Genomic DNA, 72089 nt, shown 5'->3' on the forward strand with positions numbered 1-72089 from the left:
GTGCTAAGCACTGTTATAAGTGTTGCAGATACAAAATGAGGCAAAACACAGTCCCTGCCTACTAAAACCTCACAGGCTAATAGGAGGTTTTTATATCAGTCTGGTTAAAAGAGAAAATGTACATTTTAAAAAATATTATAGAAGATACTTGTCACAGTTTGTGAACTGCAAAGTGCTATATAAATGGAAACCATTGGTAATTTGACTATTATTATCAAGTAAGACTTTGCAGTCTTTGCCCAATGTGGGAACTCCATATATAAGCTTCATCATTTGTGTATGTACAGATATGAAACAGCTGTTCCAACTAACCTCCTCTCCCCCACTGTTCTTTAGCCAACAGATAAAAACAAGCTTTTTAACCTGCTCTCTGTTCACAGACTGTAACTTTTTGTAATAGAACTTCAACAGCAGCTGGTATGTGAGAACCAACAGAATTTGTTACAAGAAATGTTGCAGCCCAATTTAAATAAGCACACACACACACACACACACACAGCTTTCAAAACTTTTTAGGTAGCTTCTAAAGTGATAGAGTTATGATGAGTTATTAGGGGAAAGTGAGCAATTTGGGGGAATCATTATTACCTTTGAACTGAATTTCAAGGAGGATACCCACACTCTTTCCATTTTGCTCATGCACCATACTACCCTTTAGTGAAATTATATAGTTAAAGAGAAAGTAATTAATAAATGCAATACTTAGGAAAGGGGGTGGAATGTTAGTCACAGAATATTGGTTCTACAAAGGACCTCAGAGACTATTTAATCCCATCATTTTACAGATGGGGAAACAGACCAAGAGAAGGGCAAGAGACTAACTCACATCCCCATTACTAGGGTGTTATTGAACCACTTATTTCTCATAAGTGGAGTGGTTACATATTAGATGGACTGAAAGGCCTAGGGACTTTTTCTAATATGCCAATTTGAAAGTACTAGATGGGGGAGGGCCTGGTGTATGTCTTCCTGACCAGCATTTTGCTCTAGCAACCATGTATAGAGAAAAGATTGTTAGCCCCAGAGTAAGAATATGGGTTTAGCCAGGCTCCTAGGAATCTGAACTTTGGCAAATGACTCAATTATCTAGCATTTATGAAGTTCCTACTAAGTTCAAGTCATCTGAGTTAGTTTTGCATATGTAAAGATGGAAATCCCTGTTTTCAAAGAGCCTATATTCTATAAAGGGGAGAACAGTCATTTTATCTTTGAACCTTAGTGTTATCATCAATAAAATGCAAATAATATTTAGTTATAAACTTCTTGAGTTGTTGTGAAGAAAGTACCATAAAGATATATCATCATTATTAGCCCCAAGAAACTTATTATGAATACCTCAGCTGTATTTTTATGGTGTTTTAAGATTTCTTATTGATATATAGTTTTTGTTTTTACAATCACATCCATTTCTGAAAATACTTGCTTAGCCATATTGAAATTTCTCTTTTAACAGTGAAAAATAATTCAGCAAACTCAAACTGCACAGTGACCCCATCTAATAGTGAATGTGGTTTTCTGCACTTATGTTCTCCTACTTCTATTTTGAATGGAAGGAGGGATGATTCATTTTTTATTTTCCAGACCCAAGATTGTTCATAACAATTATACAATTTTCAACTACTTTTTTCTTTTAAATTACTATTGTATTTGTATCTATCATGATCTCTGCTTATCTTTTGTGACTCCAAACTAACTCATACAAGTATTGTTTCTCACTATTTATCATATTCATATTTTCATACAACACAATATTATTCCCTTAAATTCATGTACCATAGATATTCATCAATTCCCAATCACTGCATGCTCACTTTTTTGTTTTTTGTTCATTTTCTTTATCATAAAAGTACTGTTATCATTCATTTGATATGAATATCACCAATACTCACCACCCAATAGTAACAACTCCATACATTTATATAGTTATTTAAAGCATCTTCCATATACTATTTCATTGATCTGTCTAGAACTTCTAAGGGGTACTTGCCTGAGAGTGGGATCAATGGGTTAAGAAGTATGAAGAAATTAACAACTTTTTCTCAAATGTTTCCAATTTGTTCAAAATGATTAACCAATTAACAGCTTCACCTACAGTATCTTAGTGTATTGGTCTTCTTCCAATGTCTCTAACATTTATGATTTCTATCTTTCATCATTTTTGAAAATTTAATGACTGTTAAAATCTCCTCATTTAGTTTGCATTTCTCTCAATATTTACTTATTTGGCGAAATCCAAATATAGTTGTTGCTAGTTTATAACTCCTTTGAAAACTGTTCACATTCTAACATCTATTAGGGAATGATTTTACCACTGTGTCAATTCCCTATAGAGCTTGCGTGTCATTTAACTGTCAATATTAATGTATGTTTTCTTTATCATTTGGGAAATTAAATTTCTAACTGGAGTGTTCCAGGTAAAGACATTTTCAGAAGTAAGTTAATAAATGATGGGGAGGTGAAGGTCCAGAGAAAGAGCAGAAACAAAATAATGAAGAACCAGATTGGGAAAGACTATGATAGCAGGTCTGTTGGATAAAGGTAAACTAGGTAAGACAAATCAGCAGAAGGTACCCATCCCTCTCCATGGACTAAAATAGCACCTAAATAGAAATTCTTTTAAAAATATACCCACAGGGCGGAGCCAAGATGGCGACAAGAAGGGATCGAGTCTTAGGAGCTCTCTGATAAAATTCATCAGCTAAGGACTCTAACTAAACTTTCGAGAGACAGAACCCACAAAGGGACCCAGTGAGGCAGTTCTCCTACTCAAGGTAACCTGGAAAAGAGCAGAAAGGCTCTGCTCCCTGGAGTCGGAGGGGCGGCCTACCAGAGCCAAAGAACCTCAGCCTCCCGGAGGCAGCCCCAGGGCACTAGGGGTCTCAGCTCACAGCAGTGGGGGAGTCTCCTGAGCTGCACCCCGAGGAGCACCAGGCACAAAGTGGGGGAACAGCGGGGGACCTCTGCCAGAATGAGCACTTGGCCCCAGCCCTCAGAGCACACAGCAAGCAGCATCCCCCATCCTGATCCAGGAAACAGAAGCAGGCAGAGCCAGTAAGCAGGAGCCCCCAGGGCATGAGCCAATTGAGCTGAGGGAGGGGAGTGAAGAGAGACTGCATAGCTCTGTCCTCTGCCCCTGGAACAGGACTCTGGGGCTCTGACCACATTGCGATCCTGATCCCAGTCTAGGCCCTCCCATAGAACAGCAGGGACCCCCCCCACCTTGGCCCATGGCAGAGGGGGGTGCATATGGTCATTCACAGACCAGGAGTGAAGACAGAGACTCACACACTGAGACCCTTGTAGGAGTGTCCCAAAAGCTCAAGAAACACCCCAAACCAGGCCCAGGCTGGGAAAATGAGCAAGCAGAGAAACAAAAAGAAGACTATTGACAAATACTTTGCAAATGAGCCCAAGAAGGACCAAAATACTCAGTCTGAAGATGAGGAAGCACAAGCTCCTGCATCTAAAGACTCCAAGAAAAACAGAAATTGGACTCAGGCTATGATAGAGCTCAAAAAAGACTGAAAATCAAATGAGGGAGTTGGAAGAAAAACTGGGAAAAGAAAGGAGAGAGATGCAGGAAAAAAAATGAAAATGAAGTCAGCAGCTTAGTCAAGGAAATCCAAAAAAAATGCTAAAGAAAATAGCATGCTAAAAACCAGCTTAAGTCAAATGGATAAAACAGTTCAAAAAGTTATTGAGGAGAAGAATGCTTTAAAAAGCAAAATTGGCCAGATGGAAAAAGAGATAAGAAAACTCTCTGAGGAGAACAAATCCTTCAGACAAAGAATAGAATTCAGGGAGACTGATGCATTTAACAGAAATCAGGAATCAATGCTTCAAAACCAAAAAAATGAAAAATTAGAAGAAAATGTGAAATATCTCATTGAAAAAACAACTGATATGGAAAACAGACTTAGGAAAGATAATTTAAAAATTATTGGAATACCTGAAAGTCATGATCAGGAAAAGAGCCTTGACATCATTTTCAAAGAATTACTACAGGAAAATTGCCCTGATATTCTAGAAGCAGAGGGCAAAATAGAAATGGAGAGAATCCACCGATCCCCCAGAGAAAGAGATCCCCAAAAAACAACCCCTAGGAATATTATAGCCAAGTTCCAGAACTCCCAAGTCAAAGAGAAAATATTACAAGCAGCCAGAAGGACACAGTTCAAATATCGTGGAGCTGCAGTCAGGATCACACAGGACTTAGCAGCAGCTACATTGGAAGCTCATAGGGCTTGGAATACAATATACCAGAAGGCAAGAGAGCTTAGAATGCAGCCAAGAATGAACTACCCAGAAAGGCTGAATGTCCTCTTCCAGGAAAAAAGATGGACTTTCAATGAACCAGGGGAATTTCAAATGTTCCTTTTGGAATGGCCAGAGCTGAACAGAAGGTTTGATCTTCAGATACAGGACTCAGGTGAAGCATGGAGATTGGAGAAGAGGGGGGAAATATGAGGGACTTAATGAGGATGAACTGCATGCATCCCTGCATAGAAAAATGACACTGATAGTATTCATATGTACCATCTCAGTTAATAGAGCAGGTAGAGAGAGCTTTTATAGTTGAAGCACAGGAGAAAGCTGAATTCGAAGATAAAATATGGTGTAAAAATGGAGTCAATAGAAAAAAAGGGAAATGGAATGGGACAAAGAAAAAGGAGAGGGGGGAATAGTCCAAGATATTTCACGTAAGATTTTTTTTTATTAAAATGAGCTATTGCAATGATATGGAAGGGGGGAGGCAAGAGGGAATGAGGGAAACTTTGCTCTCATCAGAGATGGCTAGGAGAGGAAACAGCAAATATACTCAATGGGGTATAGACATCTGGAGTAAGAAGGAGGGGGGAGCAGGGGGAAGGGGTGGGGATGTGAATAAAGGAGGAGAGGATGGACCTTGGGGGGAGAGTGGCCAGATATAACACATTTTCTTTCTTACTTCTTGCAAGGGACTGGGAATGGAAGGCCTGCCCAGGACCACAGGGCCAGGTGGATTCTGGGCCAAAGGGGTGGTATGGGGGCTCAGGGCTTCTTGGCCCCAGGACCAGGGCTCTGTCTGCTGTGCCACTCAGCGACCCTACAGCAGAGTCATAGTGAAAGGAGAGAGAAAATAGAGTACATGGTAGTGGAGAAATAAGAAAGGAGGGAGTTGCGATCAGCAATGGCAAACTTGGAAAAATATGGAAGTAACTTTTGTGATGGACTTAGCATAAAGAATGAGATCCACCCATGACAGAGTTGTTGGTGTTGGAACAAAGACTCAAGCACCTTTTTTGTTATGATTATTTGGGGGAGGGTGCAGGGCAAGTAGGGCTGGATGGCTTGCCTGGGGCCACATAGCGGGGTGATCTTTGGGTGTCTGGGGCCGGATTTGGACCCAGGTCCTCTTGGCTCAAGGGCCAATGCTCTGTCTGTCACCCAGCCACCCCTACTATTATTACTATTTTATTTTATTTTGGGTCTTTTTTTTCTTTCTTTCTTTCTTTTTTTTTTTGGTTTTTGCAGGGCAGTAGGGATCGGGTGGCTTGCATGTCACAGGGCTGGGTGATTGTTGGGTTTATGAGGCTGGATATGAACTCTGGTGCTCTTGGCTCCAGGGCTGGTGCTTTGTCCATTGTGCCACCTGGCCATACCTACAATTATTACTATTATTATTTTTTTATTTTAATTTTTTCCTCTCCCCTTTACTTTTTTTCGCCCAAACAAGTCTATCTATATTCATGGGGGAGGAGGAGGGGTATTTTGTTTACTTGTAAACAAGAATATTTTATTAATGTAAAAAAACATTTGTACAAAATGAGAATAAAAAAATAAATTTAAATAAAAAAATTGAGTTTATTTTAAAATTTTTCCAAATTTTTTCCCATCCCTCCTTCACCCATTGAGAAGGCAAGAAATACAATATCCATTATCCATATGATGTCATGGGAAACATATTTTCATGTTAGTCATGTTGCAAACTAAAGAAGCAAGAAAAATAAAGAAAGAAAAAATCTGAAAAAAAATATACCCACAAAGTATTCACTTGAATGTTTTTTGAAGATTACATTGAGAGATAACCCACTACCTCCTGAAACAGCCCATTCTATTTTATGGTGACAACAGTTATTAAGGAGTTGGCTTTTTTCCCATTATTTTAAGCTAAAACTGTCTCTTTGCAATGCTTATTTGTCCTACTGTCTGCTTTCTGGAGACAATTAAAGCAAGTCTAATTCCTTTTCCATATCATAGCCCTTCATATTTTTGATAAAAGCTTCATATTTTTCAACAAAGCTATTTGAACCTTCTTTTCTCCAGATCACATAATCTCCATTCCTACATTGTATCTTCATATGGTACTACATCAAGCCATTTAGCCTCACAGGGTTGCCTTCTTGTGAATACCAGTTTAGCAGCCTATATCCTGACTATGCTGTGCAGAGAACTAGTTTTACTTTATTTACTCTTTCTTGGCTTCAGTTTCCATAGTTGAAAGAGATCTTTGTTTAGATGATGTTGGAAGTCCCTTTGTTCTATGAATTCTGTCACCCAATGAAATGATCTATTTCTATGAAATGCATGTATGGACATCAAATCCAGCTTCCTCATTAGAACCCAAGGGAGATAAATTCGGGTATACTTGGAAAGATGTTAAATTGAAAAATCACAATCCTTTTCCTCCCTCTTAAGAAAGGAAGAAGAAACAGAGACAGAGACACACAGAGAGAGAGAGAGACAAGGAGATAGACATAAATAGACAGATAGATGTTCACACAGAGACATGCCAGTGATACACCAGATTTGGACTCTGTGGAATTGAATGTCTCAGTCTCCCTCTTCATTTTTGGAAAATGTTAATAATGGAAGTGATAGGAACACTCTGAGTGCAGAGACATGTGATGTTGCCTTCCTCACCAAGGGGCATTAATCATGTCAGCTCCCTTTTCTACAAGAATGACTGGTTTAATGGGAAACTCCAACTACTGTCACTGTGCCTGGGGGTGGATGGGAAGAAGGCAGGAGAAGGATGTGAGGAAACAAAGAATGTGGGAATCACCTTTAGTTATTTTTGGAGGGGAAGGGACATGCAAAGTGTTGGTCAAGAAGATTGTCAGTCAGCCTGAGATAAAACTATTTCGTGTCATCTCAAAATTGACTTCCTCTAGAAAGTCTTCTCTTCTTTCTCCAGTTGGAAATGTTTATTCATTTTAGGGCCCTTGAAAAGCATTTTGTATTTAAAAAATTTATTACATATACCTTTACATTGTAATTGTTTATTTATGTCTCATATTCACCTTGTAGCTCACCTTGAGCTAGATTCCATCATGGGGTGATGGAATCAGGAAGATATGAGTTCACTTTGGTGTAAGCTACTTAGCCTTTTAGCCTCAGTTTCCTTACCTACAAAATGGAAATGATTTTCAGGGTTGTTGTGAGGACAAAAATGAGATAGCACATGTAAACTGCTCTCCAAACCCTTAAATCAGAATATAAATGCTAGTTACTCTTATTATGGTTACCTCTAAGTTCACAAAGTAATTCAAACTAGATTGGTCATTAGAGATCATTTAGTCCCATCTCCTCTTTTAACAGATGAACAAATGGAGGTCCTGAGAAGTAAACTGAAAGTTGTCCATTGTCAAATAGCTATTAAATGAAGAGTCATAAAATTGTATATTTAAAGGTGGAAGGAATCTTATTCTATAGGTGAAAAAAAAGCATCCCAAAGAGAAAGTTTTTCCTAAAATAGAAGAGCCAGAATTTGAAACCAAGTCCACTCCTTCCAAATCTGGAGCTCTTTCAACTGTCCTGCACTTCCACTTTTTAATTCCATTTAATTCAAGAACTGTTTAATGAATTCTTCTTAGGGGGCCAAAATTTAGATTTTTGAGAGGGCTTAGAATCTGTTAGTTGGATAAGACAGCATCCAAAATGGCATATATTTTAACTCAATTCAATTCAGTTAAATCATTTATTAAGCAGCTAGGATGTTCAGTGCACTGCCCTGGAGAAGGAGTGGGGCTAGAGAAGTATGTAGAATAGATAAAATAATGACAAAAACATCAACAATAACAAACTCTTACCCTCAAAGAGCTGCTAATCTATTTGGGAGGAGATTGGGGCTAAGGAAGTGATGAAGAGAGGGAATACAAATTTATTGTCTTCTATGTTCAGGCACTGTGCTAAGTACTTTACAAAAAAATATCTTATTCAATGCTTCCAAACTTAGGAGGTAGATACTATTATTCTCACTTTACAAATGAGTAAACTGAGGCAGACAGTGGTCAAATGAGTTGTTTATTTCATTACACAGCTTGCGTCTAAGGCTGAACTGAAACTAAGGTGTTCCTGACTCCAGATCCAGTACTTGAATGTAACACATAGTTGTGTTTAAGCTGGGAGTGGAACAGAAGGAGGATAGAACATCTACAAAGATGAATGAATATATTACATTTTGAAGATAGTGAAACCAATAAATGACTATTTTAGTTAACACTTGATCTTAGTCTAAGTCTAAATCTCTAACAATTTAGAGATTTTTAGCAGATTCTTAACTGAAATATCCAGGAACTGACTCAAATTCTCTCTCTGCTTCTATCTCTGTCTCTGATTCTCTTTCTCTCCACTACCCTGTTCCTACTCTTCCTTGTTAAACAACATCATCATTATCTTCTTCTTCTTGCTCTTCTTGTCTCCATCACTTTCTGTATCATCATCTTTTTTATCTTCATCATCTTTATCTTCATCGACATTATCATCATCATCATCTTCTTCATCTTCTTTCTTCCATTTCTCTCTGTCTCTGTCTTTCTGCCAATGGAGGGGAAGTAAGTAAGAAGAGTGTGGGGGTAAATGAACAATCCTGTGGTTACCAGATTGTCATCTACTTCTTTTCCAACCACCATGGTTAAGAGGTGCAGGCTCCTTAGGCAAAACAAAGAACTTTTCTAAACATCCCTTCATCTTCATCCAGTCTATTTCTGCCTTAGTTCACTGGACCATCTCATTCTATTCTGTTCTTTTCTTCTTACTCCCCAAAACTTCCATTCCAATAAAAGATATTCCTTTTTCTATATCTCTTTTATATTCTTTTCATTTTGGATATTCACGTAAACTTAACTTCTTACCAAAAACACTTTGCCCCTGGCCACTCTCTCCAGTACAAGATATACAGAGCTATTAAGAGATTCAAATGAGGTGATGGATGTAGAGCACTTTGAAAAATTTAAAGTGCCATATAAATGTGAGTTATTTATTGTCATCATCTTCATCATCATCATTATTTTGCAGTCACTAGACCTATAGTTTTATGATGACTTCATGCTGAGCTCAAGCAATGTTTAAAGAACAAAACCAATGGATACTGGTACATGTTTAACCACACAGCTCACAGAGGAAATACATATATGTATATATATATGTATATGTGTATATATATTTATATATATGTACATATATAGACATATTTGTTTATTTTATATCTTTGAAGTTTAATTTACATTAATATTTTGTTAAGTCTAGATATCAACAAAACAGTAAACCAAACTCTCATGAAGAATTGCAGATTTCTGAGATATAAATGTTAACATTAAAAATTTAAGAATTACCTCTCCAAAGTTGGTTAGAGCTGATTCAGCTAAGCCTCTGAATTTACACCTTTGCCCTTGCCCCTAGAAACAATGGGTCAGGAGGTGGAAGAAAAATTGGCGTGTTTCTTTTTCTGTAATGCAATTTCTAGTTACTCAATCAACAAACTTCAATCAGCAATCTTTTTTTCCTTTGAGGTTATTCCTACACATCTATATATCTCCATATCATCATCATTATCTAAATTAAATTTATGAATGGTGCTCAATAAAATGCTTCTTTCGAAATGTAAATGAGAGGTCATTCATGAAAGCTACAATAAAGAGATGTACAAAGGTTATTAGGAATCCATCCATAATGAAAAATTTAAAAATATGTGAAAATGAAAAAGTTCTGATTTTAAATTCAGAAATGGAAAAAATAGTTATTCCCATATCTTCCCTTTCTCCTCTGTCTGTTTACGCAATCAGTTGGTGACTCAATTGTTCTTCTGCCACAAAATTCTTCATATTCAACCCTTTCTCTCTGACTAGAAAACCTTTGCTCAAATTCAGGTTCTCATCATCTCATCTGTACTCTTGTGCTTTTCCAGTTCTTCTCCAGAAGACTTCTTATTCTAAAGATACCTAAGCATTTAAACCTGTCTCTTTCTCTACCCCTCCCATTCCCTTAAGTCTTGTTTCACTTCTCTATTAACTCCTTTCTTGACTTTTCCACCTTGTCCCTTTATTTTTTCAACTCAATTTTATGTATGTTGTCTTCTTCAAATTGAATGTAAGTTACTGGAGGGTAAATAGTATCTTTTTTTTATTTGTTTATATAGCCTTAATGCTTAGCACAATTCATAGTACATATTACTTAATAAAGGTTTCCTTCTTCCTTCCTTCCTTCCTTCCTTCCTTCCTTCCTTCCTTCCTTCCTTCCTTCCTTCCTTTCTTTCTTTCTTTCTTTCTTTCTTTCTTTCTTTCTTTCTTTCTTTCTTTCTTTCTTTCTTTCTTTCTTTCTTTCTTTCTTTCTTTCTTCTGTCACTATATCTATCATCTATTATAGCAATCATTTCATATTGATTTTCCTTATTCCAGGTATTTAAGTTTTCCAAACAAGATGCTATATTGGTACTGCTAAATACATTCAGGAATCCTTTTCATTTCCAAATTAGCCAATAACATCTATAGGGGGCACCTAGGTGGCACAATTGATAGAGTACTAGCCCTGGAGTCATGAGGACCGATAAAATCTATAACATATCAAAGCACAATTCAAGTGCCATATCTATTGCTGATTTTTTGACTGTTTGTTTTCTGATATATCCAGGTTTTTATTTTTAAATCCCTTTTGTACCTGAACCCACATTAGCTTCTGAGCATCCTGTATGATATTCTCTCCAGTGTGAGTCAGTCTAAATGGGCTTATATTTGCTCCTCATATACAGCACTCTAATAACTGCTTCTCTGCCTTTTTGTTGATTATTTTTCCTATCTAGGATACATTACCTACACACCTTTGATCCAATAGAGACTCTTTCTTCCTTCAGGATATAGTTTAAATCATATTTTTGATACTTAAATTTTTATTGAATCCTTTCTTCTCAATTACCTTGTATTTAAATAACTATGTATATTTATATACTTATGCATATAATATAATTCATTTTACTAACTGTAGTCTTTATACATATGTGTATGGCAAAACTTTGCATATAGATACTGATATATATATATATATATATTTTAAACTATTTGGAAAGTCATTCTCTTTTCTCATGTGAGTAATTTTGTTGCTGAAAGAGCAGAAAAGGCATGCTTGTACACCAAAAACTGATCAAATAAAAAATTTGCCAGATACATTTTTGAAGAGATATAATAGCATTATAGCTATAATAAAAGCATTGAATTTGGAACTTAGAAGGCCTGTTTGAAGTAATATAAATGAATGAAGCTCTCTTACAATGTGGTCATTTTTCATATGATTATTTTTAGAGTTTGAAAAATTAAAACTTTCAAAGGGGTAACTCAAATATGGCATAATTATATAAGTACTTTCTATTTCATAATCAACAGGGAAGTGGAATTAGTTAGTTTTACCTGATAAGGGAAAAATGAGTCACTGAGCACCAGGAAACTCTGATTTGAGCAATTAAGGTTGTTGAAGAAATCAGAAAGAATGAAAGAAGAAGCTGGAGGTAGCTAAGATGAGAAGACTTTAGGAGGCAGTTAAAAATATCAAACAAGAGTCAGTTCACAAGAACACTTTAGTTACAGGACCAAAAGATGATAATTTTCTGGAAAATGTCTGTAGTTCATTAGAAGAGAACTGAATTCTTCTCATTCCTTTCTGTAGCTTCATGGAGTTGCTTTTGGATATCTCAAACTGGATATTTGTAGTTATCTTGTACTCAACATATCTGAAACAGATCTTATTATCTTTTCCCCAAATCCCTCCTCTTCTGATATTCCCTTTCATTGCAGTACTATCCTCCCAGTCATCCAGGCTTTCAGTCTTGCTTCCTTACTATAGCTTATCTGATATGCCCAATCCATTTCTAAATCTGATCTATTTATACTTCTACAGCACCCTAATGACTAGTTGTTCTTAATTCCCAACACCTCTCATGTACATCCCCTTCTTTCCTCTGACAGAGCTGATACCCTGGGGTAGGTCCTCTGCATATCACGAGTGAAATGCTAGAATAACTTGCAAGTTGGTCTCGTAAACCAAGTCTTTCCCACTATAATTGATACTCCACACAGCTTCTAAGATTATTTTCCTAAAGCACATGTCTTATCCTTCCTTCCCACCCCCATTCATACCAATCCAATCAAGATCAAATTTAAAATTCTTTGACAATTCAAATCTTACATAACCTTTTTCTGCCTTCCTGAGATTCTTGCAATTGACTTTTTACCTTCCCCATGGTGCCCTAGGATTTAGTGACACCAATCTTCTTCCTTTTCTTCCTTTCCTTACAGATGAACCTCTTATCTATTGACTCAGTTATTTTTCACAGGCTATTTTATTGTAGACCTGGGATTCTCTCCCTATTGTTTTCTACCTCCTGCTTTCCCTTTATTCATTAAAATATCATCTAAAATCCTATCTTCTGCAAGAAGATTTTCACATCCTCCTTAAAGTTTCAACCTAATATTACCTACAATTAAACATATATATACATGTGTGTATAGACATACATACATGTGACCATATATATATACTTCTATAAATAAGTCTAGAGAATATATAAAGTTATTTCTATATATATATACATGTGCACATATAAACCTATATCTATAACTATGTATCTATATTTCTCTCTCTCTATGTATATATATATATATATATATATATATATATATTTATATGTTATTTGTACATGGCTCCTTGTATGTTGTCTTCCTCATTAAAATATGAGATTCTTGAGGGCAGGGGCATTATTGCCTTTCTTAATGCCAAGCCATACTTGGCAAGTAGGTAGTCCTTAAATTCTTGTTGACATGACAAAGTCTTTCAAAGGCACTGATTACTTTTTTATTGCTTTAGTTGGTTTTAAAAAAGAAAGACAAAAGGCAAACATAAGATCTTTTTATTGGATTTTAAAAGAAAATGAATGAATTCAAAAGAATCCTCTTGAATGAAAAGTTGTCTATGCTTGACTGCACTGCCCAGAGAACCAAACTACAGAGTTTTACTCTGAACGCATTTCTGCTCTTAGAAAAGCTGAAAATTGATTCAATGAATCAGCATCCTGTTGGATGAATAACTGGTCAAGCTTGACAGCATTGTGTAGAGTACAAACCTGAACATCTAGGCAGTTCTCTGGCTAAAAGAAAATTGCTTATTATTAAAATAGTGCAACATTCACAAGACTCTTTTAAGAGTGATTTTTTTTGTTTAAAAAGTCTGCCAATGATTAATCAATTTAAGGTTAAAAAAGGTGGTAGTGCAATCAGTTCAGATGGACCAATTCCATGGCCTATCCAATCATATGCTAAAACTGAACTCTAGTCATTTTTTCATCTATTCATTTTTCTTATGTGAATTGTTAAGAACCATTTATTTTGGGGAATATTGAATCTCATTGAGAAATACAGACATATCTCATTTTATTGTGCTCCACTTTATTGCACTCTGCAGATAATGCTTTTTTTTATACAAAATGAATGTTTGAGGCAATCCTTCATCGAACAAGTCTATCATCATCATTTTTTTCCAATAACATGTGCTCACATTGTGTTTCTGTTCATGTTTTTGTACTTCTCACAATATTTCAAATAAATTATTATAATATAGATATTATTATATCCGTGATGTGTTATCAACTGTTTGATGTTACTGTTGTAATTTTTTTGGAGGTCCATGAATTGCACTCATATAAGATGGTGAACTTAATTAATTCATGTTGTTTGAATTGACAGCTCTACCAACACACTATTTCCTCATCTCTCCCTGTCCTTGGGGTCCCTATTCACTGATATATAATAATATTGAAATTAGGTCACTTAATAATCCTACAATGGTCTCTGTTTAAGAGAAAGGAACAGCCAATTAATACATCAAGTTTCATTACTGCCCTGCTTTAAGAAAATGTCACATCCAACTTTCAACAACTACTACCCTGGGTGAGTCAACTGCCATCAACATTAATGACTAGCTGAGGATATTAACATTTTTTAGCAATAAAATATTTCTTAAAATTAAAGTAGACATTTTTTAAAGATAGAATATTATAGCAACTTTATTAGACTATAGTATAGTGTAACCATTACCTATATATGTACTGGGAAACAAAAAAAAATCCTTGTAATTCACTTTATTATGCTATTTGCTTTGTTGTGGTGGTCTAGAACTGAATCAGTATTATCTGTGAGGTATGCCTATATTAAAATTCTGGGACTGTATATAATTGATACAACAGCACAACATCTACAGTTAGAATTTATAAAGCACTGTAATGTTGGAAAAATAATTTAAATACATTACCTCATTTGAACCTCAAAATAATCCTGAAAGATAGATTCTGTTATTATCCCCATTTTTTCAGATGAGCAAATGGAGACTGAGAGAAATTAAGTGACTTGTTCAGGATCACACACTGTATTTTGAATTCAGGTCTTCTTTACCACAGCACTCCATTCCCCATACCAATTAGTTGCTATAATACCACTGCAAATAATGGTTTCCGAAGAGCCTCCCCACCTGTAAAAGAGCTCTCTTCCATTTGTACCTTGAATAGGATGCATTCATGACAGAGGCAGGCATTTAGCTCTTGAAGTTCATATTCATAATGTTATCGAATAGAGTTATCTTACTTATGGCATTTACCAAGGAAACTTGTATGACTTTATAGTAGGAATAAATGCTAGCTAGTTGGAGAATGCTATAATATTATATCTTTTAAAAATTACATACTTTAATTTAATTCTCTGTTTTGTGATACCAGCCAAATTTGTTTCTGTAATCAACAAACAACAAACAAAAGAAAATTATATATTCTATAAATTTCAATTAATAAATTGTGACTGAAAAATATGATCTAGGAAAGGATATCTTAGTAAAATCTGCTTTTTGTTCTTTGAAGACCACTACTTATATTTATATATGCCATTTTCATTAAAAAAAACTTTAAAAAAGAAAAAAAGTAAAGAGAGAATGAGGACCAAAAGGTGAATAATTAACTGAGAAGTGACTTTATGTGATGCATACTGTCCATATAGAAATTGAAGGATATTCAAGCTTCAAGTCCAAATTTTTTATTTGCTCAAGCACTGACTCACCTGACTGTGTATTAGGGTTATAAAATAACTTGCCCATTTTCCACTTGGATACTGTATGTATTGCTGAGAAAATGTGTCCCATGTTCGTGGGAATAGCCCTAATATATTGATTATTCCTGCATTCGCATAGTTATAAGGCTATGATTGCTATTGTTTTTGTTTAATCATTGAAGTATTGATATTATTTTCATCACTGTAACTGACTGATTTAATGTAGGAGGGAAGCGCCACAGAGAGGGCTGAGGAGGGTTATTCTAGATCCATGAGACTTTGAGTTGACCATATGTGAATATATTACTGCCAGTGTGAGGAAAGAAGCCAACCAACCCAGAGAAAATGACTGATCATGGCATACAGATTTGTGCTAGGACATCCCTATACAGATTATATATATACACACACACACACACACACACACAAAACACATGTGTGTGAATGTATATGCATATATAGCTCATGTGTTTTGTATGTATATATATACACATGTTTATACATGCACATATATATTGTGTGTGTATGTGTGTGTGTGTGTAACTTGTCTCCTTCATTAGAATATAATCTACATAAGAGCAGGGATCATTTAATTCTTTGGATCTGTATCCCAATATCTAACACAGTTCCTGGCAAGTAGTTGATGCTTAATAATTGATTATTGTTAGTGTTGTCTCTAAAAAATACTTTCTAACAAATTTATTTATATGTAGTCTTTCTGTGTTACGTGTTTTATATACCTAGTGGCTGGTAAGTGAATTTTTTCTTCTTTTGCTTTTTTATTCTATTTGAATTTATCCCACAATACAAGACTCATACTAGTGGTTTAATAATTGATTGCTCATTTAAGTAGCTAGGTGGTGCAGTGGATAGAGTTCTGGCCTTAGGGTTAAGAGGACAGGAATTTAAATCTGGCCTCAGACACTTGACTCATACCAGCTGTGTGACCTTGGGCAAGTCACTTAACCCTGATTGCCTTATATCCAGGGCCATCCTGATTCTTATCTGGCCATTGGACTCAGATGGCTCTGGAGGAGAAAGAGAGGTTGATGACTTAGTACAGCACCCTCTCACGCAAAGGTTGAGTAGTGTTCCTCTGAAGAGAGAGAAGGGGAATATGTTTAAGGTATGTTAAGAACTTAAAATTGAAAAATTTGGCAACCAATTGGATGGGGGATTTGGAAAAACTCTGACTGACTTTGAACTTATAAAACTGAGTAACTGAAAAGATGATATTAATCATGACAGAAAAAGGGAGTTAAAAAGAGGTTAGGCTAAGAGCAGGCATGTGAGGAAAGGAAAATAATATTTCCAAAATGGTAGACATTAAGGATTTGATGCTATGTGACCCATGTAAAGAGTCTATGACATACAGTTAGTGATACAGGTTATGCCTTATGAAAGAGATCAGGGCAATGTATATGAATTTAGGAATAAATATATAAGTATAAAATTAATAATCAGTATAAATATTCAAATATATGAAACCTTAGTAGTTGATAGGATAACCAAGAAAAATGGATAGTAAGAGAAAGGAGATCCAGGCATAGTCATAGGATATACCTACTCACATAGTAGGTGGGATATGAACGCTTTGAGACTAAGAAATATTCTTTAGACAAGAAGGTTAACCAGAATAGTTGAGTGTTGTGAAAATCATAAATCAGAAAAAAGAAATTATTCAGGATGAGTGAGTGTTTATTTTAAAAATGAAAATATATTACTTTTGGATGAGATATCAGGGAAGACTTCTTAGAAAAAGCATCAGTAAAGTTGGAACTTAAATGTGGTAGAGAATTTCAATCAGCAGAAATAGGAAAGAAAAACATTTCAGGTGGTTATTAGACAAAAGTGTAGAGGCAGAAAAATGAAGGTTATCTTCAGGGAATAGAAAAAATAAACTTCATGTCAATAGTAACTTACACATTCTAAAACACTTTTATAGCTGCTAATTTATTTGATATCCATAAAACCTTTGTTTGTTAGGTACAATCCATGTTTTATAGATGAGAAAAATGAAAGCATAAGAGAAGGAAGTAGGACTATTCAACTCTGCTCCTTTTTAATACTCCACATCTTCATGGAGTGTCCTAAGTTAATGAGCCAGGGTCTCTGAGGCATGAAGCATGAAGCATAATTTCCAATCAGTTAGTTTTCCCTTTGTCATGTAAATTGGATCAGTTCAAATGAAGAATAACCGTGACTGTTACATGGATTAAAACTATGACTGAGAAGAGGGAATATGAATAGATCTCTATTTGGTTGTTTCATGAATCAGAGACTCATCATTCAGTCATGGGTCACTCTTAGAGTAATGTCTTTGGCAAAAATTACAGAATCAAACTTCTATCTCAGGATTACATGTCAATAGGGCAGGGATATTTTATTCAAAGAAAGTTAGAAAAAAGGCCACTAAAAGTCAATCCATCATTTTTGCTTATTTATTTATTCATTCAAACTTGTTCTTAAAGCTGTTTCAGTCATGTTCAACATTTTGTGACCACATATGGAGTTTTCTTGGCAAGATACTGTGTTATTTGCTATTTCCTTTTCTTGCTAATTTAAAAATGAAAGGCAGAGTTAAGTGACTTGCCTAGGGTTACTCAGCTTGCAAGTGTCTGAGATCAGATTTGTATTCAGATCTTTCTGAATCCATGCATGGACTCTTATCTATTATACCACCTAGTTACCCTTCATGGAAATTGGTTCTTCCTACTTTGATTTGTCTGGAATTGAAGTAGCCACCCATAGACCCAAACCCACTGCTGATAAGTGAGGAAGCTTTGACCTGCTCTGTTTCAGATTTTGGACAATTTGCCCTTCCTTAAGCATCTCAATCCAAGAGTTCACAATATTGATGATAGATTTATTGTGAATACTTGGTTGACTTTATTAACCTTACTGAAGCTAAGAATTGTAAATCTCAAATGATTCACTAGCTTGAGCCTCCTAAGTAGCAAGATTACAGGAAGTTGGGTGTAAGGTGGGGTGAGTTTGTGACTCCTTACTATCTTTGTTAGATAAGTTTGGTGATGATGGTGATGATGATGATGATGATATGACCATCATCATCATTTTGATCAACATGTCTTAAAAGCCTGATACATTTATGTTATTAAGAGAGTGGTCAACATAAATAATTGTCAACCAGGTTGATAAATATTGTGACTCACGATATAGAACTTGAGAGTTGGAAGATACCTCAATAGTCATCTAGTCTAACTCAGTCAGGAAAGGAATATCCACAATAGTCATTCAAATTCTTATTAAAGACTTCCAAGGAAAATGATTTAACCCCATCATGAAAATGACTGCTCATTTTAATTTTAGGTGTTGTTATTGTTTAGACATGTCTGACTCTTCATAATCCCATTTGAGGTTTTCTTGGCAAAGATACTAAAAGGGTTTGCCCTTCCTGTCTGCAGTTTATTTTATAGATGAGGAACTAATACAAACAGGGTTAAGTGACTTTTCTAGGGACATTTAGTAAGTGTTTGAGGTATATTTCAACTTGGGAAAATCAGTCCTCCTGACTCCAGGACTAGTATGCTATCCACTCTATCCAGCCCTGTTTATTAGGAAATTGTTCCTGTGCAACATTTCTCTTTGTACTATTTCACCAAGTTACTCTAGCAGGATGGATCCTCCATGGATCAGATACTATAAGTTTGAAATATAATCTTTTGGGTCTTTATACCTAATCTTAACCTCATGAGCCCCCCTTGGTTTGCTTCCCAATAACAATAAGCTAATAAACACAATTATAAAGATATGTATTAAAGTAAAATCATCCAAGCAGTTATTATAAAACTTTTTCCCCATGAACCCAAAGAATTCATACCCACAACCATATAGAAAAGATCCCAGTATTAATGAGACATATATATCATATATGTGTTACATAAATAGCATATCTTTTAGTGCCAAAGCATCTGGTAGTATTTTTTTCTTTTGTTTTAGAGTTGTCATGAAGATCCACTTGGCTTAGCATCTTTGAGTTAGATTTGGAAGCTTGGTTCTTAGTATCTATTCCTAACCATGGTTTATCTTCTTTGTGATCAGTGACTCTCTTCTTCCTTTGATTGGATGTATTTCTATATCTATATTTGCCTAGATTATTGTCTCTGCTCCCTCAATTTTATTTCATTTTTACTTGAACAGATGGACTATAAAATTGAATGTAATGTCTCACTTTAGTAAAACTATTACTAATTGTCATGATCAAATAAGGCTAGGACACAGAGACAGAAACTCCCTCCCCTCCCACCCTCTTCAGGTCCTACCTCCCCCCCCCCAACCATGGAGAGGTTTCCCTCCATGAAATATTCCCAAATCCTAAACCTGGATGCCTAGAAACCAAGGTTCTATCCTGAAGGTATAGTCTTTGTGAAAGTCCTACACAATTGCTTTGTGTTATTCAGTGAAGTTGCTCTCTTAATTCTTCCAGAGAATCTTTTGAGTATAGTTTAATATTTCATTAACATAATTTTGATTACATTGTCTGCCTTTTGACTGTAGTGTTGGCCAAAGATCAAATCCCTTACATTATACCAAGGGTTAAGCATTTGCTGACCTTGGAAGATAATTTGGCATGCCTTTGGTAAAGTTCATGTGGCATAGTTCACAAACAATCCAGAAATTAACATCTTTCTCAAGGTTAAAAGCCTATTAAAACTGGTGGGCATGGAAATAATAATCAGTTTCAATTCATGGTTACACAATTTAACAAGTGTCATTTGTCTTGGGGCTTGCAAAATCCTTACCAAATCAATAGATAATAAGAAGGGAAAAAAGTAAAGGGGCTAATCACTGGGATTAAGGTTGTAGAGTTAAATAGATGTCCCTTATGCACTTTTAAGTTAAGTGAATATATGTTGTTGCTTTTCACTAATTCAGAAGAAGTTCAAATGAAATACTCTCTGACATCTTCCTATTTCTATTTGTAATTGATGAAATTTTGAGAAAATTCCTATTATCTTTTCTTTCCCTTCCATTTATCATATATTTCTCTTCCTTTCCTTTCTTCTTTTAAAGTCAAAACATCAGGAAAATAAGTTATCTATGGTATTTAATTCCTCTATGTGTCATGATTCAGTTAGGATTCTGAGAGTAACCTGTATCATCTAGTCTTCAATTCTTGAATTATCCCTTCATATTTCTTGCTAATATTTAACTTTTTAACATTTAACTTGACTCTTGCATGTGTTTTTCAAAATTTCTTCTTAAGTCTATTATTTTTTTTTAGGTTTTTTTTGGCAAGGCAGATGGGGTTAAGTGGCTTGCCCAAGGCCACACAGCTAGGTAATTATTAAGTGTCTGAGACTGGATTTGAACCCAGGTACTCCTGACTCCAAGCCGGTGCTTTATCCACTACACCACCTAGCCGCCCCTTAAGTCTATTATTTTTATTAGGAATTCTTGGAAATCATACATTTGATTAAATGTTCATCTTTTCTTTTGTAGGATTATACTTAGTTTTGTAAGCTGTTATTCTCAGTTTTCATCCTATAAAATTTAATTTTTAGAATCATATTACAAGCTATGTGCTTCTTTACTGTAGTAACTGCAGTAAGCTATAACTGTGGCTCCTCCATATTGAAGTGTTTCTTTCTGGTTACTTGCTATATTTTTGTTTAATTTGGAAAGTCTTTATTTAAGCTATGCCTTTTATCTGAGTTTCAATTATAGGAATTCTGTTAAGAAATTACCAGTGGATTTTTTTCTATATTTAATTTGACTTCTGGTTCAATTAAATCTGTGTGTTTCTAATTCAAGAATTCCTTAAAAGTGGAAACCAGACTGTTTTTGGTTCTTGTTGGTGTTCAGGGCTATTAGGCAGTTCAGTTATTCTTAAATTAGATCTTATTTTTTTGAATTACTTTTATATAGAAATAAATTTTCCTCAATTTTCAGGCTTTTGTCTTTGTTTTATTTTTCCCTTTACTATGGAATAATTAACTTCATTTCAGTCTATTCTGATTTTCAAAACATCTATTACATATATCAGATTTTGTGTCTCTTTTATTAAGGTATTAATTCTCCTAATAAGTCTTTTCAGCAATGATCTCATATCTTTCCAATGCTTTCCCATAGGGTTTTCATATCATTTATGATATGTATACATATATACATGGATATACACTCACCTCCATATATATGTATATATATATGTATGTATGTATGTATATGTCTGTGTATTTAATTTTATTTTCAAATCAATTTACTCCAGAAATTCTATGTTATTGTGTTACCAAGTAAAAATTATAGTTTTATATAATTATTGTTTTACAAATGCTTTGGAGTAATTTTCTACTTCTCTATTTGTGTCTTGGGCATCTGAAGCAACTCAATTTTAATTGTTTAATATTAGCTAGTCCTTCCACTTTAACTGTTGCAGACATTGTTTTCTAGAGTTACTTACTTTACTTTGTTTCAGTTTTATATCATCTTTTGTCATTCTTTATATATGTCATGAAAATCTTGTGCTATAGTTTTATTAACCATTCCCCAATTGATGTACATGTATTTTGTTTAAAATCCTTGGTACCACAAAAGGAGTTACTAGAAATATTTTTTCCTAGCTAGAATTTTTTTTATTTTTTAATGATCTTCTTTTCATAATAGCTAAAAGAGAATGTCTGGATCAAGAAGTATGGACTTTTAGTCTTTGTATAATTTATTTATTTACTTAATTCAAAATGTCTTATTAAATAATTTTACTAATTCACAGCTATACCAACAATGCATCAGCTTATCTGTCTTTCTACACCTCCTCCAACATTGACTTTTCTTATTTTTTTTACCATTTTTGTCAATATACTAGTTTTATTTCTGCTGCTATTTTTGATCTGGAATATTCTTTCATCTGATCGTTATTAATTTGCAGTTTTTCTCTTGATTACTTGTTATGTCATTTGACTAATTTTATTTGGGAATGATTTTTACAAATTTCCCTTAGTGCACTACACATGTTAAATTGGTCAGTTAAAGTGTTCCTATTAATCGAATTGTTTATCATATTACTAACATAAAAAATAAATGGTTTGGTTATATTAGCAACTATAATGATGTAATAATGATTATCTTGATAGGTTAGATAGAAAATTAAGTTGTGTTCCTTCATGTTCTAGTGCTATGAGTAGACAAGACAGAACAAATTTTTTAAAATAGTAAAAATTTCTGGATATGTATCATTGCATAATAATGCTTACCACTAAAGTGAGCAGAGCACCAGCACAAATGAAATGAACTGAAGATATAAAGTTTTCATTATTTTACTGTACTACATCATAAGGGGAAAATCACCTAGGATCAGTTCTTACAAGTTATAGACATGCAAGGCCATTGTACTTCTTTTTATCATAAATATCCTCAGCTCAGTGTGACTGATATTACAGATCATTGCAGGGTAGATATAAGGGATAATTTCATTCATGAACCCAGATTACATGAAATAAGAGTGGAAATCGAAAAGTTGCTTAAATCTGAGTAGAAAAATCTCAAGAGCCTGAAGGAACTGAAAATATATACTTAATTCACAACTCCAGAAGTACTATCTAATTATGATACAGATAGTAAAAATTATGTCATTGTCTTGAGATGATATTGGAAAAGAAATGGGCATGCTGAGAATGGAATTTAGAAATATTATTTTTGAGACAGAAAGCAAAAATATGATTAAGAGAATAATTATATTGAAATGGAATAATTTTAAAAGCTAGTCTCTGCTATAATTATAGGAATAAAAATACTGTCCTATACTATTTGGGCAAAAAACAAAACAAAAACAAAACTGAGGACATACATACCAGTATATGTTGTTTTGATACTCACATGAACTTCTCAAACAATATGTCAAAAAAAGGGCAAATGACTGAGTCATACAGATTTTTTAAAAATAGAAATGGAGGTTAATTTTTTAAATAACAATTCCAGATCAGAATTGCCACCAGAATATATAGAAAGGTTTTCCTTAAGGACTCCAGGCTTATTGATCAATGCAGATTATGCAATGAACCTAGGCAATATAATGCTGAAGATTTGCAAACTGTTTATCATCTACAACATGCCTAGTTAGACACAACTGGGTCACTGAAATTATGCACAAATAGTTTGCTATTCTTTAGATACTAAAAGATGACAAATCTCCATACTACATTCATATTTAAGCTCAAAAATATCCTTGAGAATTCAGCAAATAAACTGTATTAGAAATAAAGTGTTCTTACAGACAGAACTATTGCTCACAATTCCCAAGGAATAAACATTGTTCAAAGTTTTTTTCCTTCCACAATGGCTGCCTGAAAAGAGGCAGATGACCCAACTTTCAAACCCCTATTCCAGCAAAAAGTTAAAAATCTCACTAGACCAAATAGTGATCAAGTAATTAAATAAGCAGTGACATTAAATGTCTCTTTCATATTAGAAATGCATAAAAAGTCAGCTGAAAGTCTTCAATGTAAAATTTGACCAACTAGAAAGGCCAGAATCTTCAGCATAGCAGAGATTGACCAGAGAGTGGTAGAGCCTTGCAATATTGATATCTAGCAAGAAGGAAGGTCTCTTATGAGAAATCCTTAAGGTGATGTCATAAACCCACAATATGTATTTTGTAAGTGACAGGACAGGGAACAGAAGTCACAGGTGAGGTATGACAGAGACTTCTCAGACCTCAGCTCAAGGATATTCCAAGCTTCTATTAATGTCCTTAGGAGTCAAAAAGTGTTTTGAATTTCAGATCTCTGAATCCTGAAGTTTCAGGGAGGTACCTAAGAAAGGAGATGGAGTACAAAATCTCAAGGGACCTAATTTAAGACCAATTAGTCCTGACCAGTCTACTACAGAAGCAGGGTACAGAAGGAGGCAGAGCCTGGCATTGCTACAAAACTTTAATACAAAAAAGATCAAGAACAATACTTAATTAGATGTTGTGTGGGTAGCACAATTGCTATTTCCAATATTCGAAGCTGCTAAGACTGAAAAGCTTTCAAAATATAGAGATTAAAATATTGTGAAAACAGGATGATATCCATTGTTGTTGTTCATTCTTCATTCTGGAAGAGGTCCAGTGCTATCATAAATATTCCTATTGTCTTATTTGAGACTAAGGGCATGCAAAAGATGTTTTTAGTGAGTCCACAATGAACATATATCCAAATATATTTTTCCAACTACAAAAAGCAATTATTTTAGCATAATGTAAAATAGTCTATAGAACATTAAATATAGAATATAGTGGCATAATGATGATTTGTTACAGGATTATTTCTCTTTGAACCTTTGTTAAAACAAATATATTAAAACAATGAAAAGGATTAGAAGATTAGGAGATAACAAATGAAAGAAAAAAGAAGAACAAGATAGTGATCTCTTTATTTGAACTCCATCAAAAACATGAGAAAGATAATAGAAATAATTTTGACTGGAGCTATGACTTTATTACTAAAGGGAATTCCTGGTAAGGAAACTCCCTCTACCATTGGAGAGCTGCCTATAGAGAGGAAAGGGTTAAATGACTTACCCAGAATCACACACTCAGTATGTAAGAAGCATTAATGAAGCTGGTGTTCTTGAGTCTGGTTTTCTAAAAAAAAATTTTCAACCCTTCCCCCATCAAAACTCCTACTTTATGTAAATATTTTTAGGATACTAGTCCAGGGCAAAAATGAACCCTTTTTGCTTTCTTCCTCAGCCTGGTGTGAGGGGGTGAGCCCTCAAAGATAAGGCTGTACTGCCTGATTTCTATGGATAGACTACTCTGAAAACAGTCTTTACCATCAAGCAGATCCAAGGACTGGTAATTTTCTCACTTTTTCTCTTTTATTTTTGAGGATTAAAAAAATCACATATGTATTACTTTATCTCCTGGGAAGTTTGTTTGGGTTTTTCTGCCTAATGACTTTGCTTTGATTTTGAACTGCCTTGGGTTCCTTGAATCCCTTTTGTAACCATCATTTCTTTTTCCTCATACTCATTCCTATTAGTTCTATCACACTACCTATCTCAATCTTCCCTCCTCTTCTCATTTATATTTTGGACCTCTTGTTCTTTTGTTAACAAATTTCCCTTCAGAATAAACCTTTCACCTGGAATTATTAATATATCCATAAAAACAAATTCAAAATAGAACAACAATATAAAAACATCTATGGGAAAAGCCCTAAAGAGAACAGTTAGTGGTCAGAACACCAGAAAGAATTCATGTAAGAACTTGAGGAGTTCAAATATTGGGGAGTCATAATCCAGATGATATTGGACTTAGCAACTGCAACATTAAAGGATCAGAGGTCATGGAACATGATATTCCAGAAGACAAAGGAACTAAGACTATAACCAAGGGTAACCTACTCAGCAAAATGAAGCACAATACTATGGAAAAAATGGTCATTCAATGAAATAGAAAGATTTCAAGTTTTCATCAGGAGAAGATCAAAACTGAACAAAACTTGCATATCCAAAATCCAAATCCAAGGAAGTCCCAAAAAAGGGAGAAAAAGGAAAAATGAAAAACATAAGGGATTCAATGGATCTGAATTGTTTATAACCCTACATGGGAAGATGATACTTGTAGTTCTTTAAAATTGTACCAGTAATAAAATAGATAGAAGTAATATACATAGATGTTTTGATATAAGGTGAATTTGAGGAAAAATACACAAAAATATTTAAGGGAAGAGAAAGAGGACTGAAAAGGAAGTGAAAAATAGAATAGGGCAAATTACTTCACATGAAGAAGTACAAAAAACTTTTTTAGTAGAGGGAATATGGGAGGGTGTATAATGGTCATTGCTTTAACTTTATTCTCATCAGTATTGGCTCAAAGAGAGAATAATATATTCCATCAGTTGAATATAGAAATCTATCATACCTGTCATGAAAGTAAAAAGGGAGAAGATTAAGTAAAAGATAGGTGGCGGGGAGAGAACTGACAGAAAAGAACTAACTGGTGGAGGTGGTGGACAGAAGCAAAAAACTGTTGAGGAGGGAAAGGATGAAAGGAGAAAGCAGACCAACAATATGATGGAGGGAAATACATAGTTAGCAATTATGACTGTCAATTGGATGAACTCTCCCATAAAATAAAACAACAGAGTGGATCAAAAACTGGAGGCAGAGAGACACCCACACAGAGTAAAGATAAGGGATTGGAGCAGATTCTAATATGCTTCAGCTGAAGTAGAAAAAAAAATCAGGGATAGCAATCCTGATCTGAGAGAGCCAGCAAAAATAAAAAATAGACCTAATTGAAAGAACAAACAACATCTTGCTAATGGTACCATAGTCAATGAAGTAATATATCATAGCTAAATGTTTATGCACCAAGTGATTTAGCATTTAAATTCTTAAAGGAGAAGTTCACTTCATGTAGGTTCACAAACAAACCAAACAAGGAGAGAATTACAAAATATAAGTGGATAATTTTGATTATAGTAAAGTTTTTGCCCAAAGAAAACCAAAACAATCAATATTAGAAGGAAAGCAGAAAGCTGAAAACCAATCCCTTTGCAGCAAGAACCTTTGATTAAGTCCACATTTCTCAAATATATAGATAACAGTATCAAATATATAAAAATACAAGTCATTGCCCAATTTATAAATAATCAAAGGATATAAATAGAAATTTTCAAATGATGAAAGCAATAGTCTCTAAAGGAATCTAAAAAGTAATCTAAATCAGTATTAGCAAATTAAAACAACTTTGGGGTACCATCTCACATTATCAGATTGGCTAATATGACAAAATATGAAAATGATGAATATTGGAAAGGATATGGGAAAACTATTACACTAATATACTGTTTGTGGAGTTGTGAATTGATACAACTATTCTGAAGAACAATTTAGAACTATGCCCAAAGGGCAACCAAACTGTACAAATTTTTTTTTGTTTTTTGGGGTTTTTTGCAAAACAAACGGGGTTAAGTGTCTTGCCCAAGGCCACACGGCTAGGTAATTATTAAGTGTCTGAGACGGGATTTGAACCCAGGTACTCCTGATTCCAGGGCTGGTGCTTTATCCACTATGCCACCTAGCCGCCCTGTGCAAATTTTTTTGATCCTGTAATACCACTATTAGGTTTGTATCTGAAAAAGATCATGAAAAAGGGGCAGGACCTACATGTGCAGAAGTATTTATAACAGTTCTTTTGGTGGTGGCAAAACATTAGAAATTGAGGGGATACCCGTCTCTTGGCAAATGACTGAACATACTTTGGCATTTAAATATTATGGAATACTACTGTGCATTAAGAAATGAGTAAGAAGGCAAATTCAGAAAAACCTGGAAAGATTTTTATGAACTAATGCACAGTGATATGAGAAGAAAGACATCATATATTAATATCAGCAACATTGTGTGATGATTGACTCAGTAATTCTCAGCAACACAATGAAGCAAAACAAGTACAAAGGACTAGTGAAAGAAATGCTATACACATCCAGATAAAGAACTGATGTACTCTGAATGTAGATTAAAGCATACTTTTTCACTCACTTTATTCTTCTTCATGTTTTTTTCCTTTTGATCTATTTCTGCTTTCACAACTGTGACTAATATGGAAATGTGTTTTACATGATAGAACATGGATAATCAAATTGCCGAGTAAGGGGAAAGGGTGAGAATGAGAGAGAAATTTAGTACTCCAAATCTTGTAAAATGAATGCTAAAAATTTTCTTGATGTAATTGGGGGGGGGATAAAATATTATTTTAAAAATTAGCTAATCAATTAATTAAAAGAAAAATATTCCTATATGTATATGAAGCTGCTGAGTTTTCTAAATAATATAAAATTTGATCTTTACTGTATCTCTGAGAAGTATGCTTTATTATCCCAATTTAATAGATGAGAAAACTAAGCCAGACAGAGCATAAGTGACTAGTCCAGTGTTACAAAACTGATAATTATGTGATGTAATCTTTGAGTTCAAGTCTTCCTGATTCCAGTTCCAGTTTTATAATTATTGCACCATTTGGTTGTTTCTCAGAAGAATAACAATAGGTGAGAAAATGTTCTTCATCTTATCTGAGAGGCAATGTGGTTTGGTTCACAAATAGAGTGATGAACTATTATTCTCTGATTTGAGAAACTATGAAGAGACTGGGGTTCAAATGTTGATTCTGCAGTCATTAGCTTTATGAGAAGTCCTTTCTAGAGAAGTCTTATCTCTTCTCTGAACTGATTTCTTTCTTTTTCTTTCCTAACATGGGAGTAATATTTTCTACAATCCCTATCACAATATTATATGACTATATTCAAGTAATTTTTCTTCTTCCTGTCTCATATTGACATCAAGATATATAGAGATGGTTTGTCATATGAAGTTTAGAAGTACATAGAGTAGTATTTAGAGTACATAGAGCTACCTTATGCAGATATAGAGCTCCACAGAAATCATTTTATGGAATGTTGATATACATATAAGTGTAATTTTACATTTGAAGAACTTCATAGTTATACCCTCTCTTATTCATATGTGAAGGGGTACATAGGTGTCTTTTCACACAGTTGTATAGAAATATATAATCTTATGCAGATACAAAAATGTATAAAATGGGAATTCTCACAGATAAAAGATTATACTTCCTTTTATACAGCTGTAGATATATACAAAAATCTTGTATTACATGAATATAAAGGTGTTTCCTCTGATGCAAATGTAGCAAAATTTAGATGTAATTTTTATTAGGTGTGCAAATGTAAAGAGTTTATATCTCTTATGCATGGAGACACATAGACTTGTCTTTTATTATATAGGTGTAGAGATATACAGAATACATTTCACTTAAACCAATTTAAGAGTGTCCAGAGGTCTATTTAAATGCAAGAGGAGTATACAGAGAGGTTTTCACTTGAAGAAAAATAGATATGAATGCAGATGTTTCCCCTATGCAAGTTTACAGGAATATGTTTTCTTTTATATAAATATAGAGCTGAATAGAGAGACCTCTTTTGTAGAGATGTAGAGTAAGTATAGAGTTGTTTTGTGGATTTTTTCTTAAATAAGTGCATAAAGAAGCCTATTCTCACTCCATTGAAAGTTATAGCCTTTTAACAGTTATTTTTTTTTTTTTTTGACTTGCAGCTTGTTGCTACTTTTCCCTCCAAACCAGGCCTCTAGGAACAGTGCTTGGGGGAAGTTAAGCCACTAGCTTTAGCATACCACACAACTTCTTCACCCTGCTATTTTGATTCCAGTCTTTGCACTTTATCTCTGAGAATGGTAATTAAATCAGCACTACTTCTACAAAGGTGGATTTTCACTCACAGCTTTGTCAATTTCCAGGCCTTAACTTCCTTTCCTTCTCAACTATATCTGTTGTCTCTGCCATTGGATTGTCAGCTCTTAGTGAAAAGAAAGTTTCCTTTTTAAGTATGCATATACATTTTCATGTATATCCGTGTATGTTTATGTGTACATAATATATATTTATATTTTACATATATGTTCATTTATATATAAATATGTGGAGTTTTTGGTTTTTCTTATCTAGATATTAAGATGAAAAGTTTTTTTGCTTATTGTTGAAAATAACTAACATTTATTTGGAAAATAAATAATAAATACTTAATACATGTCAGACATTATGCTATGAGAATTATAATTCCTATCTCACAAAAACCTTGGGAAGTAAGTGCTATTCACATTTAAAGATGAAGAACTGTGACAAACAGTTTAAATGACTTGTCTAAGGTTAGAGTGAAAAAATTTGAACCCAGATCTTCTGGACCTTAGGATTAATACTTTTATCCATTTTACTAACTAGCTCTCATTCACGATTACAGAAATATAATACATTAACAAACTATTAGTGCCATAGAATATTTATGCCAGCACCTATATGTTGCTTTTACTCCTTCTTGTGAACTCTTTATACCTCATGCTACAGAATGTGCATGGAAGAGTTATCTATTTCTGACATTTCAAATGCCAAATGAAATGCACTTCCCATTAGAAACAGTATATCCATGGTGGCAAAAGGTAATTGAAATATTATTAACAGCATTATTCTTCAGTGGTTATACATACATACATATGCATATATTTACACACACATACATATATATATATATATACATATATATATATATATGTATATAATTAGATTTTTATGAGTTGTCCTGGGAATTTAACAACTATATCAAAAAAATTATTCCTCTGGGGGAAAAACATGTCCTAAGGTCATGCCATTTTAAATTGAAAATTCCATATGATATCATCATGTACAACTACATCATTTTACCAGTGAGAAAACTGAGTCCTACAGGCTACCAAAAAGTATAGTAGGTGGTGGAGAACTCAGTGAGAAAAGTCTCAAAGTATATTAAATCATCTGAGAGATTTGGAGCTTTCTGAGCTGGGATCTCTCTTTAAATAGAAATTTGGAAATCATGGTGCCATCCTTCAGAGAGAGAAAAAGAGAATAATGGTGAGGTCAGCTACCAAGGCTGATGGGATCTTATAGGAGGATGAAGTTATCCTAATAATAACCATTTTAGGGCAAGATGGAAAAGTCCCAAAGGAATGGAATCATAGTGGGTGAATGAAGATGGTGACAGCATCAGAGGAGAAAAGTGGGGAAAGAGAGAGACATACTGAAATACTGTGAAGGTAAAATAAATTGGAAATAAATTGGATTTAACACCCACACAGGGAGTCTGAGTGAATGGGAGGATGGTATTCAGTTAGGTGTTTTGTTTTTGCTATAAAGAAAAGTGGTTAATTTTTGTGAGTACATATCCTGAAGTATCCTCTTTTGCAGGTGGTAACCAGTTTGTTGCTGTTCTTGAACCAGACATCCCACCTCCTGATTCATTTTCACTGGATGTCCCTCATGCCTGTAATTCTCTTTCTCTTCACCTTCTCCTCTTGGTTTCCCTGACTTAATGTGACTCATCTAAAATCCTACTTACTGGCCTAGTCATAACAGATCAAAAACTATATCAAGAAGCAGCAATCATCAAAATTGTCTGGTATGGCAAAGAAAGAATGGCAGATCAATGGAATAAATTAAGTACAAATGAAACAGTAGTAAAATGAACATTAATCTACAGTTTGATAAACCAAAAGACTCTAGGTTCTGGGACAAGAACTCACTATTTGACAAAAACTACTGGGGAAAACTGAAAAATAGTATGGCAGAAACTAGGCATAGACCAACATCTCATACCCTATACCAAGATAAGTTCTAAATGGCTACAGGATTTAGACAAAAATGGTGACACCATGTGCCAATTTATCTGTCAGATTTAAGGAGAGGGGAGTTTATGACCAAACAAGAGATTAAAAAACAATATAAAATGCAAAATGGATTATTTTTGCTGCATTTAATTAAAAATCAATGTAGTCAATATTAGAAGGAATGGAGAAAATGAGGAAACAATTTTCATACCTAGTGTTTCTTATAAAGGACTCATTTCTAAAATATACAGAGAACTGAGTCATCTTTATAGGAATGCAAGTCATTCTCCAATTGATAAATGGCCAAAGAAAATGAAAAGGCAGTTTTTGGATGAAGAAATTAAAATTATCTATAATCATATGAAAAAAAGTTCCAAATCATTGATTAGAGAAATGCAAATGAAAACCACTATGATATACTACCTCACATCTATCTAAAATAACAAAAAAAGAAAAATAATCAATTTTGGAGAGATGTGGGAAATCTGGAATAATAATGCACTATTGATGGAGTTGTAAACTGATCCAACCATTTTGGGGAGCAATTTGGAACCACACCCAAAGAACAATGCATATCCTTAGATCCATTAATACTACTACTAGGGCTAGATCCCAAGAATATAATAAAAAAAATGGGGGGAAAACCCCTTTTGTACAATGTACAAAAATATTTATAGCTACTCTTTTTGTAGTGTCAAAGAATTGGAAATTGAAGGGATGCCCAACAATTGGGGAATGGATGAAACAATCGTGGTTTATGAATATGACTGAATACTATTGTTCTGTGAGAAATAATGTATGTGGACTTCAGAAAAACCTGGAAAAAACTGTATGAACTGATGCTAACTGAAGTGAACAGAACCAAGAGAACATTCTACACATTAACAGTAATAATATGAGATGATCATCTATGATGGATGGAGTTCTCAGCAGTTCAGAGATTAAAGTCAGTATTAAAGGATTTATAATGGAAAATGCCATCTACATCCAGAGTAAAATCTCTGGAGATCATAAGCATTAAAGCATACTATATTCACTATTTAAAATTTATTTTATGTTTTTTTCTCTTTCTCATGATTTTCCTGCCTTTAGGGCTGATTCTTCTTTCACAAACTGACTAATATGGAAATACAGTAAGCACGATAGTACACATACAACCCATATCAGATTACTCACTGTGATGAGGATGGAGGATGGAGAGAGGGTGGTAGAAAAATCTGAAACTCAGAAGCTTACAAAAAAGATGAATGTGAAAAATATTTTTGCATGTAATTATAAAAAATAAAGTAAAATAACATTAAAATCTGATTTTACATAAGGAACCTTTCCCAGAGGAGAGGTAGGCCTTTTTCCTTATCTACAGTATGCTTTTTTCTAGTCATTTGCTTTGTGATTATCATTAAACAATCCTCTAGTCTAAGGGGGAGGGCCAGACTAAGGATGTCTTCATGCTTCTCCAGTCTACTCTGCTGATTCAGCTTCACAGGACTTTCTCTACCTTTGACACACAAACCTACTCACCCTAGAAACCCACTTTTTCACTGGACTACTTCTATTAGATGTACTTCCTGCTCCTGGATCTTCTTATTTTGATTAGATTTTTCCTTTCTGAACCTCCAATTTTAATGACTGCCTTACTGCTTTCATTTATATTCCCAGCCTTTACACAGTGATTGAACTACAGTAGGTATTTAAACACGTCTGTTGAGTGATCGACTTTATACAAATTATACAATTTGTTTATCTATGTTTACACATTATCCATCTATTAGATTTATAGTTTCTATTATTGTCCTTGTATCCCTAGTGTTGAGTAAAATGCCTGACATATGACAACTGCTTCATCAATGTTAACTGAAAAAAATATAATTACAAAATATTATTTAAAGAAATAAAGAAAAGATTAAATAATTGGAGAGAAATTCAATGCCCATGGCTAGGCTGTGCCAATTTAATTAAAATTATAATATTCTTGAAATTAATCTCATTTGTTGGTTGGTTGTTATCCTTCATTCTAAAAGAGGATCAAAATGAAATCATTGTGTTAGATTTGATTTATGGTATATCTGACTGTGGCTGATATACCATATCAGAATGCTCAATCACAGGTTTGGCACAAATAGGCCATGTGAACATTTGAGGTGTATTTTCTTAATTTGTACATCTTACATTTTTCTTGAGCTAAAGTACTATATCCATCAAACTACCGAGTGTATATACTTTAGAGAGTTCTTTAAAAATAATAAAAAAATTCACTTGAAGGAAGTAAAGACCTAAAATATTAAAGAAAATAAGAAAACAAACAAGAAATGCAATAGGAATAACATTTCTAGACCTACAACTATAATATAAAGTACTGCTGATGAAATTATTAGATATTGGTTAAAAAATTAAAGTGAGAGTGTCAGTATGGCATAATGTATAGATTTCTAATCTCAGAAGCAGGAAGAACTGGGTTCAAGTCTTAACTTGAAACATACTATTTTTTGACAAATCACTTAACTTCTTAATACTTTAGGAAATTTTTAAGACTATAAATTGAATAAAAATACTAACATGATTGGTTGGTGGAAATTTCTCATCCAAGAGATGTCAATAACAAATATATCTATCAATGATTTTTTAAACATTAGAAGCAATTACAAAAAAATAGCTAATTTTGATTACATTTAATTGGAATTCTTTTGTACTTAATGAAACTAAAATAAGAATGGAGGCTAAAGTGAGGAGAAATTGAATCACTTACTGCCAATAAATTTTGTGTAGCAACTAACAGAAATATATAACCAAAAAACCATCCCCTAATGGTTTGGGCTAGGAATGGAAATGGAATGGAAAGGGCTAGGAATGACAATTTTCCAATGAACTGCAAATGATAAATTAACATATGCTGTAAAGAAGCTACTTATCTACACCATTAATAAAGTGAATTTCCTTTGTTGAAAGTTTTTTTTTTTGGTTTTTGCAAGGCAAATGGGGTTAAGTAGCTTGCCCAAGGCCACACAGCTAGGTAATTATTAAGTGTCTGAGGTCACATTTGAACTCAGGTACTCCTGACTCCAGGGCCAGTGCTTTATCCACTGCACCACCTAGCCACCCCGAAAGTTTCCTAAAGCAATAAAATTACAGGATTAGTCCCTATGCTATAAGATGAAATAGAGAAAAAGAAAAAGAGAGATTAATAGATGATAGGCACAGATAAGTAGAAAGAGATGATAGATTCATATATTAGATGAGATATATAATTATATGTAATTATATTATATAATGCATAGATATTTAGATTGATATGTCTACATGTTATATATAATATACACAAGAAAAATGGAAATAAATTCTGAAGTTTTACTTAAAGTAAATTCTCAAAGATGACAAAAAAGGGAAAATAGTTAATGATATGGAAAAGTGGACTTACTTTTTCACTGTTGACAGCAGTGAATTGGTATATTCTTTTTTTTTTTTTAGGTTTTTGCTAGGCAATGGGGTTAAGTGGCTTGCCCAAAGCCACACAGCTAGGTAATTATTAAGTGTCTGAGACTGAATTTGAACCCAGGTACTCCTGACTCCAGGCCGGTGCTTTATCTACACTTAGCCCCGAGGTACAAACATCCTTGAAAACAATTTCTAAATATGATAAGAAATTGGATAAATATCTATTGCCTTCCACCTAGAAATTCAAAGAAGGTAAAGGACAAAAAAATGACTCCATATAAACAAAAATATTCATAGCAGCATCTTTTGTCATTATGAAAAAAAATAGAAACAAAACCAAGAACATGTCAGTTAGCATGTTACTGTTATAAGAAATGAAGTCCATGTTGAATACAGAAAAGCATTGGAAGACTTGCAAACTGAAACAAAGTGAATAAGGAGAATGATTACAATAGTGTGGGTGAAAAGAACAACAAAGGAAATTGAATGAAATGAAATAATAATGATCTTATTTGACCCTAAATATTAGACATGAAAAGTTAAATTTTCCCTCTTTCCTTCAAAACTTGGGGGAGGAGGACACAGTGAAAGTAGAAATACATATAGAATATAAAAATTTATTTTTAAAATATAGGTAGTTTTGCTAAACTATTCCCCCTCTTAAATTTTTTGTTATAAAGAATGACTCCTTAAGAGGGGATAAATTAGAAACCTTAGCTGATACAAAACTAAGGGACATTAATACATTTTGAAATTAAGAAAAAAATACTTGTTTCATGAGTTTTTTTTCTTTATTTGTTTTTATTTTTAAGAATGAATCCACAACAATTCATAGTTCTGAAAGTACACTTGATAGGAAATGTACTAGGTTTGTAGAAAGATCCACAATAGTGGATTTAATGGAAGTAGAGTAGAAAACTCCTATCCATAAGGTACTTTAGACCAATTTACACCAGAAATTCTGATAGGGAAATTCAGAAAAGTCACAACTATTTATGATCTCTTCAAGCAACCATCTATTGTCTCTATTCCATTATACTAAATCCTAAAAAAAAATTTTCTCCCAACTCTAATACAATATATTCTAAGATTTCTTCCAGCTGTGAAGTTCTATATTATAATATCCTCGTGGGTTGTAATTGCTCCCATTATCTACATATTGAGTAATGCTCAACAGAGGGCAATGTCCTAAAACCTTGCTTTTAGACCATAATGTGCTGCTTTAATCCCACGGTAGGAGAGGGGGAGAAACCAAAACAAAATAAAACAAAATTTTTCTGTTTTGGTTTTAAATTTCCCAAGAAGGCTGGTTCATCTCTGTTGCTGTGAACTAATATTTCCAACCAATGGTTACCTAGCTAACAAACCAATTTGCCCCTATGTGATTCTCCAAAGGGGACTTACTCTACTTAGAGGTATTCTGGTAACTTAATGCGGGGGGTCATCTGGAGTATGGAGCTACCTTATTCAGTATATTCTAGGACCTGTCACAAAGCCTTGGTCTGTAAAATATCAACAGTGCTGTTCTCTGCTTCCTCTATCATTACCTGGTGGTTCACTTAGTGAGCTCACCCTTGTCACCCATGGGATAAATTATCCAGACTAACTAATTTCACAGCCAGTAAATTACAGATATAGCCAGCATAGCTCCATCTCATTAGAGAAGGTTAATTGAAGTAGACAATCAACAAAAATAAAGGGAGGCAAAAAAAAGCTAGCTTAGAGAGAGATAATCTCTCTACCTCAGACACACAATGAATTCACAGCCCCAACATCTGCCACTACTGGAAAACTCCTTTGGAAAAGAAAAAAAAGAGAAAGAAAAAAATTGACTCAGTGAGATTTCCTCTGATGAATGGTGAATTTCCAATTAGCATTTTAATTACTCAAGCCAGACTTTCAGCTTCTCTCAACAGTAACAACAATGTCAGCAGCAAGTATTTTCCTTGATTTTGGGACAAAAACACAATTCCCAACTAGCCAACAACTTGAATGGATTGTCTTTCATTTTTTTTTTAGAAAGATTTTATTTATTTTGAGTTTTACAATTTTCCCCCCATTCTTGCTTCTCTCCCCCCACCCCCCACAGAAGGCATTGTATTAGTCTTTACATTGTTTCCTTGGTATACATTGAACTCAGTTGAATGTGTTGACAGAGAAATCATATCATTAAGGAAAAAAATAAAGTATGAGATAGTAAAATTACATAAAAAGATAACTTTTTTTTCTAATTTGAAGGTAATAATCTTTGGTCTTTGTTCAAAGTCCATAATTCTTTCTCTGGATACAGATGATATTCTCCATTGCAGATAGCCCAAAATTGTCCCTGGTTGTTGTACTGATGGAATGAGCAAATCCATTAAAGTTGAGCATCACCCCCATGTTGCTATTAGGGTGTACAATGTTTTTCTGGTTCTGCTCATCTGACTCAGCATCATTCATGCAAATCCTTCCGGGTTCCCTGAATTCCCATCCCTCCTGGTTTCTAATAGAACAATAGTGTTCCATGACATATGTATAACACAGTTTGTTAAGCCATTCCCCAATTGAAGGACATTCACTTAATTTCCAATTCTTTGCCACCACAAACAGGGCTGCTAGAAATATTTTTGTACAAGTGATGTTTTTACCCTTTTTCATAATCTCTCCAGAGTATAAACCCAGTAGTGGTATTGCTGGATCAAAGGGTATTTATATATATATTTTTTTTAGTTTCTGCAAGGGCAATGGGGTTAAGTGGCTTGCCCAAGGCCACATGGCTAGGTAATTATTAAGTGTTTGAGGCCAGATTTGAAGTCAGGTACTCCTGACTCCAAGGCCAGTGCTCTATCCATTGTGCCACCTAGCCACCCGGGTATTCATATTTTTATTGCCCTTTGGGCATGATTTCAAATTGCTTTCTAGAAAGGTTGGATGAGTTCACAGCTCCACCAACAATGTATTGGTGTCCAAGATTTCTCATATCCATTCCAACATTGATCACTGTCCTTTCTGTTCAAATTGGCCAATTTGAAAGGTGTGAGGTAGTATCACAGAGATGCTTTAATTTGAATTTCTATAATAATTAATGATTTGGAGCAATTTTTCATATGATTGTTTTGATTTCCTCAGCTGTAAATTACCTTTGCATATTCTTTGACCATTTGTCAATTGGGGAATGGCTTGTTTTTTTGAAAATTTGACTTAGTTCTCTGTATATTTCAGAAATGAGTCCTTTGTCAGAAATAATAGTTGCAAAAATTGTTTCCCAATTTACTACATTTCTTTTGATCTTGGTTACAGTGGTTTTATCTGTGTAAAAGCTTTTTAATTTAATGTAATCAAAATTACCTAGTTTGTTTTGAATGATGATCTCCATCTCTTCCTTGTCATAAACTGCTTCCCTTTCTATAGATATGACAGGTAAACTACTCCTTGTTCTTCCAGTTTGCTTATAATATTTTTTTTTATGTCTAAATCCTGTATCCATTTTGATCTTATCTTGGTATAGGGTGTGAGGTGTTGGTCTAATCTAAGTTTCTTCCATACTAACTTCCAATTTTCCCAACAGTTTTTATCAAAGAGAGAGTTTTTATCCCAATAGCTGGATTCTTTGGGTTTATCAAACAGCAGATTACTATAATCATTTCCTGCTATTGCACCTAGTCTATTCCACTGATCCACCACTCTATTTCTTAACCAGTACCAGATAGTTTTGATGACTGATGCTTTATAATATAATTTTAGATCTGGTAAGGCTAAGTCACCTTATTTTGCACTCTTTTCATTGAATCCATAGAAATTCTTGACTTTTTATTTCTCCATATATATTTACTTACTACTTTTTCTAACTCATTAAAGTAATTTTTTTGGAATTTTGATTGGTAGGACACTAAACAAGTAGTTTAGTTTGGGTAGAATCATCATTTTTATTATATTAGCTTGACCTATCCATGAATAGTTGACGTTTGCCCAGGTATTTAAATCTGATTTTATTTGCGTGAGAAGTGCTTTGTAATTGTTTTCAAAAAGTTTCTGAGACTGCTTTGGCAGATAGACTCCCAGGTATTTTATTTTTGTCTAAGGCTACTTTGAATGGGATTTCTCTTTCTAGCTCTTTCTGCTGTGTCTTACTAGACATATATAGAAATGTTGAGAATTTATGAGGGTTTATTTTATATCCTGCTACTTTGCTAAAGTTGCTATTTATTACTAGTAGTTTTTTAGATGACTTTTTGGGATTCTCTAGGTATACCATCATGCTATCTACAAAGAGTGAGAGTTTTGTCTCCTCCTTCCCTATTCTAATTCCTTCAACTTCCTTTTCTTCTCTTATTGCTGAGGCTAACATTTCTAATCTGATATTGCATAGTAGGGGTGATAATGGGCATCTTTGTTTCACCCCTGATCTTATTGGGAATGCCGCAAGTCTATCCCTGCTGCTTATAACGCTTGTTGGTGGTTTCAGAAAGATACTGCTTATTATTCTAAGGAATAAACCATTTATTTCTATACTCTTTAGTTTTTTTAAATTAGGAATGGGTGCTGTATTTTGGTAAAATATTTTTGAGCATCTATTGACATAGTCATATGATTTCTGATAGGTTTGTTATTGATATAATTAATTATACTAACAGTTTTCCTAATATTGAACCAACCCTGCATCCCTGGAATAAATTCTACTTGGTCATAGTGTATTATCTGAGTGATAACTTCTTCTAATCATTTTGCTAAGATTTTATTTAAGATTTTGGCATCTCTATTCATCAGGGAGATAGGTCTATAATTTTCTTTCTCTGTTTTAACTCTTCCTGGTTTAGTTAACAGCACCATATTGTTGTCATAGAAAGAATTAGGCAGACTTCTATCTTCACCTGTTTTTCCAAAGAATATATAGAATTGGAACCAATTGTTTCTTAAACGTTTTCTAGAATTCTCTTGTGAATCCATCTGACCCTGGAGATTTTTTTCTTAGGGAGTTCAATAATAGGTTGTTGAATTTCTTTTGCTGAGATAGGGTTATTTAAGTTTTTAATTTCCTCTTCATTTAATCTGGGAAACTTATATCTTTGTTAATATTCATTTATTTTACTTAGATTGTCAAATTTATTGGCATATAGTTGGGCAAAATAATTCCAAATTATTACTTTAATTTCCTCTTCAATGGTGGTTAGTTCACTTTTTTCATTTATAATGCTAACAATTTAGTTTTCTTCTTTCTTTTTTTAATCAAATTGACCAGAAGTTTATCATTTTTATTGGGTTTTTTTTCATAAAACCAGCTCTTGGTTTTTTATTAGTTCAATAGTTTTCTTGCTTTCAATTTTGTTAATTTCTCCTTTAATTTTTAAAATTTCTAACTTGGCATCTAATTGGTTTTTTTGTACTTTGTTCTTTCTCTAATTTTTTTAGTTGCATATTTAGTTCATTTATTTCTTTTTTCTCTAATTTATTCATGTAAGCATTTAAAGATATACTATATCCCCTGACAGCCTCCTTGAGTGTATCCTACAGATTTTGGTATGTTGTTTTATTATTGTCATTCTCTAGGTTGAAATAATTAATTTTTTCTATAATTTGTTGCTTGATCCACTCATTCTTTTTTTTAAGTTTTTGCAAGGCAAACGGGGTTAAGTGGCTTGCCCAAGGCCACATGGCTAGGTAATTATTAAGTGTCTGAGACAGGATTTGAACCCAGGTACTCCTGACTCCAGGGCCAGTGCTTTATCCACTACGCCACATAGCCTCCCCCGATCCACTCATTCTTCAAAATGAGTTTATTTAGTTTCCAATTAGTTCTGGGTCTATATCTCCCTGGCACAATATTGCATATGATTTTTTATTGCATTATGATCTGAGCAAGATGTATTCACTATTTCTGCCTTTCTGTAATTGTTCACTAGGTTTTTATGCCCTAGTACATGGTGAATTTTTGTGTAAATGCCATGTACTGCAGAAAAGAAAGTATATTCCTTTCTATGCCTATTCAATTTCCTCCATAGGTCTATCCTATCCAGGTTTTCTAACAATCTGTTTACATCGTTAAACTTCCTTCTTGTTTATTTTATGATAAGATTTATCTAAGTCTGAGAGTAGGAGGTTGAGGTCTCCCACTAGTAGAGTTTTGCTTGTCTGTGTCTTCCTTCTTTTAACTTTGCCTCTAAAAATTTGGATGGTGTACCACTGGGTGCATACATATTCAGTATTGAAATCACTTTATTGCCTATGGAACCTTTTAAGAGGATATAGTTTCCTTCCTTGTCTCTTTTAATAATATCTATTTTTGCAGATACTTTGTCTGAGATAAGGATTGCTACCCCTGCTTTTTTTCACTTTCAACTGAAGCAAAATATATTTTGTTCCAACCTTTCACCTTTACTCTATATGCATCTCCCTCCTTCAAATGAGTTTCTTGTAAGCAGCATATTAGAGGATTTTGCTTTTTAATCCAGTCTGCTATTCACTTATATTTTAAGGGAGAGCTCATTTCCTTTACTTTCAAAGTTATAATTACTAACTATTGCCCTCCATGTTATCTTCCTTCTGTTAGTATTTTTCCCTTTTCCCCCTTTATCCACATTCCCCAGTTTTGTTTCTGCATATTGCCACCTTCAGTGTTTGCCCTCTGATATCAACCCCCTTCCCTTTCTTTCCCCTTTCCCTTTTTCCCTTTCTTCTTTCTTCTGTTAGTTCCCTCTTTTCTCTCCCTCCCTGTCCCCCCTTCCCCTTTTCCCCTTTTAATGCTTGAAAAGTAGGATAAGTTTCTTAACTTAACTAATTGTGTCTTAGTTAACTTTAAGCCAAGTCTGATGAGATGAAGATTCAGGTGATTTTTCACCTCCTCCCTTCTTCCTCTCAATTACAATAGGTCTTTTGTACCTCTTGTTGTAATGAAATTTGCTCCATTCAGGCTCCCTCCATTCTCCCTCCATTCTCCCTTCTCCTACTGTCCCCCTTTTTAAGGAGGTATTGTTTTTAAATCATTCTATCTGAGTCACAGAATAGTTATGAGTGTTCATCACTTCTGGCTATGTATTCTCTCTAATAGAGTTACAATTCTCAAGAGTTATGAGACTCTTCTCCCAAGTGGGTATATAGCCAGTTTCATCTTATTGGATAGCAGTTTTTTTTAACCTTTTCATGTGTCTCTTGAATCTTCTGTTTGATATCTGAATTTTCTATTGAGCTCTGGTCTTTTCATCATGAAATCTTGGAAGTCTCCCATTTCATTAAAAGTCCATCTTTTCCCCTGGATGAGAAAGCTCAGCTTTGCCCGGAAGTGGATTCCTGGCTGCATTCCAAGCTCCTTTGGTTCTTTGGAATATCTCATTCCAGGCCCTTTGATCCCTTAGTGTTGATGAAACCAGGTCCTGTGTAATCTTTCCTATGACTCCTTGGTATTTAATTTTTTTCTTTCTGGCTACTGGCAGGATTTTTTCTTTTATCTGATAGTTTTGTAATTTGGCCTCAACATTCCTTGGTGCTTTCATTTTAGGAATTCTTTCTGGAGGGGATCCATGAATTCTTTCAATAACTATTTTGCCCTCTGGTTCCATGATATCAGAGCAATTTTCCTTCACTAAATCCTGTAATATTAAGTCCAGGCTTTGTTTCTCTTCAATGTTTTCATGAAGGCCTATAATTCTCATGTTCTCCCATCTTGATCTGTTCTCAAGGTCAGTGGTTTTGATGATGAAGTATTTTACATTTTCTTCTATTTTTTTTTGATCTTTTGGTTTTGTTTAACATAATCTTGTCTCATGAAGTCACTAGTTTCCACTGATTCCATTCTTTTTTTTCAGGGAAGATATTTCTTCATTAATCTTTTGCAACTCCTTTTCCAGTTTCTCAGTTCTATTTTTGAAGGAGTTTTCCATTTGCCCAAGTTTAATTTTGAAAGAATCATTTTCTTTATGCATTTGCCCAATTGAAGATCTGAGGGAGTTATTTCCCTTTTGTATTTGTCCCATTGTATTTTCCAAGGATTTGTTTTCTTGTTGTGAGATGTTAATTTTCTCTTGCAATGTGTTAATTTTCTCTTGAGTTTCTTTACCCAATTTTTCCAATTGATTTTTAAACTCCTTTCTGATTTCTTCAAGGAAGTCCTTCTGGACTGGGACCAATTCTTATTCCCTTTAGCAGTGCTAGATCTCTCTGGCTTAGAATCTATCTCTTCTAAGTATTTCTCCATGGACCCCCCTTTTCTCTTGCACTTTTTCATCTTTCTAGTATGTTGTGTTGTGGGTGGGGGAGCTGACTCTCAGGGGTTTGCTTTTGAAGATCCTAGAGTCTTTGTTCACTTTTCTTAGTAATTCCAAGGGCTAGCCAGTAGGGGGCACTGGTTGCTTTCTATGAATTGTTTGAGGACCTCTGCAGCAGAGTTTGAGTTGACCTTGAACACTGGGATGGGCACCGGGGGAGTTCAGTTTCTCTCTTTCCATTGAGTGAACTCTGGTGCCCTGAGGTGGTGGTGGTGGTAGTGGTGGTGGTGGTGGGGTGTTGTTTATTGTTTGTTCTGGGCAAAGGGCTCTGCTTAAAGTATGGAATTCAGATCCCTGGCCCAGCTGGTTGTTCTCTAGGTGTGCTCTGAGACTCTGTGCTGGAACTCACCCTCCTGTAGATGCCCCCTCCCCCCACCAAGACTCCACAGCTAAAGTTGGATCTCACACTAGCCATTTACCAAAAGTCTCTATGGCTGAGGCTGGCCCTCTGGCTTCCCCCAGCTGCTATCCCCAGACTGATGCTCTGCTCTCATCTCCAGGTTCACCCAAGGTCCCCTGAGACAGATCTTCTTGGTAGGTGTTTTTCTCCAAGCTTCTCTTTCTGGGTTTTGTTGATCGAATTTCTGTTAAGAGGTTTCTCTCATCTTCACCTCTATTAAAGGAGAAAACCAACTTCTAGCCAATCTCCTGTAAGTCTTACAATAGATGCATATTAAGATTTCATGAAATCATTTTAAGGAAATTCTTCAGCAATTCTAATTTATTCCAACTACTCATTTCCTGAAAGTGCAGAATCAAAAGGCCTCAGAATTGGAAGGTTCCTTTTTAATCATCTATTCTAACCTTTCATTGTAATGGGAATTCCCTTTAGAATATCTCTGACATGTAGTCATCCAATTATCATTTTGAGAGATGAAATTCACAAATTCCACAACATACATCCATGCCATTTTTTGGTAGTCCTAATTGTTAGTTTATTTTTCTCCAATTCCTGGCCAAAATTTTTCCCCTTTGTAATTTTTTTTACCCATTCTTGGTTGTTTTGCCCTTGGGATAAAGCTGATTAGATTTATTTTGAGTGTCCTATCTATATGATCCTTCAAATTCTCAAGAAAGACTTGTTCAATAATGTTCTATTTAAGGTTACTTTTCTCTAATTCAAACAGATGACATTTGAAATCCAGTATAATACTTCAGCTGTGGCTTGATCATGATAGAATATGGTGGTCTACTATTTCCTTACTTAGACTCTATGCTACTCTTAAATCAGTACAAGTTTATATTATATTTCTAAAATTTCATGCTTCCCCTATCTTTGGCCAAAATTTTAATGACTAAATTCCTTTGATGTTCTCTCCTTCCTTAGCTTCTCTGACTTTGTTCTTTAGTGGTTCTCCTTTCCACTCTCCTTTGCTGGATTATCTTCTGTTTCCCACCCATTACAGCCAGATATTCCCTGTCTGTCTTAAATTCCTTTTCCACATTCTTTCTTTTTTTGTTAATTATCTATTAACTTCCTACAGGTTCAAGTAACATATCTGCATAGATGACTCCCAGTCTCTCTCTTCAGTTGCAGTACCACATCATCAACTACTTACTGGATATCTTTACCTGAATCATCACTTAAGTACATCAGCACTTCCAATTCAGCATGTCCAAAACAGAATTCAATATTCTCCCCAACTTTGCCTATACTACTAACTTCTCTATTTCTCTTGAGGACACTATTATCACTTTAATCACTCAAGCTTGCAACCTGGATGTTATTCTTAACTACATTTTCCCTCTGATCTATCATATTCAATTGGTCACAATGTTAATTGTCTCTTCATATCTCTTAACTTTTCCACTTACATGTTCATTCAGACTTTTATCATTTCCTCTCCTGAACTATTTAAAACCCTCTTAAATTGTCTCTTGCTGTTAGCTTCTCCCTATTTCAGTTCACACTCCACACAGCTGCCAAAATAATTTTCCTAGGGTACAAATTAGATTATATCAATCCCTGACTCAAAATTCTTCCATGGCTCCTAAAGGCAACTAAAATGAAAAGCAAACTTCCTAGGGTGCCAATGAAAGTCCTCCATAATCTGGCTCTGATCAATTTAAGTGATGAAGTATACAAAGTTAAGAGCAAATCCCCCCAGAGACTTTAGAATAGACATTGATCCTTTATTTAGAAAAGAAAGTTGAATACAAAGTAATCTGTTCCCATCAAGTACTGGGGAGCACTTCTGGCTGATCCTTAGATTGTCTATTGCCTTCAGAACAAAGGATCTCAGAACTAGAAAGTATCTTTATTAGATCATAGGATGAGAAGTATAGAGTAAGTATTGGAAAAGACTTTCAATGTTATCCCATCCAAAACTTTTATTTCATAACTGAGAAAAAGGAGAGTAAGATAGAAGATGACTTCTTCCTCCTTTAGAGAAAGAAAGGGGATAAGCATTTATGTAGTGTCTACTAGGTTCTAAGCCTTCAGCTAAGTAGGGTTTACAAATATTATTTCATTTGATTCTTATAGGTTAGGTCCTATTATTATCCCGGTTTTACAACTGAAAAAACTGAATCAAACCAATTAAGTGATTTGCCCAGGGTCACACAGAGAAAGTAAGGGCCTGAGACTGAATTTGAATTCAGGTTTTCCTTAATCCAAACCAGGTAGCTGCCCTGGAAATTGTTGCCTCATCTATAGAATAAACTAAAGAAAGAAATGGCAAACTACACCAGTATCTTTTCCAAGAAAACTCCAAATGGGGTCATGAAGACTCTAACACAACTGAAACAACAAACAACCAAAAACTCACCTTCCTGGTTGAGGGCAAGGAACATCTTGATTTTTGCTTGCCTTTCTATTTCAAGTGCTTAGCAGAGCCTGAAACATGAACATGTACTAAAATGCTTTACCGATCGCTAGTAAGGGCAAGATTTGAATCTAGACTTCACTCTCTAAATTTAGATATCTGTCCAGTACTCCAGGATATCCTTTTTCTGTTGTCGAAGCTATTCTAGCTTCTCAGAATTAGGTCATGTGGTTTTATGTTGTTAGCTGTTTCAGGCTCCTTATAACTTTTAGCCATTGGTCTTAGGCCTGTTCTATAAAACAAAATAAAATAAAATTTATATAAAACAACTTTCTTATTCAAATGACAATCCAGAAAATATTTGAAGATGGTGAATATATGCTTCTGCATATTCTTTTTTCTTTGCCAGCAATCCCCATTTCCTTTCGCCTTCTTTATATGAAATACTTTTAAGATTTTTTACTATAACCAAGAGAACAATGTACACATTAACAACATTGTGAGATGAACAACCTTGATGGAAGCAGCTCCTCTCAGCAGTTCAGAGAGCTAGGACAACTGTTTTAGACTAGCTATGGCAATACTATCCCCATCCATAGGAAGAAAAACAAAACAAAACAAAACAAAACACACACACACACACACACACACACACACAATCAACTCTTCAGAAACTGATGAACAATTTATAAAAATTCTGTTAAGTATCTCTTTCCCTTAATCCTAATTCCTCATATCAAAAATGACTAATCTGTTAACATTTATCAAAAATATGTATGTTCAGTGTTAACCTGACTGTTTGCCTCTGAGAGGAGGGGAATGGGAAAGGAAGGTGGAAGGAAATTTTGTAATCTAAAAATATATATATATATATACATATGATGCATGTTGAAAAAACTTTCATAACATCTATTTGGAAAAATAAAATATCAATTAAAAAAGATCTTTTAGTATCTTAATCATCTTCTAGTTGTGCTCCAGTTTGTCAAGTTCCCCATTAAAATGTAGGGCCTGGAATAGTCCAATATAAAAAAAAAATCTTAATTTTCACTATTTTTCTTTCTACTTAGATTACTCCAGAAGTTTGTGGAGGATGAAATGAGCTAATGGATAATGAAACACTTTACAAATACCACTTATTACCCTAAATATCTATGATTACACCTTTATAGGTAGCCCTCATCAATGTCACTTCCAACTCCTTGACATCTTAACAGGGAGTTAAAGAGTTTCTATGAACTAACAACTATTTGTATTTAAACCTATACCTATGTGGCTATATGTAACTGTGTGGCATTACCAGAAAATTTGGGATTTGACTGTTATTTCTAATACATACTTGCTATGGAATCTTGGACAAATCATTTAAACTCTTAGTGACTGAATTAGTAGAGGACATTTCCTCATCAGGGAACTTCTAACAGTAATGAAATCACCTCTGGGGATACAAACACACACATATGTATGCAGTATATTCACATATAAGTACATACAAATATCTATGCATATAATAAATGCATTTATATACCAACTGATATGTATCTAGTATTTTACAAATATTATCTCATTTGATAATCATAGCAATGCTAAAAGGTTGCTATTATTATCTTCATTTTATAGAAGAGGAAACTGAGGCAAATTGAGTTTAATTGACTTGTCCAGAGTCATACAGCTTGTAAGTAGCTGGATTTGAACTCATATCTTCCAGACTCTAAGTCCCATCAGTCTTTTGTCCTGAATTCCTGTCCATAAGAAGATTGGCCTTTAGATCATTCCTTTGCCAGATCTGATGTTTGGCTTAGTACTATGAAGAAAATAGAAATGCTATGGGAAGCATTGGAAACTTTGGAGATTTTAACAAACACCCTAGAAAAGTTCCTTGGTCCTTTTTGGGTGGGTGGGTGGGGGGATGGAGGAAGAGTAGCAAACTTTGTTTTCTGGTTGTGCTCCAGTTTGTAAAGTTCCCCATTAAAATGTAGGACCTGGAACTGTACAAAATAATTCAAGAGTGGTGAAATATAAAAAAAAATCTTAAAGTAATTTTCACTATTTTTCTTTCTACTCAGATTACTCCAGAAGGTTACGGAGGATAAAATGAGCTAATGGATAATGAAACACTTTACAAATACCACTTATTACCCTAAATATCTATGATTATACCTATATAGGTACCCCTCTCATCAATGTCACTTCCACAACCAGAAAACAAACAAAAACAACTTTGAGGGCTCCTCTTTTTTTTTAAATCTCTAGTGGTAACAATGTTGATTGGCTGATTGATAAATTAGTATCTGTTGAGAGATATTCATACCTAGTATCAGTCCTAAAAAGATTCCCAATGAATGCCCTCACTCAATGAGAGAGTTGCTACTCTATAAGAAACCATAATTCATCTACTCAAGGGTCACAGATATACCCTTCAGAATATCTGTCAATTTTTGGACTCTGTCCTTCCTTCTGACCAGGAAGTCAAGTGATAAAGAAGGAGTGGAGACCAACATATATATTTGCAAAAGAAAAAATGATGTCATCTCTTCTAAATTTTGCTTTTGCTCTGGATGGGATCTGTGTCCAGTCATCTTTAATATAGCCAGTAGGAGAAAGTGGAGGTATACACCTGGATCATCTTAAAGCTTCTGATTATGTATGTCTCTTAGCAACTTAACTTCCCCATCTTGGTGTAGTGGAATTACAGGTTCACACAGATAGTTCCTGTCACAAAAGTATTCTCTTATTCTTTATTCCTTATTTTAGTTTGTGATAAAGAGATGACCCTTCTACAAATTCAGGCCAACTCCTGTCCATGAAATCTGTTTCAAGTGTCTTTTGTTTTTAGGTTTTTGCCAGACAGTGGGGTTAAGTGGCTTGCCCAAGGTCACACAGCTAGGTAATTATTCAGTGCCTGAGGCCAGATTTGAACACAGGTACTCCTGACTCCAGGGCCAATGCTCTATTCACTGTGCCATCTAGCTGCCCCTCTTTCAAGTTTTTAATAAATTTATTGTATTTTTCTACAATTATGATTACTATTTCCCTTCCTCCTATTTTTCCCATTTGTTCTTCCTCTCTACTTTCACCCAATCTGTGCTCAAAAGCCTTTTTCTTCTGACAACTGTTTCCCTCAGCTTAGTTTACCTTCTCTTTTATCATTTTGTTATTGTTTGTTCTCAAAGAGGACAATGACACCAGGAAAGTGATTCCATGACTTGCAAGTGAATTGGATTTAACTGAAGGAGATTTTTGCAAAGTTACCAGTCTCACTTTCACTTCCACAGTCATCTGGGTTCAGTGGCCAGATATGGACCAGGATGACTAGAAATGACCCTGGATGCAGCACAAGGATTTGTACTTTTTAAGTTAGGGTCTTTCCTGGGCTGTAGTTTGACTGATACCTTGCCCATTTAGGAATTAAAGTTGGGGAAATAATGAGGCAAAGAATGGTCTCTACTAGTCAAAAAAAAATCAATCAATCTGGGTGGAAAAGATCATAAGAATTTCTGGCCACTGAGGGAAGAGAGGAGAGAGAAAAGAAAGAAATGAAGGAAGGAAGGAAGGAAGGAAGGAAGGAAGGAAGGAAGGAAGGAAAGAGCTGAGTTGTCCAACTCAAACTGGTCAGTTGGCTCCCAAATGTGGTAGGCCATACTACTCACTCTTGTTTTATCAGTGACCCATTTCTCTTAACCCCTTTCCCACCTTCTTCCCTGTTAGACAATGAATTTTTATACTCAACTGAGAGTGTGTTATTCCCTCTTTGATTCAGTTTCTATGAGAACAAGAATCAAGCATTGTCTGTCACTTCCCCATTATCCTCACTAACACAAAAGTTCTTGTATACTTCTTTATATATATATATTTTCATCCTTTTGCTCCTAGTATATCCCTCTTTCTTAATTTTATTTTTGTTTAGAAGTCATTCCATCATAGTCAAATAGCACCTGAGTCCTCAATTTATGTATACTCCTTATAATAGCCTTAATAAAGATGAAGTTTTTAGGAGTTATAAATATCATCTACCAATGTAGAAATATAAGCAGTTTAATATTATTGAATCCCTTATGGTTTCTCTTTCCTATTTACCTTTTTACCCTTCTCTTGAATCTTGCATTTGAAAGTCAGATTTCCTAATTAGCTCTAGTATTTTGATTAGAAATGCATAGAAACTCACTCCTTCATTAAATGCTCAATTTTTTCTCCTAAAAGATTATAGTTGGTTTTGTTGGAGTAGTCATTATTGCTATAATCCTAATTCCTTTGACCTCTGGAAGATTATATACCAAGCCCTCCAATCTTTTAATGGAGAAACTGCTAAATCTTGTTTTATCATGACTGTGGCTTCATAATATTTGAATTATTTCTTTTTCTCTTTGCAATAATTTCTCTTTGACCTGGAAGCTCAGGAATTGGACTATAAAATTCTTGGGAATTTTCATTTTGAGATCTCTTTCAGGAGGTGGTCTAGAGATTCTTTTTAATATCTATTTTACCCTCTAGTTCTTGGGTATTAAGGCAATTTTCCTTGATAATTTATTGAAAGATGATGACTAGGCTTTTTTATTTATCATGATTTCAAATAATCTAATAATTCTTAAATTATTTTTTCTCACTTTTCAATGTATTATTTAGCACTTTCTTCTATTTTTTGATTTTGTTTTTATTGCTTCTTGATGTGTCATTGGGGTAATTAGCTTTTACTTGCCCAATTCTAATTTTTATGAAATTATTTTCCTCAGTGAGCTTTTATACCTTTTTTCATTTGCCTAATTCTACTTTATAAGTTCTTTTTTCAGTGAATTTCTGTACATAATTTACCATTTGCTCTATTATGTTTTAAGGTGTTATTTTCTTCAATATTTTGTGATTCCATTAGCAAATCATTGACTCTTTTTTTATAACTTTCTTGCAACACTCTCATCTTCCCCCCCCAATTTTTATTCTATCTCAATTATTTGATTTTACTAAACCTTTAGAATTTGATGTAATTAAATTTTCTTCAGGAATACATCTTGAGTCAGAGACCAATTCACATTTTTCAGAGACTTTGCATATAGTTGCCTTTACTCTGTTATCTTGCTTTGAGCATATGATTTGATCATCTCCATCACCACAGTAACTTTCTGTGAGCAGATTCTTTTGTTATTATTATTGTTGTTGCTGTTGATAATGAAGATATTGATGTTGTTTGCTCATTTTTTTCCAGTGTAATTTTTGACTTTTAATGTGATATTAAAGTTGGCTCTGCTCTTAGAGTGTAGGAGGAGCTGTCTCAATTTTCAGATTTTAATGCTGTTATTTTCAAAGCTAGTTCTGGGATTCTGTAAGGTTTTATGATTTAATGAAAGGTAAGGACACTGCTTTCCTTTCCTGTGCTTTGATCTGTAAGCAATCATAAGAATTCTTTTTTGCCCAGTGTCCCTGTTTTACTGAAGCTTCATATTGTAATGTGCTAGTTTTCATTTTTGCTATGGGACTATGACCCAGAATAGAATATGGGCAATATAACTATATTATGCACCCAGTACCTACAAAGGATCCCCTTAAATTACTTCTGATCAATTGTTTGACTCCCTTTCATTTTCAGGTCTAAGAGCTCCTGAGAATGCTGCTGCTGATTCAGTCACCCTCAAGTCCTGCTGCTGACTTGTCAGGGCTTGGTCTAGCCTATACTCCACTTCCACCCCAGTTAGACTGATCTTTCATGCTGACATTCTCAGTTGTCTTGATAGGCTCAAGTATTTAAAGTACTTGATAAATGTCCTAGCATTTCGAGTACTTCACAAACTCAGTCCAAATTTATTTTCCATCCATATTAGATATCATCCACTTCCTTTACTTCCTAGTCTAGTCAAATTGCCTTTCTTGTACTTTTTCACTCTGGCTACCCCATCTCACTTTTCCTTGCCTTTGTATTCTCTGTCTCCCATGGCTGAATACATTCTGTCCTCATCTCCACCTCTTAGAATCCTATTTATCTTTCAAGCATCTCCTTCTATATGATGTTTTTCCTGGTTTCTTAGCTCTAGAGACTTTACACCAAATAATTGTAACCTAAATAAATTCTGGGAGAAGTATGTCTGTAGAATATATGAATATGAGAAATGATAAATACTTGCAAATGAATTATTAGATCTGAGACATAGAGTAACTCTCTCACTAGATGAAAATTTCTTGTTGGTGTCCATTCAAAGTGGGAGGAAGATGGAAGTGACATCCAATAAATATTTTTTTCCTCTTGTTGCATTGAAGGTAGAAATAATGAGCTCATTTATGACATTTTGTTGAAGACTTCAAACATCGACTTTTGCACATGCAATTATTCTTTCTATCTGTCTATCTGTTTTTTTTCTCTCTCTCTCCAGCCCCTCTCTTTTCTTCTCTTTCCCCCCAAAATGAAAGACCAAGTACTACAAAATGGTAAAAACCCATAGACATAAATTGTTATTAGAGAAATATTGGATCTCTCAAACTTTAACACCCAATCATGGAGTGCTTTCTCTCTTCTCTCAGTCTCTCTGACATTTTACCATATTCTCCCCTCTACTCTCTCCACACCTCCACCTGGTGAAAACTATATGAGAGGGTTTAACTGAAGTACACAAGATAAACCCTTCACTGCATATTTCCTCAAAGGTCTGTGGCACAATGGGATTTTATCACATCACAAATTAAAGGAGGAAAAGCTAATTCACTTCATACATTTGTCAAATGTAGAAGAGAAAAAAAGTTTGCTGCTCGACTCCTCATAGCAAATCTGTCACCTTAGTGAATGGATTTTGAAATATCAGAAGTATTTACTGTCAGATTCAGCCTTGGAATAGAATAGCAAAGCTTATGACTGCCCATTAGAGAACTGCATCAGACACCAAACATCGAGTTCTCAAGTAATATAGCAACAGGGCCTTCACAGGGCCATTGCTGCTTCATTAAGAAGAGCTGAAATAATGACATGTAGAGGGCAGGGAGGCATAAGCAATCACAAAATTGTGTCAATCTCTTTTCCAAACCTGAGAGATAGAACAGAATTCATCACAGGAAGACATTGGACATCAGTTCCACTCTACAGATATCCAGTAATGGTATTTCCATTTGATACTTCACCCTAAAAATCTTCACACACTTAGAATGCCTTTGAATTTGTTAAACACCACTTGAAGACCTTACATTGAGGTGAAAAATGTTTTCCTGCAACTTAGAAACTATGCTTTGAGTTCTTCCCTTGTGCCCAGGTAAAACTATTCCATGTCTTCCACATTAAAGTCCTTCCAATTCTTAGAGGTAGGTATAATGTCCCAATTCTCCTCTGATAAAAGAAAAGCTCTGTTTTTTTCTCCAACTTAGACCTCTTTACTTTCAATAAATCCTTATATCATATTACAATTTTGATACTAATCAACCCCTCCTGATACTTTCTTATTGGTATCTTTTCTAAAATGTGTCACCTCTCACTAAACTTAATACTCTAAATATTCTTTGAGCAGTGCAGAGTTTATAGCATGATTATTATTACCTCCATCAATCTGGACACTATCTCTTTAAATGTAGCTTAAGACCATATTAGTTTTTTTTTGACTATCAGCTCCCTCTGCTGATCCATATTGACTTTGTAGAACTTAAAAACCCATAGATTTTCTTCATATAGGGCTTAATAAACTCAACTTTCGTTAGGTAGGCATTGTATGAGTATCCCTTGCCTTTTGTAGAGAAAATAGAATTGGGACAATAGATATTTTTATACAGATGATTTCTATGGGAGAAAACAGTTCAGTGAAATGAATTTTAAAAATACATAATTAAATGGTGCAATGGTGATGCTGTACACGTATACGCTTTTTTCCCCAGTTTTTACAAGACAATGAGGGTTAAGTGAGTTGCCCAGGTTCACAGAGGTAGGTAATTATTATGTTTCTGAGATCAAATTTGAACTCAGGTCCTCCTGACTCCAGGACTAGTGCTCTATCCACTATGCCATCTAGCTGCCACTATATACCTATATACTTATAAAATTTCCAAGACTATCCTTCTTGTTGAGTACATATATTGATGTATTTTTCCAACTAGGAAAGATTATACTGGTATGGAAGGAAGAAAGGAAACCATTATTTATATGTTTACACTCTATGCAAGACATTATGCCAAGTGTTTAAAAATGTTATATCATTTTAATCTTAAAACAATTCTGGGAGGTAGATGTAATTATTATATGTACACAATTAAAAAACTTTTCATACAAAAAAGTCAGATCTATTCAAAAGATATTAATTGTTTATGGATAGACTGAGCTAAAAAATGATAATCCTACTTAAACTAAATTGCTTATTCAGTTCAACGCCAATCAAATTATCCAAAGACTATTTTATAGACCTAAAAAAATAGTAATACAATTCATCTGAAGGTATAATAGGTCAAGAATATAGAGAAAATTAATGAAAAAAAAGTCAAAGGAAGGTGGTCTAGCTATACTAGCTCTAAAATTATAACATTAAAGCAGCAGTCATCAAAACTGTCTGATGTTAGCTAAGAAATAGAGATATTTCAGCGGAATAGATTAGATACAAAAATCCCAGTAGTAAATGAATATAGTTATAGGCAGTTTGATAAACCCATAAATTCTAGTTTCTGGGACAAGAACTCACTATATGAGAAAAACTGTTAGGAAAACTGGAAAATAGTATAACAAAAAACCAGGTATAGACTCACATCTCACATTCTATGCCAAAATAAGGTTTAAATCAATATAGGATTTAGACATGAAGAGTGATACCATGGACCAACAAGAGAATAAGAAATCATCTATCTGATGGATCTAAGGAGAGGGTAGAAGTTTATGACCAAACAAAAGATAGAGAACTTTATAAATTGCAAAATGGATGATTATGACTACATTAAATAAAAAAGTATTTGGCACAAACAAAACCAATGCAGTCAAGATTAGAAGGGATACAGAAAACTGGGAAACAATTTTCACAGTTAGTGTTTCTGACAAAGGATTCTTTGTAAAATATATAGAGAATTGAGTCAAATATGCTTTAAAATAGTCACTCCACAATTGATAAATGGTCAAAGGATATGGAAAGGGAATTCTTTGACAAAGAAATCAAAGCTATCTATATAGTCTTATGAAAATAATTGCTCTAAATCATTACTGATTAAAGAAATGAAAATTAAAGTATCTTTGAGGTACCACCTCTTACTCTCAGATTGGTCAGTATGACTAGAAAGGATAATGATCAATGTTGGAGGGGCTGTGGGAAAACTGGAACACTGAGACCTAGTTGGTGAACTGAGACATAGTTGTGAACTGATCTAACTTTTCTGGAGAGCAATTTGGTATTATGTGCAAAGGGCAATAAAAATGTGCATATCCTTTGATCCAACAATTTCATGCATGAGTCTATATCTTGAAGAGATCATGAGAAAAGGGTAAAAGTTCTACATAAACAATATTTCTAGTAGCTCTTTTTGTAGTCTCAAAGAATTGGAAACTGAGGGGATGCCCATCAATTGGGGATGGCTTAACAAATTATAGTATAAATATGTGATGGAACACTATTATTCCATAAAACATCATGAGGGATCAGATTTCAGAAAAATCTGGAAAGAATTGCATGAATTGATGCAAAGTGAATTGAGCAGAACCAGAAGAATATTTTGCACACTAAGAACAACATTGGGTGATCAATCATGATGAACTGGTTTATTTTCTTTTTTCTTTTCCTTTGTTTTCTTTTATTTATTTTCATCCATATGCACATGCATATTTTTAAGTTATAAAATTTCCTTCCACCCTCACTTCCCACTCCCCTCTCCTCAGTGACAGTCAGGTTAGCATTGTACAAATATATTTTGATAAACATGTTTACAGATTAGTTATTTTTGACATGAGGAATTAGGATAAAGGGAAAGAGATACATAAGAGAATTTTTAAAAGTGTTCATCAGCTTCTGAAGAGTTGTGTATGTGTGTGTGTGTGTGTGTGTTTTGTTTTTCTTCCTCTGGATGGGAATAACATAGTCTATAGTCAATCTAATACAATTGTCCTAGCTCTCTGAACTGCTGAGAGGAGCTGCTTCCATCAAGGTTGTCATCTCACAATGTTGTTGATGTGTACATTGTTCTCTTGGTTCTACTCCCTTTGCCCAGCATCAGATCCCATAAGCCATTCAATGCTTCTCTAGGGTCTGACCATTTTTGGTTTCTTATAGAACAATAGTATTCCATAGTATTCATGTATCACAACTTGTTTAGCCATTACCCAATTGATGGGCATCCCCTCAATATCCAATTCTTTGTCACTGCAATAAAGGCTGCTATGAATATTTTGGAGATGTAGGACTTTTACCTTTTTTTTTATAATTTCTTCCAGATATAGGTATAGAATTGGAATTGCTGGGTCAAAGGGTATGAACAGTTTTATTGCTCTTTGGGCATCATTCCATATTACTCTCCAGAAAAGTTGGATCCATTCATAACTCCAACATCAAGGCATCAATGTCCCAATCCTCCTACAACCTCTCCAATATTGATCATTTTCCCTTTTTCTCATCTTTGTCAGTCTGATAGGTATGAGGTGATACCTCATTGTTGCTTTAATTTATTTTTACCTAACCAATAATGATTTGATACATTTTTTACATATGTTTATATATAATATTAATTTCTTCATTTGAAAACTCTCAATTCCTATCCTTTGGTCATTTATCAATTGGGGAATGATTTGCAATCCCATAAATTTGATGCAATTCTCCATATATTTTAGAAATTAGACCTTTATCAGAACTCATGAGGATTGTTTCCCAACTTTCAGCTTTCCTTCTAATTTTGGCAGCATTGATTTTATTAGTACAAAACCTTTTCAATTTAGTATATAGTCAAAATCATTTATTTTGCAATTTAGAATGTGCTCTATTTCTCCTTTCCATAGATCTGATATTTTTTGATCTAGTAATTTATCTGTAGTATCACTCTTTATGTCTGAATCTTGCATTTATTTTGACTTTATTTCAAATAGGATATGAGATGTGAATCTATGCTTAGTTTTTGTCATACTATTTTCCAGTTTTCCCAAACAGTTTTCACCAAATAGTGAGTTCTTATCCCAGAAGCTAATAATGTCTTTAGATTTGTCAAACAGTAGATTACTGTAGTCATTTACTGCTATTATTTTTGAACATATTCTAATTCACTGATCCATTACTCTATTTATTTTTTCTTTTTTTTTTAGGTTTTCTTTCTTTTCTTTCTTTTTTTTTTTTTTTTTTTTTTGCTAGGCAAATGGGGTTAAGTAGTTTACCCAAGGTCACACAGCTAGGTAATTATTAAGTGTCTGAGGCCTGATTTGAATTCAGATTCTCCTGACTCCAGGGATGGTGCTCTATCCACTGTGCCACCTAGCTGCCCCCATTACTCTATTTCTTAACCAGTACAAGTCAGTTTTGATGACTGCTGCTTTGTAGTATAGTTTCAGATTTGGTAGAGCTAATCTACCTTCCTTTACATTTCTTTTTTTAATTAGTTCTCTTGCTCTTCTTGCCCTTTTCTTGATCCAGATGAATTTTGTTATTATTTTTTCTAGCTCAAAAGTAGTTATTTGGTAGTTTGACTGAAATGGCACCTAATAAGTAATTTAATTTGGGTAGAATTGTCATTTTTTTTATATCAGCTCAACCTAACCATGTGCATTTGACATTTTTCCAATTATTTAGATCTGACTTTATTTGGGTGAGAAGTGCTTTATAATTGTGTGCACACATTTTCTGGGTTTGTCTTGGGAGGTAGATTCCCAAGTATTTAATGTAGTCTATATGGACTAGTTTATTTTAGCAGTACAATAATCAAAGACAATTTAATTATTATTGTAATGGAAAATATCATCCATATCCAGAGAAAGAATTGTGGAATTTAAATGACCAAAGTTTAATATATTTAAATTCTCAAAGCTATTTTATGTATTATGTCATTTTTTTCTCTCTCGAATATTTTCTTACTTCTGTTTCACTCTGATTCTTCTCTCACAACATGATCAATAAGGATCTATGATTAGCATGGTTATAAATTTAGAACCTATATCAGATTGCTCTTTGTCAGGGGGAGGGGGAAAGAAGGTAAAATATGTAACAGTCAAAACCTTACCAAAAATGATTGGTAAAAATTATCATTGCATGCAGTGAGAAAAACAAATAAAATATTTAATTAAAAAAGAATACAAGTCACTCTTCATTTGATAAATGGTCAAGGAATATGAACAGGCAGTTTTTAGATGATGAAATTAAAGTTATCTAAGCCAAATGAAAAATTGCTCTAAATCATCATTAATTAGAGAAAAAAAAAGAAAAGCAAATGTGAGATCCTATCTCACATCTATCATATTGGCTAAGATAACAAAAAAGGAAAATGATTGATGTTGGAGAGGATGTGAGAAAACTAGGATACTTATACAGTACTGGTGGAGCTATGCTGATCCAACTGTTCTGGAGAGCAATTTGGATCTATGTCCAAAGGACAATAAAACCATGCATACCATTTTTATCCAATCATTACACTTCTAGATCTTTATCCCAAAGAGATCATTTTTAAAAAGGAGATGGGGAATGACCCATATGCAGAAAAATTTATAGCAGCTCTTTTTTGTAGTGGCAAAAAAATTGGGAATTGAAAAAATGCACAGCATTTGGGGAAATGAATGAACAAGTTATGGTATATGAATGTTATAGAGCATTATTATTTTGCTTTGTTTTGTTTTGTTCTGTTTTTTAAAAACATAGCAATGGGGTTAAGTGCCTTGCCCAAGATCACAAATTCAGGAAAGTATTAAGTGACTGAGATCAAATTTGAACTCAGCTCCTCTTGACTCCAGGGCCAGTGCTCTATCCACTGTGCCACCTAGCTGCCCCTAAGAGTATTATTATTATTCTTTAGGAAATCATGAGTGATTGGAAAATCTTGCAAAAACTGATAATGAGTGAAGTGAACAGACCCAGGAGAACATTGTACACATTAACAGGAACATTGTGAGGTGGATCAACTTTGCTCTACATAGTACCTCTCAGTAGTTCAGTGATAGAAGACAATCCTGAGAAATATGTTATGGAAAATGATATTCACATTCAGAAAAACAAGCAAGTCAAAAAAACCATGGAGTCTGAATGTAGGGTAAAGCATATTATGTTCACTTTTTAAATTTTCTTCTATATTTTTCTTACTGTTGTTTCCCGGGTAGCTTATCTTTTGCTAATACTAAGACAAATGTTAAAAAGAAGGGAGACAAAAATAGAAAGTTCTCCGTTTATTCAACCCCAAATAAGTGCTTAAATACCCTCTTTCACTATCAATCCTGAGGCATTCTCCAATTACAAGTTAAATAATACCCTAGTGCTTGCGGACAACAGGTGTGAAAGGTTTACAACTCTCAACAGTCTCTTACATCTTTCCCTGTCCCCCCCCCCTTTTGTTCTAATTCTCTTTCATAACATGACTTTTATGTAAATATGGTAATTTAAACCAGATTGTTGACTGCCATGGGAAGTAGGATAGGAATAGAAAAATGTTAAACTCATAAACTTGCAAATGGATGAATGCTGAATATTTATCTTTGCAGGTAATTGAAAAAAATGAAATAAACTGGGAGGGGGGAAAAATGGAACAAAAGTAGCCAGAAATTAAATGCCTTAGGTCAGGTTTGAACTCAAGTCATTCTGACTCCAGATTCAGTTCTCTATCTAGTGTATCATCTAGGCAACATGGTGGTTTAAGACTTATTGTGAGATGTAGAAACCAATTTAAATCATGGAGCACTTCTTATCCAATAATGTTTTTTTTTGTTTTTTTGTAAGGCAAAGGGGTTAAGTGACTTGCCCAAGGGCACACATCTAGGTAATTATTAAGTGTCTGAGGCTAGATTTGAACTCAGGTACTCCTGACTCCAGGGCCAGTGCTCTATCCACTGCACTACCTAGCTGCCCCCCACCCAGTAATGTTGTTTTGAAGATCCAATAAGATTATATACATAAGTCTATGTAAACTCCAAGCTACTAACTATTGAAATGCCAGTTGTTCCTATCACAAACACCGCTTCTACCACCACTTCACCATCATCAGTAAGATCAAAAGCTATACTTTCCCCATCCTATATTCGTGATTAATTTCTTGAGTCAGCATGGAACTTCATATTTTTCTTTAAGTGTAACAATATTGCCTCTCACTGTTAAATTTTTTTTCATTCTTCCTCTGGCCTTCAGTATGCTAGCTGCCTCTCCTAGCTTTATGCCATCCAAAATTTATTGAACATGTCATCTATGCCTTTATTCAAGACATTCATAGCAATTTTTGAATAGCAGTGCCAAGCATAGGTCCCTAGGTATCTAATTGTCTCAAAGTTAAACCAAGATGAGAACCTTTGTCTTGTGACTTTTTGTTTTCTTCTTTGAATACTGCTGCTTGTAGAACTACAGTAAATTTCTCTTAGAGATCTATCTCTGAGAGATAGAACAATACTTCTCCTAGGACACCATGCCATAGAGTTGATTTTGTCATTTGTTTCCTCACTTCCATATAACTCTTTTCAAATTATCTAATATTTCCACATACTTTATTTCCTATGGTACTCACAGTTCTACTATGAGTATAGGTATATTCTCAAAATAACTCTAGAAGCCAAATTATACCTAAGTAAAATATAATTGATATGGCTTAAGGGGTACTATGATGCACTTCATCTCAATGTATCTCTATCAACCAGTTGTTATGGAGCATAAAATGCATTTCAATAGAATCATTAGTAGAAGATCAAAGACAGAATATTAGAATTGCAAGGAACCTTAGGAACCATCTCTTCATCTCCTACTAGTTTGCAGTCTTTGAACTGGACTCCATCATACTCCCTGAAAAATTTATCAGGTAAATTATTATTCTTTGAGATTGCTTCAGCTTTAGTACTAAATCCTCCTCAGTCCCCTTAGTCCTGTCTGCCCCTCTCATTGGAGGGCAGGAGGGTGAAGTAAAGAATTCTCCCTAAAGCTTCCATTTAAAGAGAGTTCCTAGATTAATTCTTTATTTACTATTAGCTTACATTTCTTAGACTGGATTTCACCAATCTCCTATGTCAGGTACTTTCTTCCTCAATATATCTTTATTTCTCAATTTTCCCTTTTCTGTATTATATTCCTCATTAACCTATAAGTTTCTTGTGGTCAAGGGTTATCTTTCTTTTTCATATTTGTATTGCTACAATCTAGCACAGTGACTGATGAATAATAGACTCTTAATAAATGTTTATTTATTGAATGACTCACTGACATCCAATCATCTAATCAAAGACAGAGCCACAAAGCCTGAGTGCAAATTTTCATTCCATTCCTACTCATGTGACTTTGGTCAAGTCACTTAATCTTTCTAGTTTCAAGTTTCCTCAGTTTTAAATTTAAGAAAATGAATCAGATGAACTTTAAGATTTTTCTAGCTCTAGGTCTTTGATCTTTTGGTACTTTGAAGTAGTCATGTGATTTGTACAAAATCACATTGCAAATCAATGTCAGAACTGTTAACAGAGCATAAATCTTTTGATTTTGTATATATGTTTGAGCCCACTGTACTTGTGCTTTTGAAATAAATAACTCTATGCTCCTTTTCATCTCTTGAATCATTCTTTTTTTGTAAATTTCCCTTCAGAAGTTTATTGATGTTGTTTTGGTTTTACATCATATTCATTTCCAAACATATTTATCTCACCTTTCTTATCCAATTATCTTTAGCATTTTTAACAAGGATTTAAAAAGAAAATGACAGTCCAACAAAATTAAACAAAATATTAACTATTTTTGATAGAATATGCAATATTTTCTGCCAATATCTGGACCTTTATTTCCTTAGTACACACTTCTTCAATGCAAAGATGGAGTTGTATTTCATTATGTAGACATTTCTTCAATAGCCTATAATACAGTATTCTGTTTTATTTTAGCTATTGCAAAAAATTGTTTTCTTGGTTCTGCTTACTCTGTTCTAAATTAAATAGGCATATTTCTTTATTTCTCTGAAGTTCTCATAGTTCTTGTTTCTTGCTGTGCAACAATATTCTAATTAACGTTCATGTGTCACAATTTGTTTGACTATTCACTGATCGAGAGCATATACTTTATTTTCATTTCTTTGCTGTCATAAATAGGTTTGCTGTAAATATTTTGAACTATATTACACATTTACTTCTGTTACTGACATTTTTGGTATACATACTCAGTAGTGAGATCTCTGAGTAAAAAGACTTAGGCATATTTAGGTACTTTTGCTCATAACTCCAAATTATTTTCCAGAATTGCTGGAATATTTCGCAGGTTCTAGGTTTTATCTTTTATATCAGTATTTCATCTAGTTCATTTCTCCCTCATCATTTTCCCTAATCTCTCTGCAAGATCAGATACTGTAATTCATATTTTGGTTTCTGAAATTTCATGCTATATTTTGTCTCTGGTTGTTTTCTATTTACTTCTCTAGTACCTTTTCTTCTTCTCAGATTCTGAAAGAAAACATTCACTGAGGGTTGTTTATGTCTACCTACCTACATGTTTCCCATCCTTCAGGACTCAAATCAAATGCAATGGGATTGTTGGATTTCTCAGAAACCCAGACCAATCATTCAAATTCCTTTTGTTGACATTCTAGCTGAATTGGTGGCTTAATAAATTCATCAAAGGTAATCTCTACAACTCTGACTTTTCCTCATCACCAGGAACCTTATAGGCCTTCATGAACACATGAGCAAAGGAAATTAACTTTCAATCACTGGGCAGATAATTAAGCATTAGACTCTATGGACTTTCTCCTTCATGTTTATTAGATGTTATTCATTAATCCACCATGAACCTGATAGGGTCTGTCACTGTCAGATGGTGAATATTTTTGGAAAGACTTGTAAGTCTTTATACCACTTTTTCTTACATATTTATGGGCAGCTAGGTGGTACACTAGATCTGGAATCAGAAGGACCTGAGATCAAATATGACCTCAGACCCTTAATACCTACCAGCTATGTGACCTTAGAAAAGTCACTTTAAACCTCATTGGCTTGCATCTAGGGCCAACTCCAGTCATCCTGATACATATCTGGCCATTGGACCTAGGTGGCTCTAGAGGAGAAATTGAGACTGAAGATTTAGCACACCAGCCCCTCATTCAAATCCAATTCATGTTTTTGTCACTTCATCACCTCCTTGATGTCCTGGTCTTCATCACCATAACTGAAGGTTTTAGTAATGAAAAATTTGATGAACATCAGGTCTCTAATGTTGATTCCTCTTGTGTGGAACTCAATTTCCAACCCAATTAAGTCTTTTTTCTCTTTCATCTGGCTTTCAATGAAACCTGTAATCGGATCCATGCTACTTCATGAGATTTACCTTCTACCACTTCAAAGAACTTATGACAGACAGAAAAAGAGACACAAGGTGGGGCAGGGACAGAGAGACAGAGACAGAGAGACAATAACATATTATTAAAATTAAAAGAAAAATTCATTTTGCTAAACTTTCCATTCCATGCTAGCGTCCATTCTATTATATTGTTAGCTGATGTAAATCACTTATCCTATTGCCTTAGCATCTTTCATGTTAAATAACTCACTACTTTTTTTAAATTGTGTTTTAGATTGAGTATCCCTATCTTAGTTAGGCTCTAAGTACCATTAATAGCTATTCCCTAATCTGGTACAGAAACTTTAAGCTGCTCCATTTTTCAGACCTGGGTTGACCTGGCCTTTGTTAGTTAATTTGGAAACCCTCAGCTTTATGGGGTTCAAAATATTGGTTCTGAACATGATGTGGATGCCCAATGGGTTTATATGGAATCCTGGAATGCAAGTGATCCACTGACCAGAGTCTTCTTCTGTAAAAGGGAATACTGATATGTTCCATTGTGCTTAGCCATAACTCACTACTCTTACAAGATCTTTCATCCAAGGGTTTGACAGCTCTAAAAGAAAAAATCTTCCCTATAGCTTCAATCTAATGATTCTTATCATACCTTATGGAATTATATGAAATAAGTTAATTTCTTTCACAAAAGCATTCAGATATTTAAAATTATATATATATTATATCTATAAAATCTATATGGATAAAACATCCCTACTTTTTCTTAACCACCTCATTGGTATGAGTATTTTTAGTCTCTTTACCATCATAGTGGTTTTTATGTAGACATACTCCAGTTTATCAATGCCTTTCTTAAAATATAGCAGCCAAAATTAAGTACAATATTCCAGATGTAGTAACAGAATTTGAGAACTACAGTATCTGTGTCTCGTCAGGCACCTCAGACTATTTGAAGATAACCTACTGCATAAAATCTGAAAGTGAGCATAAAGTGACTATTGATGTTTTTATCTCGATTAAGAGTAGGAGTTTGGTGATCTAACTTGAAGTCCCCTAACCCAAGTATAATCTTGGGAAAAACAAACAACACACAAGCAAATAAAAACCATTTAATTTCTACCTGAGGTTATTAACTGATAGAGGGGATACTACAACTAGAAATAATTCAGTTAACTTTTTTGCACATTGTTTCTCACAAAAAACAAAGAAGGTAGATACTATTATGATCTCCATTTTACAAATGAGAAATCTAATTGTCTTGTCCAGGATCACACAACTAAAGCCTAATTTGAAGTGTGAACTTCATGATTCCAACACCATTGTTCTATCCATTGTATAGTCTGGTTTACTTTGGAAATACCTGGTTTGGCAAACATTTTTAATGTGATGCTAGTATCTGGATCTTAACAATTTTAATAGCTCTCCATTCTTCTTCTCTAACTTCCATTTTGTGTCTCTTTGTTCTAGACTCCAAATTTCATCCAACCTAAGAGTGTATCAGCTTTTTTTTCCAAAATTTTTCCTGATTCTCATAATTGAAAGGGTTTTTTTTTTTGCTGTTACCTCTTCTTTTTTTTTTTTTTACCAGAGAACATTGTCAGTTTGGATCTCTCTTTTTTCCCATCACTTACATATTATTACTCTCATTTATATAGATGTAATACAGTCCCCAATAGAGTATAAGTTAGTCAGGGACTAACATTTGTTTAATTTATTTTTTTTAAATAATTTAATTGGGTTGACTAGGTGGTGCAGTAGATAAAGCATTGACCCTGGAGTGAGGAGTACCTGAGTTCAAACCCAGCCTCAGACACTTAATAATTACCTAGCTGTGTGGCCTTGAGCAAGCCACTTAACCCCATTGCCTAGCAAAAACTTAAAAAAAATTAATTATAATTTGTTTTGATCTCTAAATACAGAGATATGAAGATGATATAGTGGAAAGAACACTGGGCATAGAGTCAGGAAGATCTAAGCTTAAATCTGGCCTCAGATATTGACTAGCTGGGTCCTCTTGGGCATATCATTTAAGCTCTTTCTCAGTTTCTTCATATGTAAGCTGAGGAATAGAATAGAACCTATCTCCTTAGGCTGTTGTGCAGATAAAATAAGATGCTATTTAAAAAGTAATTAACATAATGCTTGACAGATTAAGTTCTTAAGAAATGCCTCCTCTAGGGGCAGATAGGTAGCACAGTGACTAGAGCACCAGTCCTGGAGTTAGGAGGACCTGAGTTCAAATCTAACCTAAGACACTTAATACTTACTTAGCTATGTGACTTTGGGTAAGTCACTTAACCCCAATGCCTTGCAAAAAACAAAAAAAGGAAAAAGAAAAGAAATGATTACTCCTTGTATAAAGTAGTTATTTCAAAACTATTTGTTGAGTTTATTTGTTGTGGTTTGAAAAAAATTAAATGTATAATAACATTTGATTGCTTGGGAAGTTAATATTATGTAATAATATGAAATAATACTGAAGAAGGAAATGAGGCTCATAAAAGTGAAGGATTATGGTTTCAGATTAATAGATGTCTAATCTGAGATTTGATTTTTTTAAACTATTCTACTCTTTTTTAAAGTATCAATATTATTTCATAAAACTATAATATGAGGATTAAATGAGATTAAAGATTGGAAAACATTCTGAAAACAATAATATGCTACACATAAGACAATAATAGAATTCTAATAATCATAATTACAGCAATAAAAATAGGGCCTCTTCCTAGAACATACATTTGACAATGTTCTACCCTTTGTCAAGATGATCTCCTGGACAGATGAAGAGGAGAGCAGGAAAAGGGACACTTTTTTTCCAGGCAGGAGGTTAGAATCTTTTTCTTATAAGACAGCACTGAGAAGGGAGGAGGGAAGCAACTAGCAAATGAGTTTGTTTTCTTAGCTGAGGCTGGGGGCTCCTGGGGGGTTTCCCAGGGAGGCATCTCCATTGCTTTTATTGGAGTTTTGTGCTGGTGTTATAAACCCTCAGAATGAGCTGAGATCATTAGGGAAGCTCGACTGATCACTGATGAAAAAATATAACAATTAAAACCATGGGCCTAGAAATGGAATGGAGAGGACAGGCGGGGAGCTATACTAGGAAGGAGAAGGGTTGGGAGCAGCTCAATACTTAATAGCAAATTCTAATAATGGCACAGAGTCGAGGACTAATTAGAAGTTTCTAAAAGGAGAACATGGGAGAGCAGTGAGTTGAATATGAATATTTAGAGTGGTTTATTGCCTTATTCTTTCTATGGAAAGAGGAAGCTTCTATACTCATCTTGTGCTTAGGCAGAGTAGATTAATAAGAAGCAAGACTCTGAGAAGGCCTGCCCTATTAACTTGACTTGGTGCTTGAAATTTTGCCCTTTTTTTCTATTTGATTTTGTTATTCAGTTTTTTCAACTGTCTGGCTCTTTGTGACACTATTTGTGGTTTTCTTCACAAATATACTGGAGTAATTTGCCATTTCTTTATGCAGCTCATTTTATAAATGAGGAAACTAAGACAGTGTTAAGTGACTTGTTCAACTTCATATAGTTGATACATGTCTGAGACCAGATTTGAATTTAGGAAGATGAGTCATTTTGACTCCAGGTCTATCTACTCTCCCACCTAGCTGCCCACTTATTTGATTTATTTTGAAGATTTATATTTCTAGTAGCATCATATTCAAATGTGAATTTTAGATAAAGGTATTCCAGCAAGTCACTATCAGTTGTTCATTCCTTAGGAATTCTTTATCAGATAAATCATTAACATCTTAGTGAAGATTAGTTTATAAGTTAAATAATTATTGACCATTAAGCATATTAGTGGATAATGCTTTATGAGATAAGTCATTATCAACTATTAACATCTTAGTCTGTTTAGTATAACAGATAAGCCATTCTAAGTCAAGAATACCTTAGGGATAATTACTTTATCAGATAAAATACTATCAGCCCTTAAATTCCTATGTGGGGATTAGTCTATTGGATAAATGAAAATAAGTTTATAACATCTAGGAGAAGTGGTATTTATTGGAAATGCCCTTGTCAGATATTAATATCTTAAGGGATAGTCTTGGCAAATAACCCATTTTTTTCAATGAATACAATGGTGAGAATCAATTTATTGAAAGATTTTGTCAGTCATTAATACTTCAATGAAGAATAGTCCAGCATACATACCATTATTCATCATTAATACCTAAGGGGTGATTGGTTTAGTCATTAGACATCAATAACTTTAATGAGAATTTGGTGTATTGGATATCATTATCATATATTAACCCTTTAGAGGAGATTACTTTATTAGGATTGAAACAAGAGAATATTTTATGCTAAGAATTGTGCTAAGTAGTTTTCAATATTATTTCATTTCATTCTCATACAGTTTTAATTTTACAGTTGATGAATGCGAGGCAGATGGAGGTGAAGTGTCTTGCTCAGTTTCACACAGTTGAATCTAATCTTGAACTGAACTTGAAGCTGATTTTGAATTCCAGTCTTCTTCAATACAGGTTCAAAGTTTATCTACTTCCACCTTGTTACTTTATTAGGCCATGGTGTTGGAATTCACATCCCCAAAATCTTGAATTCACAAGTAGATCAGGTAAGTTGTCATTTTATTGGGCACTATGATAGCTACTATGAACTGAGAGTTGGAAGGTATTCTATCAAAGAGGAATCTGACATATTCTCATTTATATAGGTGATGATAAAGATGAATAGAGAAGATGATCTCAGATAAATAATTTTCTGTTTGAAGTAGCTCTGAATATCAGAAGTTGGCACCACCAAAGGACAGTCAGAACATGTAGTTGAGTGGAGTCAATATGTCAGCATAAAGCTAACATGCTCCCTCTAGTCTAACATTCAAGCTACAGATCCCATCAAAAAAAAAAGAAAAGATTCAAAGAATTTTTTAGCAGTAGGCATCATGGAGAATCTTCAATCAAGATCAGTCTCATTGGGGAAAAGAAGGCAGGGAAAGCCAACAGGAAGCTTTTAAACCACAGAACAATCCAATACTTTGATAACAAAATGAGCTTATCAAGCAATCAAATAATCTAATTTTGCTTGATAATTCCTGCTTAATAGTACTAGAGTCATAATATCAGGGAAAGAGGCAAAGAGATTTATAATTTTGGAGGGAAAGAAGGGACAGTGTGAACTCTGAGTAAATTCTAGTTAATAGCTTTGATCCAGAGAGAGAGAATAAGATACATTTCCACTTGGCTTTAAAATTTTATCCTAATCTACAGGGAAGGAGGTGACAGGGAAAGAGAAAGGTAAGTGAAGGGACTGATACAAGGGAAGGCAAAGGTAAAAATGAAAATAAACTGAAGGTTAAATTTAAAAAAAAAAGTCAAAGGAGAGAGGTGGTAGAATTTTGGTGACAAAGAATAAGATGAAAGGAAAGAGAAAGATATAAATGGAAAAAAAATTAGCAGTGAGGGAAATACAGAATTAGTAATCTTTTTTTCTTTTTTTTTTTTAGTTTTATTTTTTGCAAGGCAAATGGGGTTAAGTGGCTTGCCGAAGGCCACACAGCTAGGTAATTATTAAGTTTCTGAGACCGTATTTGAACCCAGGTACTCTTGACTCCAGGGATGGTGCTTTATGCACTACGCCACCTAGCCACCCCTCAGAATTAGTAATCTTAACTCTAAATGTGACTGGGATGAATTGTCTCATAAAATGGAAGCAGATAGCAGGATGGATTAAAAACGGGAATCCTATAATATGTTGTTTATAAGGAACAGATTTGAAGCATAGAGATACATACAGGGTAAAGTTAAAAAGTTGGAGCAAAATATATTATGCTTTGGCTGAAGTAAAAAAAAATAGGGACAGTGATTCTGATCACAGATAAAGCAAAAGCAATAGTCAATCTCATTAAAAGAGATAAGGAAGGAAACTACATTTTATTAAAAGGCACCTTTCATACTGAAGCTATATAATTACTAAGCATGTATGCACCTAGTAGTATAGCATCCATATTCCTAGAGGAGAAGCTGAGTGAATTACAAGGATATATAGACAGTGAAACTTTAATAATAGGGGACCCCAATCTCTCTCTCACTCAAAACTAGACAAATTTAATCACAAAACAAGCAAGAAGAAAGTTAAGAAGGTGAATGAAATCTTAGAAAACTTAGATTTAATAGACCTCTGGAGCAAACTTAATAAGGATAGAAAAGAATACATCTTTTTCTTGGCAGTACACAACACTTACATCAAAACTGATCATGTACCAGGGTACAAAAACCTTATAATCAAATTCAGAAAGGCAGAAATAATAAATACACACTTCTCGGACCATGATGCAATAAAAATTACATGTAATAAAAGGGCATGGAAAATAAACGAAAAACGAATTGGAAATTAGATAACTTCATCTTAAACAATGGATAGATCAAATAGCAAATAATAGAAATACTCAAAATTATATCCAAGAAAATGATACTAATGAGACATCATATCAAAATTAATGGGATGCAGTGAAGGCAAGACCTGAACTGCATAGGCAAAATCTTGCCATTTCAGAGGTTTGTTTCCTCCTTTATGCCCAGGTTCTTGTCTTTTACCCTAGTGTTCCCAGGGTTCAAACTTCCTTCCAGAAAATCCTCCTGGCTGGCTTGCTAACTGGCTGCCCAGACCTCTGCTTTTGTCAAGCTGTCAGGGATTTGGATTACACTGTGGCTTAAAAGCTTCCTGTTGCCTTTCCCTGCCTTCCTGGACTTTATTTCTTTTCCCCAACAAGAATGATCTTAACTGAAGATTCTCCATGATGCCTACTGCTGAGAAATTCTTTGTAAAAGAACAAATTAAATACGACATTCAGGGCAACTAGGTGGCACAGTAGATAAAGTACTGACCGTGGAGTCAGGAGGACCTCAGTTCAAATCCGACCTAAGACACTTAATAATTACCTAAATGTGTGACCTTGGGAAAGTCACTTAACCCCATTGCCTTGCAAAAAAAAAAACAAACAAACACACCAAATTAGAAATTCTGAAATCAAGGGAGAGATTAATACAACAGAAAGAGTTGAATATGATTGATCTCATAAATAATATTAAGAGAGGGTTTTATGAGTCAATAAAATAGACAAGACTGGGGCGGCTAGGTGGTGCAGTGGATAAAGCACTGGCCTTGGAGTTAGGAGTACCTGGGTTCAAATCCGGTCTCAGACACTTAATAATTACCTAGCTGTGTGGCCTTGGGCAAGCCACTTAACCCCATTTGCCTTGCAAAAAAACCCCTAAAAATAATAGACACAACTTTGGTTAATCTGATAAAAAAAAGAAAGAAGATAATCAAATTGCCAGTATCAAAAATGAAAAGGGTGAACATCAGTGTTTACACCAATGAGGAAGAAATAAAAGAGATAATTCAGAGTTACTTTGCTGAACTGTTATTCCAATAAATTGGATAAATTGAGTGAAATCGATGAATATTTACAAAAATACAAGCTGTCCAGATAAACAGAAGAGGAAATATATATTTACTTAAATAACCCAATTTCAGAAAAAGAAATTGAAGAAACTACTGATTAACTCCCTAAGAAAAAGTTTTAGATCCAGATGGATTTACGAGTGAATTCCTCCAAACATTTAAGAAACAATTATTCCTAATCTACATAAACTATTTTTTAAAAAAACAAGAGGAGTTCTGCCAAACTCCTTTTATGGCACTAGCATAGTACAGTTACCTAAACCAGGAAGAAAAAAAACAGACAAAGAAAATTATAGACCAAGCTCCCTAATGAATATTGATGTAAATATCTTAAATCAAACTTTAGAAATGTGACTACAGCAAGTTATTACTAGGATAATATACCATGATCAGGTAGGATTTACACCATTGAGGCAGAGGCAGTTAAATGCTAGGGAAAACATTCAATATAATTGAATATATCAATAGCAAAATCAACAGAAATCATATAATTATCTCTATAGATGTTGAAAAGTCTTTGATAAAGTACAACATCCATTTCTATAAAAACTCCAGAAACTTTAGGAATAAATGCAATTTGCCTTAAAATAATAAGTAGTATCAGAGCAGCTAAGTGGCACAGTGGATAGAGCATGGGCCCTGAAGTCAGGAGTACCTGAGTTCAAATCTGACCTCAGACACTTAATAATTACCTAGCCGTGTGGCCTTGGGCAAGCCACTTAACCCCATTGCCTTGCAAAAAAAAAAATAATAAGTAGTATCTATCTAAAACCACCATCAAATACCATATATATATTATATATATATATATATTATATATATATAATGAGAATAAACTCAGAGCATTTCCAATAAAATCAAGGGTGAAATATTAATGCCCATTATCACATTAGTATTCAATATGGTATTAGAAATGCTAGCTGTAGCAATAAGAGAAGAAAAAGAAATTGAACAAATAAGAATTGGCAATGAGAAAGCAAAGCTTTCATTCTTTGCAGATGATATGATGGTATACCTAGAAAACCTGAGAAAATCATATTAAAAAACTCCTTGAAACGATTAACAATTCCAGCAAAGTAGCAGGATATAAAATAAAACCCACAGAAATCATCAGCATTTCTATATATGAACAACAAAGCCCAAGTGTAAGAGATAGAAATAGAAATTCCATTTAAAGTAACTATAGACAATAGTAAATCTTTGTGAATCTACCTCCCAAGACAAACCCAGAAACTGTATGAACAGAATTATAAAGCATTTCTCACCCAAATAAAGTCAGATCTAAATAATTGGAAAAATGTCAATTGCTCATGATTAGATCAAACCAATA

Source organism: Macrotis lagotis, chromosome 1, assembly GCF_037893015.1.
Source record: "Macrotis lagotis isolate mMagLag1 chromosome 1, bilby.v1.9.chrom.fasta, whole genome shotgun sequence".
Taxonomy (NCBI): Eukaryota; Metazoa; Chordata; class Mammalia; order Peramelemorphia; family Peramelidae; genus Macrotis; species Macrotis lagotis.